The 71,259-nt window shown below is 44.3% G+C and overlaps 3 protein-coding genes, 1 non-coding gene and 2 pseudogenes across 4 annotated transcripts in view; 3 read left to right on the top strand and 3 right to left on the bottom strand.

The window, feature by feature from the left end:
• Positions 1-6,770: 6,770 nt before the first annotated feature.
• Positions 6,771-7,234, bottom strand: LOC126007539 (60S ribosomal protein L36-like). The gene is given in 2 exon segments (XM_049772755.1): positions 6,771-7,080; positions 7,082-7,234. Coding segments are annotated over 2 exon segments (327 nt in total). The 5' UTR covers positions 7,208-7,234; the 3' UTR covers positions 6,771-6,879.
• Positions 7,235-8,731: 1,497 nt separating this feature from the next.
• On the top strand, positions 8,732-8,837 carry LOC126026977 (U6 spliceosomal RNA). Its single transcript, XR_007502162.1, has one exon. It is a non-coding gene; the product is annotated as a U6 spliceosomal RNA (small nuclear RNA).
• An 8,906-nt stretch (positions 8,838-17,743) lies between these two features.
• Positions 17,744-17,843, top strand: LOC126029837 (uncharacterized; annotated as a pseudogene).
• A 6,984-nt stretch (positions 17,844-24,827) lies between these two features.
• NUFIP2 (nuclear FMR1 interacting protein 2) lies at positions 24,828-57,881 on the top strand. The gene is made up of 4 exons (XM_049771552.1): positions 24,828-25,282; positions 31,669-33,393; positions 47,139-47,171; positions 54,849-57,881. Exons 1-4 carry the CDS (start codon positions 24,970-24,972, stop codon positions 54,899-54,901), a joined length of 2,124 nt encoding a protein of 707 aa, XP_049627509.1. The 5' UTR covers positions 24,828-24,969; the 3' UTR covers positions 54,902-57,881.
• LOC126027741 (uncharacterized) lies at positions 50,859-50,959 on the bottom strand (annotated as a pseudogene).
• Positions 57,882-65,082: 7,201 nt separating the features above from the next.
• Positions 65,083-71,259, bottom strand: part of CRYBA1 (crystallin beta A1) — a 14,607-nt gene continuing 8,430 nt past the window's right edge. The window contains exons 5-6 of the mRNA XM_049772729.1: positions 70,854-70,996; positions 65,083-65,230 (exon numbers count right to left, since the gene is read on the bottom strand). Of these exons, the coding sequence (XP_049628686.1) occupies positions 65,083-65,230; positions 70,854-70,996 (291 nt within the window). The remainder of the gene's footprint in view (positions 65,231-70,853; positions 70,997-71,259) is intronic.

Genomic DNA, 71,259 nt, shown 5'->3' with positions numbered 1-71,259 from the left:
CAGGCACCTTACCTTTAGCGCCACCGCCCGGCCCCCTACAACATGTTTGATCTACTCTTTATAGCATCCACTTTTATTCTGAGCTTTAGTATCTTTTCTTAGTTCTATGGGTTTTTCTCCATTTGCTCCTCTTAGCATGGAAAAATCTATATTTGTCCAGCTTTGGTTAATATTTAAGTAGGAATTGCAGCAAGTTAGATCAGAGATTGAAATAGGTATGTATGAATGTCTTATCTTTCCTTCTGCTCTCATCTAGTCTTCAGCCATGAGTAAAAGAATGCTAATTAAGTTCTATTGAATTGACTATAGTCATTGTGGAAGCAGAATCTTTTTTACTTTTTCTTTTCTTTTTTTTTTCTTTTTTTTTTGTTTTGGTTTTTTGTTTTGGTTTTTTTTTTGGGTCACACCCGGCGGTGCTCAGGGACACCGGGATTCGAACCAACCACCTTTGGTCTTGGATCAGCTGCTTGCAAGGTAAACGCCACTGTGCTATCTCTCCGGGCCCAGAAGCAGAATCTTGAACCACCTTTTTTTTTTTTTTGGTTTTTCGGGCCACACCCATTTGATGCTCAGGGGTTACTCCTGGCTAAGCGCTCAGAAATTGCCCCTGGCTTGGGGGGACCATATGGGACGCCGGGGGATCGAACCGTGGTCCTTCCTTGGCTAGCGCTTGCAAGGCAGACACCTTACCTCTAGCGCCACCTCTCCTGTCCCATCAAAAACTTTTTTTGTTTGTTTGTTTTATTGGGCCACACCAGATGACGCTCAGGGTTTACTCCTGGACATGAACTCAGAAATCGCTCCTGGCTTGGGGGGGCATATGGCATGCCAGGGATAGAACCCAGGTCCATCTTGAGTCAGTCGCATGCAAGGCAAATGCCCTACCACTGTGCTATCACTCCAGCCCCTGACCAAGAACTTCTGAGCTTTACCAGCTTTTTTTTTTTTTTTTTTTTTTTTTGGTTTTTGGGCCACACCCGTTTGACGCTCAGGGGTTACTCCTGGCTATGTGCTCAAAAATCGCCCCTGGCTTGGGGGGACCATATGGGACACCGGGGGATCGAACCGCTGTCCGTTCCTTGGCTAGCGCTTGTAAGGCAGCCACCTTCCCGGCCCCAGCTTTACCAGCTTTCTTTGAAAGCTTTACCAGCTTTCTTTGAAAGCTTTACCAGCTTTCTTTGAAAGCTTTACCTTTCTTTGAAAGGGAGAGCACACACCAAGATATGCCCAAGGTTTGCTCCTGACAATGCTCAGGAATAACTCCTGGCATTGCTGGACAACCATATGTCATGCTGCAGATTGAACCTAGATTGATCAAGTGCTTTTGCTGCTGTACTAACTCTCTGGTTCAGCTATTGCTTTTTTTTTGAGGGGGTTGGTCACACCTGGCAGCGCTCAGGGGTTACTCCTGGCTCTACGATCAGAAATGGCTCCTGGCAGACTCGGGGGACCATATGGGATGCCGGAATTCGAATCACCATCCTTCTACATGCAAGGCAAACACCCCACCTCCATGCTGTCTCTCTTGCCCCTATTGCTTTTATTTTTAATCCTTCAGCATGCAAGCGTTTGATCCATTTATCAATATATCTTGTTATCTGATGTCCCATCTTTTGCTTTTTTTGGGGGGGATTCAAGACAAGTACCTTAATGGCCGAACTCTTTCCCATCCCATTGTCATTAACTGATTTAAAAAACATATGTAGAGGGGCCGGGCGGTGGCGCTCGAGGTAAGGTGCCTGCCTTACCTGCGCTAGCCTAGGAGACGGACCGCGGTTCGATCCCCCGGCGTCCCATATGGTCCCCCAAGCCAGGAGCGACTTCTGAGCGCATAGCCAGGAGTAACCCCTGAGCGTCACCGGGTGTGGCCCAAAAACCAAAAAAAAAAAAAAAAAAAAAAAAACATATGTAGAGGGCCAGAGCAATAGTATAGCAGATAGGGTACTTGCCATGCACATGGCCAACTGGGCTCCATCCCAGGTATCCTATATTGTACCCTAAGCACTGCAGATGTGATTCCTGAGTGCAGTCAGAAGTAATCCCTGAGTATTGCCAGTGTGGCCCCAAAACAAAACAAACAAAAAGTATGTACAATTCATGTTATGTTATTACATTTCACATAAAATTTACAATCCTATATCATCACAAGAAAAAAATAATTAGAATTATACATGGGGATGGACATAAACTAGGTTTTATTTATTTATTTATTTGTTTGTTTGTTTATTGGTTTGGGGGCCACACCCGGTGACGCTCAGGGGTAACTCCTGGCTATCAGCTCAGAAATTGAGACAATTATGGGACAAAAATGTAGAGACAAAAATGGGAGACAATATAAGACGATGGGGGATCCGTCCTAGGCTAGTGCGGGCAAGGCACTTACCACTTGCACCACCGCTCTGGCTCCTAATATTGTATCTTGGGGCTGGTGAGGTGGTGCTAGAGGTAAGGTGTCTGCCTTGAAAGCACTAGCCAAGGAAGGACCACGGTTCGATCCCCCGGTACCCCATATGGTCCCCCCAAGCCAGGGGTAATTTCTGAGCACTTAGCCAGGAGTAACCCCTGAGCATCAAATGGGTGTGGCCGAAAAACAAAAAAAAATATTGTATCTCATATCAGGTTTATATCAATTAGAGGTATGAATCCATACAACAGTAAAATATTTTACCAGGCTGGTGAGAGAGCTCAAATGGCTAAAGGGCATGCTTGGCATGCCCGGTGTCCAGTGTTCAGTTACTGATATTGCAAGATTTCCTGTTTTTTGCTTGTTTGTTTATGGGCCACACCCAGCTACGCTTAGGGTTGCTCCTGGCTCTGTGGTCCGAAATCATTCTTTTCCAGGCTCCGGGACCTTTGAAATACTGGTGATGAAACTCTAATTGGCTTCATGGAAGGCAAGTACCCTACCTGCTGTACTTTACTGTGGCCCCATCTAATTTTCTCTTATGTCATCATATTATGATAAGAAAAGATCAGAAAAACAATGGGAGAAATTCTTTGAACTGTTCAATGAGAGTCATTAAAAGAATCCAAGGTCTGGGCCCGGAGAGATAGCACAGCGGTGTTTGCCTTGCAAGCAGCCAATCCAGGACCAAAGGTGGTTGGTTCGAATCCCGGTGTCCCATATGGTCTCTTGTGTCTGCCAGGAGCTATTTCTGAGCAGACAGCCAGGAGTAACCCCTGAGCACCGCCGGGTGTGGCCCAAAAACCAAAAAAAAAAAAAAAAAAGAATCCAATGTCTTATTATTAGTTTGAATGCTATTATAATTAGTCTAGAGAGTTTATGTTTGAGGCATAAGTCCTGGCTTCTGGGAAACCCATATGTACTAAACAGTTCTGAGGTAGCCAGAAAAGGACATTACTTATCAAGTGGTATAAGATACAAGAGTGTGGTAAATGTGGGCCCGGAGAGATAGCACAGCGGCGTTTGCCTTGCAAGCAGCCGATCCAGGACCAAAGGTGGTTGGTTCGAATCCCGGTGTCCCATATGGTCCCCTGTGCCTGCCAGGAGCTATTTCTGAGCAGATAGCCAGGAGTAACCCCTGAGCACTGCCGGGTGTGGCCCAAAAACCAAAAAAAAAAAAAAAAAAGTGTGGTAAATGTGGGCCCACTTTCCTGTTAGGTCAAATTTGTAGGCCAGGGACCTAAAAGTTAGTTTGTCTCTCTTATTCATGGAAATGGAGGCTTCTGGGTGGATAAATCCTCCTTAATAAATAAGTGTCATGTTTTAGGCCAGCATGAGGAGCAAATGTTTTCCATCTTTGTGAAATGATTTGAAAGTGATACAGATTAAAAAAAAAAACTGTATGAGGCCTGAGAGATAGCATGGAGGTAGGGCGTTCGCCTTGTATGCAGAAGGATGATGGTTCGAATCCCAGCATCCATCTGGTCTCCGAGCCTGCCAGGAGCGATTTCTGAGTGTAGATCTAGGAGTAACTCCTGAGCGCTGCCAGGTGTGACCTAAAAAACAAAACCAAACCAAAACAAAAAAAAAAAAACGTATAATGATTTCAAAGTTTAAGAAAGATATCTGTTGCCTCAGGCATAACTTTCCACTTTTTACCCATCTTACTATGATTCAATTTCTTTATGAGATTCCTGTACAATATTGTGGGAACAAAAATTGTCCTTACTAAGATCCATGACACTACTGCAGTTTTTTTTGTTTGTTTTGATTTTGGGGGACACACTCAGTGTCACTCAGGGTTACTCCTGGCTCTGTACTCAGAAATTACTCCTGGCAGGCTCAGAGAACCATATGGGATGCTGAAGATTGAACCCAAGTTGGCCACATGCAAGGCAAACACCCTACCCACAGTGCTATCACTCCTGCCCCCAACATTGTTTCTGTAGTAGGAAGATATATGACACTTATGGGCCATTAGTCTCAGACAAAGGACTTTTTTTTCAGGTAATGATAAGGCTCTTTCCTTTTTGTTCAATATAGTACCATGCATCACACTCATAACATATATTTCAAAACAAACTAGAGCGTCTTCATTCATTCAGCAATACCTGACCATAACCTGCTGTGAGCCCGATACTGCACTAATAGCTATGCATACCTCCATAAACAAGAAACAGTCCTGTCTTCTTGAAGCCTCAAATCTAGCGGGGAGACTAATCAAACATAATTATTGGTTAAAGGCATAATGAAGGGCCAGAGCAATAGCACAGCGGGTAGGATTTTTGCTTTGCATGGGGCTGACCCACATAAATCTCGCTATATATATATATATTTTTTTTTGTTTTTGTTTGTTTTTTCGGGCCACACCCGAAATCACCCCTGGCTTGGGGGGACCATATGGGACGCCGGGGGATCGAACCACAGTCCTTCCTTGGCTAGCGCTTTCAAGGCAGACACCTTACCTCTTAGCGCCACCTCACCGGCCCTACACTATATATTTTTGATTGAATATATCTAGAGATACTCTATTTTTCTCTCAGCAATTGCTAGGACTGGAGTCAGATAAATAGAAGGCACAATGGTTTTGCTCTGGTTTTCTGTTATTTGGACTACGGTGTGTTGTTTGTTTTTGTGTGCTTTTTTTTTTTTTTTTTTTTTACAAATACAAACTAAACATGAAAAAACTACTTAGCGGAACCTAACAGTTCAAAGAAAGCAAAGTGCTTGCATTCTAGACATTGAAGCCAGCTGACAGTTTAAATGTCAATGGAAGGGATGAGGCTGAAGTGTTGTGTCACACAGTTTGCGTGTCTGTCAGCACCCCAGCAGGAATCAGCCTGAGCAATTTTACTCGGGCCTATTTCTCCATGCCCAAAGACAGTCCCAACTTGCAAAGAAGAGGGTTATTGCCTTCAAAATGTTGGATGAAATCCTGCCTAAACATATATTTGTGTGTGTGTATATATATGTATATTATATATAAGGTAAATTTATAAGTATATATGTATAGAGGAGTGAGAGAGGGAGGGAAAGAGGAAGAAAAAGTACAGGAGTAAGGCATTTGTCTTCCTGGCACTCCATATGATCCCACCAGCACTGCTAGAAGAGATCCCTGAGCAGAGCCAGGTGTAAGTCCTTAAAATGGACTTAAAGTTCTTGATTCTGTAAAGAATAAAAATTCGAGGAGGAGCTGGAGCAATAACACAGTGGTAAGCCGTTTGCCTTGCATGCGGTCAGCACAGCTTACTCCTGCCTTTGCGCTCAAAAGTCACCCTTGGCAGGCTCGGGGGACCATATGGGATGCCAAGATTCGAACCACCATCCATCTGCGTGCAAGGCAAATGCCCTACCTCTGTGCTATCTCTCCAGCCCCCATGAAGAAAGTTTCAAATCATGTTTGACTTTTAACAGAAAAGTTTACCCCCAGTAATACAATACAGAAAAAATATTCTTCACAACAGTGTTGGTTTTTTTTTTTTTTTTTGGGGGGGGGGTTGAGCCACACCCGGCATTGCTCAGGGGTTACTCCTGGCTGTCTGCTCAGAAATAGCTCCTGGCAGGCACGGGGGACCATATGGGACACCGGGATTCGAACCAACCACCTTTGGTCCTGGATCGGCAGCTTGCAAGGCAAACGCTATCTCTCCGGGACACAACAGAGTTTTATTTAATCATTAATATACTTGTTTTGTGTCAGGTCTAAGGACCCTCAGGTGTGGCTCAAAAAAAAAATCAAGAAAAGGAAAGCAAGAGGGGGATGGGAAAATAGGACAGTGTGTAGGGTGATTGCCTTACACAGGTTCATCCTGGGTTCAATTCCCAGATTAAGTACACATGGTTCCCCAATCACTGCCAGAAGCATTTTATCAGCACAGAGCCTGGAACAACATCCAAGCACCACTGGGTGTGGTCTAAAAACAAAGAAATGAAAGATTAGCTATCCTTTGGTTTTTATTTGGTAATCACATCCAGCTATGCCAGGAACTACTCCCAACTCTGTGCTCAGAGGTCACTCCTAGTGGCGCTCAGGGATTGAACCTGTATCACCTGCATGCTAAAGCATGCTCTCGGCCTCTTGGGCCATCTCTTTGGCTCTATATTTGGGATTAGAGACATTTGAAGATCTTGACTGGATTATCTTCATTTGGCGGGGGTGGGGGGTCGGTGGGGGGGTGGGGGGTGGGGGGGAATGGATCACACCCGGAAGCTCAGGGGTTACTCCCAGCTCTACGCTCAGAAATCGCTCCTGACAGGCTTGGGGGACCATATGGGATGCCGGGGTTCAAATCACCGACCTTCTGCATGCCAAGGCAGATGCCTTACCTCCATGCTATCTCTCCGGCCCCTTATTTATTTATTTACTTTTTGCACATAGAAGTAATTTAATTATGAGTTAAAAATGCGTTTCCAGAACATGGCAGCCCGCTAGTCTCCATGCCCAGTGCCCCGCGTAGCCCCAGCCCGTCGGGATCTCAGTCCTTCTTGGCCGCTGCCTTCTGCATGGCTGCCAGCACATGGCTCTGCTCCTCTAGCTTCCTCTTGGCCGGGAAGTGAGTCCCCACCCATTTCTTGATGAACTTGAGGGCGCGCTTGTCCTTGGAGACTTTGAGCAGCTCTATGGCGCGCCGCTCGTAGGGGGCGAAGCCGAAGACCTCTAGGATCATGTAGGATCATGTGCTGCGCGAATTTGGTGTGCTTGGTGAGACGCCCGCGCTGGCTGCTGTGCCTCGGCTTGCTCACGTTCTTGGTCACCTTATGGCCCTTGTTGAGGACCACGGCCATGGGGTAGCGCAGAGCCATGGCTGCAGCTCCTCAATGGCTACCGAAACAGAAGCTATTTTTTTTTTTTAATATAGGGTCCACATGCATAAATATGTAATCATTGCTATGTTTTGTAAAAGTGTTTTTCTTGAAATAATTCAACATTTAAAACATTATATTACTTCCAAATCCTGCTTGTTAACAAAAAAATAAAAGAAAAAAAGAAAAAATAGGGCCTTGCATGCAGAAAGATGGTGGTTCGAATCCTGACATCCCATATGGTCCCTGAGCCTGCTAGAAGCGATTTCTGAGCGTAGAGCCAGGAGTAACCCCTGAGCGCTGCTGGGTGTGACCCAAAAACAGGAAGGAAGGAAGGAAGGAAGGAAGGAAGGAAGGAAGGAAGGAAGGAAGGAAGGAAGGAAGGAAGGAAGGAAGGAAGGAAGGAAGGAAGGAAGGAAGGAAGGAAGGAAGGAAGGAAGGAAGGAAGGAAGGAAGGAAGAAAAAAAATAGGGTCCACATGCAGTGGATCTGAAGGTCATGTGGCCACTCCAGGAAGTGCTCAGGTCCAGTGGTGCCACACAGTGGCAGGAATAGAACATAGGACCTGAACATGCAAAGCATATTCAAAGTACATTCCTTGAACTTATTCCCTGACCTTGATTTTCATCATATATTTATTTTTATTTGGGGTCACGCCCAGAGTTATGGCACTTAACAATGATTTTTGTCATTTTTCTTGTCATGTCTGGCAGGTGTGTAGATGTTAATTCCATATTTATATTTATTCCTTATTCCACTTTATGAGATCTCTTAATTTTCAGAATAAAACATTCCTAACTAAGCCCGAAAGAGTTTGGAATAGGAGAAAATCACTCTACTGTGATCCATGACACTGCAGCAGTTCCTGAATTATAGGCAGAATTATAAAAATAGGTGATTCTCTGTTATCAATCTTAGATAAGTGGCTATTTCTTTTTAGCCATGGGCATCAGTTAAAGAGAGAAGAATCTGGGGCTGGCATGATAGCATAGCAATGAGACATTTGCCTTGCACGCAGCCGACCCTGGAGGGACCGGGGTTCATTCCCCAGCATCCCATGTGGTCCCCAGAGCCTGCCAGGAACTATTTCTGAGCAGAGAGCCAGGAGTAACCCCTGAGCGCTGCCAGGTGAAGGAAGGAAGGAAGGAAGGAAGGAAGGAAGGAAGGAAGGAAGGAAGGAAGGAAGGAAGGAAGGAAGGAAGGAAGGAAGGAAGGAGGGAGGGAGGGAGGGAGGGAGGGAGGGAGGGAGGGGGGAGAGAGAGAGGGAGGGAGGGAGGAGGGAAGGAAGGAAGGAAGGAAGGAAGGAAGGAAGGAAGGAAGGAAGGAAGGAAGGAAGGAAGGAAGGAAGGAAGGAAGGAAGGAAGGAAAGAAAGAAGGAAGGAGAGAGGGAGGGAGGGAGGGAGGGAGGGAGGGAGGAAAGATTTGTCCAATATACAGCAAGTGTACTTCACTGATTACACAAATTGAGGAGAATACAGAAAAAAAGCACCTATATTGAGTAAGACAGGTAAGACTTGGAGTTTAGTGCTCACTTCGGCAGCACATATACTAAAATTGGAACAATACAGAGAAGATTAGCACAGCCCCTGGAAAAGGATGACATGCGGTTCGTGAGGTGTTCCATATTTTTGGGCTGGAGTGGTAACGCAAGCAATAGGGCATTTGCCTAGCACATGCCTAACCTAGGACAAATCGAGGTTCAATCCCCCAGGGTCCCATATGGTCCATATGGTCCCCCAAAGTCAGGAGCGATTTCTGAGCACATACCCAGGAGTAACCCCTGAGCACTGCCTGGTGTGACCCAAAAACCAACAACAACAACATAGTTATTGTACTTAAAATAAACTACTATTGTAAAGACCTGAGTAAAAGGGACTGGAGTGGTGGCGCAGGCGGTAGAGCATTTGACTTGCAAGCGCTTACCTAGGACGAACTGCAGTTCAATCCCCCATGTCCCATCTGGTCCCCAAGCCAGGAGCGATTTCTGAGCAAATAGCCAGGAGTAACCCTGGGTGTGGCCCAAAACCCAAAAACAAACAAACAAACAAACAAAAGACTTGGAGTGTATAGTGCTGGAAATAGCACAACATGTTTTGCATGCAGAAAACATGTTATTTGATTCCCAGTTCCACATGGGTCCCTGAATACCAGTGGGACGATTTATTTTATTTGGCTTTTGGGTCACAGCAGGCAGTGCTCAGAGTTTACTTTGAGTTTATGCTCAGAAATTGCTTCTGGCAGGCTCAGGGAACCATATGGGATGCTATGGACCAAACCCGGACCAGCTGGGTGCAAGACAAATGCTCTACCCACTGTGCTCTGGTCCCTGATGGAACAATTTTTGATTACAGAACTCAGAGTAGCTCCTCAGTTCTGCCAAATGTAGTCCCCTCCCCCCAAAAATTAAGATTTGGAATTTATAGATTAGAAAGGAAAAGGAAAAAAATTTAACTTATAAGTAAATTGTGGCAAGTAATAAATACAGAAGGAAAAAAAAGAGAGGGTGAGGTGTTACTCAGAGTCTAGAAAGGGTATATAATCTTCCTTAAGTTCTTTTTGGTGTTTGTGTCACATCCAGCAACGCTCAGGGGTTAATCCTGGCTCTTTGCTCAGAAATTGCTCCTGGCAGGCTCAGGGGACCATATGGGATGCCAGGATTGGAACCACCATCCTTCTGCGTGCAAGGCAAATGCCCTACCTCCATGCTATCTCTGTGGTCCCTACTTAAGTTTTTTTTTTTTTTTTTTGGTTTTTGGGCCACACCCGTTTGAAGCTCAGGGGTTACTCCTGGCTATGTGCTCAGAAATCACCCCTAGCTTGGGGGGACCATATGGGACACCGGGGGATAGAACCGCGGTCCATCCGCTTGCAAGGCAGACACCTAACCTGTAGCACCACCTTCCCGGCCCCAGTTAATTCTTTTTTTTTTTTTTTTTTTGGTTTTTGGGCCACACCCGGTAACGCTCAGGGGTTACTCCTGGCTATGCGCTCAGAAGTCGCTCCTGGCTTGGGGGACCATATGGGACGCCGGGGGGATCGAACCGCGGTCCGTCCAAGGCTAGCGCAGGCAAGGCAGGCACCTTACCTCTTGCGCCACCGCCCGGCCCCTTTTTTTTTGTTTTTTGTTTTTTGGGTCACACCCGGCAGCGCTCAGGGGTTACTCCTGGCTCCACACTCAGAAATCGCCCCTGACAGGCTCGAAGGACCATATGGGATACCGGGATTCGAACCAATGACCTTCTGCATGAAAGGCAAGCGCCTTATCTCCATGCTATCTCTCTGGCCCCAAGTTAATTCTTGAAGGATAAAAGTCCATTGTGCCAGCATTAGAGATTATAATTGGCTATAAATGAATTATCAAATTATTTTTGCAGTATTTTATCTCCAAAAAGTCAAAGCAGGCTGAAAGTTAATATTAGAATTGAGGTATGGCATTTGTCTTACATGCAGAAGGATGGTGGTTCGAATCCCAGCATCCCATATGATCCCCCAAGCCTGCCAGGAGCAATTTCTGAGCGTAGAGCTAGGAGTAACCCCTGAGCGCTGCCAAGTGTGACCCAAAAACCAAAAAAAAAAAAAAAAAAAAGAATGAGGAAGGTATTGGAAGTGGTCTGACTCCAAAGGAAGTTTTTTGTTGGTTTTCTTTACACCCTTACACTGTGCTATCTCTCCAGACCCAAAGGAAGTTTTATAATCAGTGTTATTGTTTTTTTTTTTTGTTTGTTTCTGGACCACACCTAGTAGCACTTAGGGGTTATTCCTTGCTCTGCATTCAGAAATCACTCCTGGGATGCTTGGAGTTCCATATGGGATGCTGGGAATTGAACCTGGGTCAGCCACGTGCAAAGGAAACACCCTACCTGCTGTGCTATTGCTCTGGCCCCCATGAAGCAGTGATATTGTTTTAAGTTGCTTATAAATGATGATAATAAAATAGCTGGAGAGGCAGAGCCATATCACAGAGGGTAGGGTATATATATGCCTTGCATTTGGCCGACCCAAATTTGCATTCAGTGAGACTCCTCAGCACACCACTAGGTGTGTCCCCAAAACAAAAAAAATATATAGCTCTGGGGGACTGAGAGATAGTACAGGGCTTCAGACACATGTCTTACATGCAATCCATTTCAGTTCTATTTCCAGGACCTCACATGGAGCCCTGAGCAACCAAGAGTACCTTTCATCAACAAACCAGAACTATCAACCTGAGCACCATCAGTTGTGTCTCCATTCCTCAAATAGGGGTTGAAGTGATAGTATAGTGGGTAAGCTGCTTCTTTGCACATGGCCAGATCTGGTTTGATTTCTGGAATCCTATATGGTCCCCGAGCACTGCTAGAAGTAATTCTTGAATGCAGAACCAAAAGTAACCCCTGAGTATTGTCAGGTTTGGGCCAAGAACTAAATACAAAACAAAACTGTTCTCCCCCTTAATTCTCACATTTAATTAGTTTAAACAATTATTTTAAAATTATTGGAGCTAAGGGGAAGGGCATAGAAGAGATAGTGTAGCAAGTAAAGTGCTTACTCATACACACCTGACAATCCTTAGTACTATATAAATGAAGTCAGCTGCAAGCCCTAAATACTAAGAGGTATGGCCCCCAAACAAACAAACAAACAAATTTAAAAAAGCAGCAGAAAGTTATTGGGACTTGGGATATGGCTTAGTAGGACACAGATGTATACATCCTAGAACCTGATCCCTGGCACTGCAAATAATAACAATAATAGTAGTAGTAGTAATAATAATAATAATAATAATAATAATAAATAATGGGGCCGGTGCAATAGCACAGCAGGTAGGACATTTGCCTTGTAAGCAGCTGACCTGGGTTCTATCCCTGGCATCCCATATAGTCCCCTGAACCTGCCAAGAGCGATTTCTGAGGAGTGTCAGGAGTTACCCCTAAGCATTGCCGGATGTGGTCCAAATGCTCCCCACCCACGCCAAAAAAAAAACTTTTAAAATAGATAAGCAAAATGAAATTGTTACATAAAATGTCCCTTTTATGGGTCAAATTGTGACCTTCAAAAATCTGAGTCTGCATGTCCTCCTGTAACCGAATGAGCATGAGAGCATGGACAGAGAAATGGGCAAAGACTGGAGCACAACAAACATGCAGAAGACCTCAATCCATTCCCAGCATTCCATGATTCCTAACACTGCTAAGTCTAGTTCTCAGCACTGCTGGATATGGCTCCAAGACAAAAAGTAAAACAATATAAGGCCAGATCCATAGCACAATGGGTAGGACATTCGCCTTGAACGTGGCCCACCTGGGTTCGATCCCCAGCATCATCCCATAAGGTCCCCAGAATCTGCCAGGAGTTATTTCTGAGTACAGATCCAGAAACAATTCCTGAGTTTGACTCAAACACAAATGAAAACAAACAAACAAAAATTGTAAAACAAAAGAAAATAAGTTAATTCCAAGGCCTTTTTTTTAGCAGCAAAAAAAGTTCAGTTTCAAAAGTGCCTTCTATGAACTATGAAGCCTCTCTGGCTCACGAGCCCTTTGCACAGTCACAAATTAGCCCTCTGCTAATTTGGACCAGCCTCCCTCCCTGGCCTCCTCAATTGTCAAAGCAAATGTTGGTTTCCAGCACAGTGCAGCCAGGTGCATGTTGTAACTCTCAGAAAGCATGTATGCAAGTATTACAGTTCTAAAAGTGTACAATCCAGGTTGGGAGATAGTACAGAGCGTACATTTGCCTTAGACCTGGTTACAATCCTTGGCATCCTGAACACCACCAGGGATAAATCCAGGGATTCAGTCATTCAATGTGTGCAAATGGAAAAAATAATTTCTTTTTGGGCCACACCCAAAAGAAATTGATTACTCAGGGGTTACTCCTGACTCTGCGCTCAGAAATCGCTCCTGAAAAAAAAAAAAAAAGAAATAGCTCCTGGCTTGGGGGACCATATGGGATGCTGGGGATCAAACCCAGGTCCGTCCTGGGTCAACCACATGCAAGACCAACGCTCTACCATTGCGCTATCACTCTGGCCTCTGGTGAATGTTTTTGTTGTTGTTTTGGGGGGCGTCACACAGCAGCGTTTAGGGGTTACTCCTGGCTCTACGCTCAGAAATCACTCCTGGCAGGCACGGGGGACCATATGGGATGCCGGGATTTGAACCACTGTCCTGCTTGCAAGGCAAACACTCTACCTCCATGCTATCTCTCCAGCCCTTTCGTGAATGTTTTTATACTGCTGTAGGCAGCCTTTAAGATACTGCCAAGGTCCAAAGATAAAGTACAGAGGGTAAAGCAGTAGCGTTGCATGCAGCTGACTCAGTTCGATCCCAAGACTCATATGATACCCCAAGCATTTGACAGAAGTAATCTCTGATTACAGAGCCAGTAGTAAGATGAGTGTCACCTGAGCTTACTGGTCCATAAACCAAACAAACCAAAAAATAAAAGAGGCTGGGCCTGGAGAGATAGCACAGCGGCATTTGCCTTGCAAGCAGCCAATCCAGGACCAAAGGTCGTTGGTTCGAATCCCGGTGTCCCATATGGTCCTCCGTGCCTGCCAGGAGCTATTTCTGAGCAGACAGCCAGGAGTAACCCCTGAGCAACACTGGGTGTGACCCAAAAAACAAAAAACAAAAAACAAAAAAAGGAAAAGAGGCTGGAGTGATAGCACAGCAGGGAGGGCATTTGCCTTGCATAAAGCTCACCTATGTTTGATCCCTGGCATCACATATGCTCCACTGAAGCCTTCAAGGAGTGATTTCTGAGAGAAGAGTCCAAAGTAATCCCTGAGCGCTACTGGGAGTGACCCCAAAACAAACTAATAAACAACAAAATGATGAACGCTGGGGTAAGAGAAATAGTTCAGGGATTAAAATGCAAGTGTCGGGGCCGGGCGGTGGCGCTGGAGGTAAGGTGCCTGCCTTGCCTGCGCTAGCCTAGGACGGACCGCGGTTCGATCCCCCGGTGCCCCATATGGTCCCCCAAGAAGCCAGGAGCAACTTCTGAGCGCATAGCCAGGAGTAATCCCTGAGCGTCACAGGGTGTGGCCCAAAAACCAAAAAAAAAAAAAAAAAAAAATGCAAGTGTCTTCCTGAGTTCGATCCCTGGCACTACATATGTTTCCCAAAATAGCCAGGAATAAGTCCTAAATACCACCAAGTGTGGGCCAAATTCCTCCCTTTAAAAAGAAGAAAAAAAAAAAAAAGGGCCCGGAGAGATAGCACAGCGGCATTTGTATTGCAAGCAGCCGATCCAGGACCAATGGTGGTCGGTTCGAATCCCTGTGTCCCATATGGTCCCCCGTGCCTGCCAGGAGCTATTTCTGAGCAGACAGCCAGGAGTAACCCCTGAGCACCACCGGGTGTGACCCAAAAACAAACAAAAAAAAAAGAGGAGCCAGAGCAATAGTGCAACAGGTAGGGCATTTGCTTTGCACATAGCTGACCCAGGTTCCATCACTGGCTTCTCATATGGTCCCACGAGCCTGCCATGAGTAATTCTTTTTTTTTTTTTTTTTTTTTTGGTTTTTTGGGCCACACCCGGTAACGCTCAGGGGTTACTCCTGGCTATGCGCTCAGAAGTTGCTCCTGGCTTGGGGGACCATATGGGACACCAGGGGATCGAACCGCCGTCCGTCCAAGGCTAGCGCAGGAAAGGCAGGCACCTTACCTTTAGCGCCACCGCCCGGCCCCTGCCATGAGTAATTCTTGAGTGCAAAGTCAGGAGTAAGCCCTGAGTACCACTGGGTGGCCCAAAAACCAAAAGAAAAACAACTTGTGATAGTCCCTTCAGTGAGGTTATAGAATTCAAAGTTTTTTTGTGTTGTCTTCTTTTGTGGCACTTAGCAGTGCTCAGTGATCATTCCTGGTTATCTCAGGGGACAATAGGTGGTTTGATTCTGGGGCAACTGTGTGCAAGGCAATTAATTACCTTACCCTCCGTACTATGACTTCAGATTTAACTTATTCTTTTGTTTGTTTATTGATCCACATCTGCTGGTGCTCAGGACTACTGACTTTGAACTGGGTCACTCCTGTTGGTGCATGGAAGACCAAGTGATACTAGGAATGGACCTGGGCCTTCTGTATGCATCTCATATTCTTTTAGTTTTGTTTTTTTTTTTTTTGTTTTTTTTTCTTTTTGGTTTTTGGGTTACACCTGGCAGCGCTCAGAAGTTACTCCTGGCTCTACGCTCAGAAATTGCCCCTGGCAGGCACAAGGGACCATATGGGATTCTGGGATTCGATCCACTGTCCTTCTGCATGCAGGCAAATGCCTTACCTCCATCTACCTCTCCGGCCTCACAACTCGTATTCATGATTCATTGAGCAATTTTTCCAGCCATTAGACTCTAACCAACAGACTGCAGAATTGATGGATGTCACTTCTGAGATTAGGTTACAGAAAAACTTTATCTTAAGTCCTTCTCATTGTATTGCTGACTTTAAAGACTACCACATGTTGGGGGCCAGAGCGATAGCACAGTGGGTAGGGGGTAGGGTGTTTGCCTTGCATGCAGCTGATCCAGACTGGCATCCCATATTGTCCCCTGAACCTGCCAGGAATGATTTCTGTGCATAGGGCCAGTAGTAATGCCTAAGCACTTCTGGGTGTGTCCCAAAGGAAAAGAAAATTACTGCATGTTGTGAGCTGCCTATAGGGAGATTTCAGTCCAACACACCGTGAGGGGCCGGAGCGAGAGTACAGTGGATAGCCCATTTGTTTTGCACAAGATAGACCCAGGCTTGATCCCCAACATCCCAGATGATCCAGCCAGGAGTAATTCCTGAGTGCAGAGCCATGAGTAATCCCTGAGCACTGCTGGGTGTGGTCCCCAAACAAATAAAACAACACTTTTGTTTTGTTTTGTTTTGGGGCCACACCTGGCGATGCTCAGGGGTTACTCCTGGCTATGTGCTCAGAAATCGCTCCTGGCTTGGGGGACCATATGGACATCAGGGGATCGAACCTCGGAGTGTCCTAGGTCAGTGGTCGGCAACCTGCGGCTCGGGAGCCACATGTGGCTCTTTACACTTTTAATTTGGCTCTTCTGTGTGCCAGGTGGCTGCTCCAGGAGTCAGGACTCTGCTCCTCACCTCTGTCAGTGTGCGCCCTGTGTGGCTCTCAATATAAATTTCAATCGTGGTTTTGGTGAGATTTGGCTCAGTTGAAAAAAAAAGGTTGCCGACCACTGTCCTAGGCTATTGCTTGCAAGGCAGATGCCTTATGCCTTGTGTCACTGCTCTGGCCCCAAACCAACACTTCATAAAGAATTACCAATAACCACATGAGCAAGTTGGAAGCAAATCCTCAAGTCCTCTAAGTCAGAGCAACCCACTTAAGCAGAACCTCAGAAATAGTCAAAATATTCATTATTTTTTATTTTGGGGGAGTTTTAGGGGACACATCTAGCAAGTGCCCTACTTGCTGTACTATCTCTCCAAGCCCCTAAACACAAATTTAAAAACATTGAAAGAAAACAGAAAAAATAAAAGTGATAGTTTTATTGTGTACCATTCATTATGCTGTTCGTTTATAGTTTTGTGAACATTATAGGTTCTCTCAGCAGTTAATTTTATCTGTCTCATGTAATCCAGTAATTCTTACACATTTTATTCTTAGGGACTGAATTTTGGTCTTTGGATACATTAACTATGGAGTCTAACAAATGAGTAAACAAACTGAAAACTATTGACTCATTCATACATAAAATCATTTTGCCTACTGAAAACCAAAAAGGGAATCCAAAATAGCATATTAATTTTCCTTCCTTTTAGTGTGTCCACAGAATAATTGTGTTTGAATCAATTCATCCTATAAAAATATTGATTTCTGGGCCCGGAGAGATAGCACAGCGGCATTTGCCTTGCAAGCAGCCGATCCAGGACCAAAGGTGGTTGGTTCGAATCCCGGTGTCCCATATGGTCCCCCGTGCCTGCCAGGAGCTATTTCTGAGCAGACAGCCAGGAGTAAGCCCTGAGCAATGCCGGGTGTGGCCCAAAAACATAAAAAAAAAAAAATTGATTTCTTTTTACAAAGAAATAAAAGTTTACTGTGCATAGTAGAGACAATAGTGACATGAAAAAGCAGCAAGCAAAAGTTAACTTTAAACCTGTTGTTCCAAGAAGACAGCTATTGAAACTAAACATATTATTGTATGAACATACTATACAGTTGATAGTATTTGCCTACCTATCCTTACGTGTTTTTTTTTTTGTTTGTTTGTTTTTTTGTTTTTTTTTTTTTTGCAAAGACCAAGGCACACTAGCAATGCTTAAGGGTTATTTCTGGCTCTGAACTCAGAAATTACTCCTGGGGGATGCTGGAATTCAAACCTGGGCTTGTTGCATACAATGCTAATGACCTATACTAGTGCTCTGGCTCCTAATCTTTTTTTTTTTTTTTTTTTTTTGGTTTTTGAGTCACATCGGGCAGCACTCAGGGGTCACTCCTGGCTCTACACTCAGAAATCGCCCCGCAGGCTCAGGGGACCATATGGGATGCCAGGATTCGAACCACCATCCTTCTGCATGCAAGGCAAATGCCCCACCTCCATGCTATCTCTCCAGCCCCAACATTTTAAAAAAATTCTGAAAGATTAGCATGACCCCTGCGCAAGGATGACACGCAAATTCGTGAAGCATTCTATATTAAAAAAAAAAATTCCAAGGCCAGAGAGATCATCGAGCTAATTGCTTTCCTTGCATATAATCGTGGTACCTTGTCTCTGGTTCAAATACTGATATCACTAGGTCTGACCTTTTTTTGGGGGGGAAGGGGAGGCCACACCTGGCAACCCTCAGGGGTTACTCCTGGCTCTGTGCTCAGTAATCACTCTTGGCAGACTTGGGGACTCTATGGGATGCTGGGAATTGAACCCAGGTCTGTCCTAGGTCGGTCATGTGCAAGGCAAATACCCTACTGCTGTGCTATCACTCCGGCTCCCTAGGTCTGACTTTTGAGCATAGAGCTAGGGGTCTTTCCTGAGCACAGTAGGTGAGTCCCAACTTCTTTTTTTGTCTGTTTGTTTTGTTTTGTTTTGTTTTGTTTTTGTTTTTGGGCCACACCCGGCGGTGCTCAGGGGTCACTCTTGGCTGTCTGCTCAGAAATAGCTCCTGGCAGGCATGGGGGACCAGATGGGACACCAGGATTCGAACCAACCACCTTTGGTCCTGGATCGGCTGCTTGCAAGGCAAACGCCCGCTGTGCTATCTCTCAGGGCCGGAGTCCCAACTTCTGTCCCTATTAACCCTAGGGAAAAATAAACCTCATTACAGGGACTGTAGAGATATACCGTTTAGTATAGCAGGTAAGTCATTTGCTTTGCTGGCAAAACATTTGCCTTGCATACAAGCAACCTGGATTCCATCTCCGGCAACTCAGATGATCTCTCCAGGTACACCCCTCCAGGAGTGATTCCCGAATACAGAGACAGGAGTAAGCCCTGAGCATAGCCTGGTATGTACCCCAAAAAACAAACAAACAAACAAAAAACATCAAAGTTCACTACAGGCTGAAAAAATAGTACAGAAATAGTAAAGATACTTGCCTTGCAGCCCACCCACCAGGGGTTTAAATTCCCAATATTATATATAGTTTCCTGGGTATAGGCAGGGGTCACTCCTGAGCACAGAGCCAGAAATAGCTTCTAAGCACTACTGGGTGTGGTCCACAAATCTCAACAACCCCCCCCCCCAAAAAAAACCCATAAATACCCATAAAAAACCTAAAACATTCACTACACCATGTGAGTTAGGTATGAATATTATTTCTATTTTTAAGATGAGTACGGAAAGCATACAGGGGTAATTTGCTTAGTCACAAGGTCACAAAGCTAAACAGTTTCAGAATAACAATTTTCTATCCAGTCTGTTCAACTACATAATTCAGTCATTCATGCTCTTATCACTCTCTATAGTTTCTTTTTTCCTTGAATTCTTTTTTTTATTATTATTTACTTAGTCACCTTGAATTACAAAGTTAATCATGATTGAGTTTCAGGTATACAATGTTCCAACACTATTCCCTTCACCAATGTACCAATTTTCCTTCCACCCACCAGCCTGTGTTTATGACATCTGTTTTTGTTGGGGGGTACTCTTCCCACCTGGTGAATGTCAGAGGTTACTCCTGATTCTGTGCTCAGGAATTACTTCTGGCAGTGCTCAGGGGGTTGAACTTGGGTCAGCAGCATGCAAAGCAAGTACCTTCCTTACGCACTGGCCCCAATAATAGGCACTTTTGGAGCAGAGGGATATTTGGTTTTGGACCACACCTAGTAGCACTCAGGGGTTACTCCTGGTTCTGTGATCAGAAATTGCTCCTGGCTGGATTGGGGGACCATATGGGATGCCAGTGATCAAACCTGTGTCCATCCCAGGTAGTCTCCGTACTCCCTACTGCTGTGCTATCATTCCAACCCTAGGAGACGAACATTTGGGCCATATCTGGCAATGCTCAAGGGTTTCTCCTGGTTCTGTATTTGCTCCAGCCCCACTGCCTTTTCCCTATTTTTATATTTAGTTTTTTTATTTTGGGGCCACACCTGCGGTTACTCCTGGCTCTGTGCTCAGAAATCGCTCCTGGCAGGCTTAGAGGACCATATGGGATGCTGGGGATTAAACCAGGTCCATCGCAGGTTGGCTGTGTGCAAGGCAAATACCCTACCTATGTGCTATGGCTCTGCCCCCAGACCCACATTCTTTAATGTTATAGCATAGGCCTTTTCCCAATGTAATATTCACAGTAACTAGAACAACTAAAGGCAAGGTTTAGTTTCCTAAACTTCCAGCAATAGCACATGAATAAATTAAGAAGGTGAAGGTACAGTAAGTCAGAAATCCAGAGTGAATGTTTTAGTTTAACTGCAGCCATGATGTAGATAGAGATGCTTCTTAGGAATTCTTGCCTTCCAAGGCAGCAAAATGAATTAATTGCAAGCCCAGCTCTGAGGAGATAGCTCCAAAGAATGAAGAGCATGCCTGGCATATAGGAACCCAGGTTTGATCTCCTGCACCATCTGTGTTTCAAAAAAAAAAAAAGAACAACAAAAGCTACATCCCTATTAATCAATATAATCTTACGCAAGGGGGCAAAGAGTTAGCACAAGCGGTAGGGCGTTTGCCTTGCAAGCCGCTGACCAGGACCTATATTGGTTTGAATCCTGGCATCCCATAAGATCCCCCGTGCCTGCCAGGAGCATTTTTTGAACAGAGGGCCAGGAATAACCCTGAGCACCACTGGGTGTGGTCCCCCAAATCCATAATCTTATGCAGTCTAAATAATTTTATTGCTTTGTTAATAGAGGATAAAATGGTGGACATACAATGTCTATACAATGATAGACTTACTTATCATGATATGGATTTGGGTTTTTTGCCTTTGCTTTGGTTTTGGGCATATCTGGCAGTGGTCTTTTTTTTTTTTTTTCTTTTTGGTTTTTCAGGCCACACCCTTTTGATGCTCAGGGGTTACTCCTGGCTAAGCGCTCAGAAATTGCCCCTGGCTTGGGGGGGGACCATATGGGATGCCGGGGGATCGAACCCTGGTCGCGATCTTTCCTTGGCTAGCGCTTGCAAGGCAGATACCTTACCTCTAGCGCCACCTTGCCGGCCCCGCGGTGGTTACTTCTAACTTGGAGCTCACTTGCAGGGTACTGGAGAACATATGAGACTGGGATCAAGCCAACATATAAAACACATGGTACACACCAAAATTTTTTTTTTGTTGTTGTTTGGGTCACATCCAGCAGCACTCAGGGGTTACTCCTGACTCTATGCTCAGAAATTGCTCCTGGCAGGCTCGGGGGACCATATGGGATGCCGGGATTCGAACCACTGTCCTTCTGCATGCAAAGCAAACACTTTCCCTCCATGCTATCTCTCCGGCCCCAGTTTTTTCAATTTTAACAAGGCATGAGCTAGGGAGATAGATGTGAGAGACTCTTAGTTGGATCCCTGATACTGCATGACCCCCAAGTGTGGCCCTATAAAAATAAAATTTAGTAGGCTACAGAAATAGGTTGGTGGGCTCAACACATGCTTTGCATACAAGATTTGTGCCCTGCCACCAGTTTCTTGAGCACTGTCAGGAGAAACCTTTGAACCCAGAGCTGGTTGTGGCCTTACCACCCCCATAAAAAAATTTAGTATGGAAATGCAAATCCTCATTATATAGAACAAGTTGAGATCTGAAATAGGCTTTTACCTTTGTGTGTGAAGTAAAATGTTTATTTCTTTATTTTGGTTTTTGGGTCACACCCGGCAGCGCTCAGGGGTTACTCCTGGCATTACGCTCAGAAATCTCTCCTGGCAGGCTCGGGGAACCATATGGGATGCCAGGACTCAAACCACCGACCTTCTGCATGAAAGGCATATGCCTTACCTTCATGCTATCTCTCCGGCCCCAAATGTTTTATTTAGAAAAATGTAAGAAGGGGCCAGATGGGGCCGGGAAGGTGGCGCTAGAGGTAAGGTGTCTGCCTTGCAAGCGCTACCGTAGGACGGACCGCGGTTCGATTCCCCGGCGTCCCATATGGTCCCCCCAAGCCAGGGGCGATTTCTGAGCGCTTAGCCAGGAGTAACCCCTGAGTGTCAAACGGGTGTGGCCCAAAAACCAAAAAAAAAAAAAAAAAGAAGGGGCCAGAGAGTTAGCACAGTGATAGGGCATTTGCCTTGCTTGCAGAAGGACTTGTGGTTTGAATCCCGGCATCCCATATGGTCCCCCAAGCCTGCCAGGGTTGATTTCTGAGCCAGGAGTAGCCCGAGTGCTGCTGGTGTGACCCAAAAACCAAAAATCAAAAAAAAAATTACAGATTAAATATGCTTTTGTGTTGCCATTCACTCATTTCAGAACAAGTACCTTACTTGTTATGCTATCTCTCTGGCTTCCAATAGTCATTTATTTCAGAGCATAAACTTTTTTTAAGCTTCTTTGTTCCTTTTTATCTTACTATATGAATTCAAGTCACATTAAAAATTTGTAACATTGGGCCGGAGAGATATCAAGGAGGTAGGGCATTTGCCTTGCATGTAGAAAGACGGTGGTTTAAATCCCAGCATCCACCCATATGGTCCCCCGAGCCTGCCAGGTACGATTTCTGAGCTTAGAGCCAGGAGTAACTCCAGAGCACAGCCAGTGTGACCACCCCCCAAAAAAAATTGTAACATTGCATGATAACCTTTCAGTAAACATATTGCAAACCACAGTGTTTAAAGGAATGTATGTGTGAAAGAGAGAGGGAGGGAGAGAAAGAAAAAGAGAGGGGTAGGAACAAATGTCTGTCATATAACCAGGGTGAGGAATGAGGTCCAGAAACAAACTGGGGACATTGGTGACAAGAATGTGCACTGGTGAAGGGATGGGTGTTGAAACTCAATCATGACCATTTGTAACTATCTCACTGTGATTCAATTAAAATTTATTAAATAATGGGACCAGAGAAATAGCACAGCAGTAGGGCATTTGCTTTGCATGCTGCCAACCCAGGACCGACCCAGATTCAATCCCTGGCATCCCATATGATACCAAAGCCTGCTAGGAACAACTTATGAACGAAGAACCTGGAGTAACCCCAGTAAACCCTGATCGCTGCCGGGTGTGGCCCAAAACAAAACAGAAAAACAAACAAAAAATGTAGCATAATGGCTGGAGCGATAGTACAGTGAATCGGGTGCTTGTCTTTTTTTTTTTTTTTTTGGTTTTTAGGCCACACCCATTTAACGCTCAGGGGTTACTCCTGGCTATGCGCTCAGAAATCGCCCCTGGCTTGGGGGGACCATATGGACGCAGGGGGATCAAACCGCGGTCTGGTCCGTCCTACGCTAGCTCTTGCAAGGCAGACACCTTACCTCTAGCGCCACCTTCCCGGCCCCAGGGTGCTTGTCTTGTACAGAATGACCTGGGTTTAAACTCATGGCATCCCAAATGTTTCCACAGCACCTCGAAGAATAATTCCTGAGTGCAGAGCCAGGAGTAACCCCTAAGCATCACTGTGAGTAACCCTTTCCCCAGTTGTACCATAGAGAAGGCCATTTACATGTTCATTGCCAAATGAATAGGCAAACAAAATTTGCATATATGTATACATACACATAAAGAAAAAAGTTGGGGGCTTCACTGTCTATGCTGAGAGCTTACTCCTGGCTCTGTGCTCAGGGATCACTCCTGGTGGGACTTGGGGACCATAAAGGATGCAGTAATGTTAGCCATGTGCAATCCAAGCATACTACTCGCATTCTCTTGCTCCTGTCTCATTAACCTATTTTTTTAAGTGGCAAATTAATGACAATAAAAATAATCGCTCCTCCTGGAAGTGTGTGACACCATTGGAGAGGTCTCTGAAGACAATAAAAATTAAAAAGATAAATCCTATCCAATACAACATACGAGAATAGTGTATTATACATAGTGAGTTTAGAACAACTATAAAGCAAATACAGGCGTAATCACCATCTAGGTCAAGAAATAAGAATCATTTATTTTTTTGTTTGTTGGGAACTTTATTCCTTCCCATCATTCCTATTTCTTTCTGAGTGACCACATTCCTGGACCTTTAATGTTTACTTTAAAAATATCAGGCTGTGAGGTAATATGCACGCTAAATGAAATTAGCACTCCAAAAACACGAGAGTATTTCTTTAAAGCCAATAATCAAAAATAAAAAAGTAAACATAGTAACTTTTAAGGTGTTCTTTCCCCTTTCTATCACTCTCAAAACTCTTCACGTTCTAAACCTTTCATGGTTCCACAGCTGGCCTCACCTGTAAAGTTCTAAAAACATCCAAAGAAGGGCCAAAAAAAAAAAAAAAAACCCATCGGTGTTAAAAAAAAAATTAAGATTTTTTTTTTTTTTATTCTTCCCGCTTTCCCTTGCCTCCAACTACAAAGAAACAATGATTTAAACCCTTTGTGCCCTTTTAGAAAATTACACAGATACCCCATTGTGGAACCCTATAATCCCTTCGTGGAAAGGAAGAGATTAGCATATGAATACAAAAGCAAAATGAATCCAGAATACAAAATGATCGACCGGCTTGGGCAGCTCTTGTAGTCTTAAAAAAAAAATGTATTTAATTCCTCTTTTTTTTTTTGATTGCCCATTTAGTGGTCTCAGGGTTAAAGAGAATCGAGCTTCCCCGTCTGGTTCACCCGGAAAAGGATGAAAAGAGAAGAGGGGGAAGCAAAAAAAAAAAGGGCAACAAGATTCTAGGAGATTCTAGGGAGGTGCAACACCAACAGATGGCTCCCGGAGCCGGTGGAATCTGCTGCCCTGGGCCCGGAGGAGTTCCCAGCCGGCGGAGGGAGGAGTGTAGAAAGTGCGGCTCGCAGACTCGGCGGGGAAGGCGAGCGAGCGACGGGCGAGAGAGAGAGCCATAGTGCTGACGTCGGAGGCCCGGCCCTGGGAGGGAGGTTGCACAGGGTAAAGCGGCGTTGGCCGGGAGGCAGCAGCGGCGCAGGCGGGCGGGCGGGGGGCAGGTCGGAGTCGGAGGAAAAGGAAGGCAGACCGGAAGGAAGGCCGGCAGGCTCAGCGCTCGGGGGGCGGGGCGTGCGGCGAAGCGCGCCTCCTGATTGGCGGAGCGCGGCTGCCCGTCACGCGGCGCCGCTCGGTTAACCAGTGCGCTGGCGAGCCGCGCTCAGACAGACGGGAGCGAGCCCGGAGCGGAGCCGCGGACTCCGAGCCTCCGAGGAGCCACGGTGCAAGCCAGCCAGCCAGCCAGCAAGCAGCGAGCAGCCAGCCCCGCAGTTAGCTCCGTTCAGCCCGGGAGTCCCAGCCGCTTTCAATGGAGGAGAAGTCCGCCCAGCCCCAGCCTCAGCCTCCACCTCAGCCGCAGCCGCCGCCGCCGCAGCCCCAGCACCATCACAGCCACCACCACCCGCACCACCACCCGCAGCCGCCGCCGCCGCCGCAGCACCACCACCCCTACTACTTCTACAACCACAACCACCACCACCACCATCACCACCACCACCACCAGCCGCACCAGTACCTGCAGCATGGGGCGGACGGCAGCGCCAAGGCCCAGCCGCGGCCGCTGAGGCACGAGCCGAAGCACGCCCTCCAGCAGCACCAGGAAGCGCCCAAGAAGAAAGCAGGTCCGCCCGGCGGACGCGCGGGGTGGCGCGGCGGGGAGGGCGCGGGGGGCCGCGGGCCGGCGAGCGAGCGTGCGTGCGTGCGTGAGTGACCTTCGCGGCCCCCGCCCGGCCTTGGGGGGGAAAAGTCTCCGCCGGGCCGCCCGCTCGCTGCGGGACCTGCCCGGAGGGCGACTCTCGCCGAGCCCCGCCTCGGGCCCGCGGAGTTGCGAGGCGCGGCGGCGTCTCGAGGTTCCGGCTTTTCCCCTCCTCACCTGCCGCCTCCGCCGGGCCCACCTGTGGCCTGGGGGCGCCCGGATGTCCCCCTCGCCTCCTCACCCCACACACACACACACGCGCGCGCGCGCGGGCGCCCCCCTCCGAAGCCGCCGCCGGCCCTCGCGGCTCCGGGCGCGCAGGCTCGGCTTCCCCTCAGCCGGCTTGGCGCGGCTGGAATGTTCTCTCCCCTCGCTCGCTCCTCTCGCTCCTCCTCGCGGGGCCGCTTCCTGTCCGCCATGTTGGAAGCCGATTCCTGTCAGCCAGCGAGCGGGCGGGCGGGCGGGCGAGCGAGCGAGGGAGGGAGCGAGCGCCGGGCCGCGGAGGGGGAAGGGCGTGGGGCGAGCGGGGGGGGGAGGCTGCCCCCACCCCGCCCCTCCCCTCCCCTCCCTCGGCGCAATCGCTCCCGCGACTCCGCGCCCGGCCCCTCCCTCCGAGGTGGGGGTCTCGCGCCCCTCAGGCCCGCGCGGCCCGGCCGCCCCTCCCCCGCCCCATCGCCCGCCCGGGTTGTGTAACCCCGCGGCGGCCGCGCGGCCCGGGCGGGTCCCCGGGGTGAGGGGCGGGGGCGGTTGGGTGGGGGAGGGCCGCGCCACGAGGGGAGCGCCCAGCTCGGCCCCCCCCTCCCCGCCGGCCGGCCCGGCTGCTGCTGAGGGGACAGGGAAGGGACGAGGAGGCCGCGGCCGCGCGCGCTCTCTCTCGCTCCCTCGCGCTGCCCGGCCTGCAGGGCGGCTGGGGGTGGGGGGCCACGTTTTTTTTTTTTCTTTTTTTCTTTTTTTTTTTTTTCCTCCTCAGTCAAGGCGGTGCCCCAAGGCCGGGTGGGGTCCCCCCTGCAGGAACCGGGCTTCTCTCTCTCTCTCTTTCTCTCTCTCAGTCACGAGTTTCTCTTGCCACAGGAACCTCGCTCGCTGCCAGGTTCCCTCACGATTCCGCCCGCCTCGCAGGCTCTCTCCACTCCACTCGGGCCCGGCTACCGAACTTAGTTCCTAGCCAGCCCCCTCAACTTGCTCTAGCTACTGCTTGCTACCCGCCAATCCGCCCATCTATCTTCACACTCTTAGGGTCAGGGTTTTGAGAAGGGGCTTATTTGGAGTGGGGGTTTACATTGGATGGGAGCGGGGCGCGGGGGCTCCCTTTCGGGTGAACCGAGGTGGCTGCTCTCTCTTTCTCTCTCTCTGTTCGCTACCTTCCCTTGCTCCTCGGCCTTGCTGTTCCAAGGACGGTGTGTGTCCCCTCCATTATAAATGCCGAGATTACGCTCAGCCCACTTTTTGTTTTTTGTTTTTTGTTTTTTAATCCAGAGTTTTGAAAAAGCCAAGAAAGAAAAGAAGTGGCCTTCAAACTTCAACCACATATACTTAGAAAGAAGGGAAACTAAATCAGGGAATGGGAAGAAAGGGGATGTTCAACACTCAGGTCAGGTCCTGATAAGTCTTTGAACGTGGTAGAAAAAGTGCTTTTCCTGTTTCGGGTGGAATGTAACTGGAAGACTGACATGGGAATGTCAGCTTTTCCCGTTGGGGGATGGTGGACTGATGGTGTGCAGGAGAATTAATTAAACCTCAGAATTTGTAACAGTTTGATTCAGCTCGAGATCTGTTTAATATAGGTAGGGACTTAATCTGGAATGAAAAGCAAAAGCTCTTTTTTAAAGCGACAGTACTGTGCGTAGGTCGCTCACCTTGCACATGGTTGACCCGGAGCATCAGATGATTCCCCTGAACACCACCAGGAGTAAATTCCCGAGTACAGTACCAGGAGTAACCAACCCCAGAGCATCTCTGGCTAGGGCCCCAAAACCAAAATAAATGGATTTTTTGATCATCAGGTATTAATAAATTACGCAGGGCTCCCATATACCAACCCCTGGACTATCTAGAATGGTGTCCTTCACATTGTATATTATCCTAAAATGGAAAACTGACTTAGCTATTTTGAGAATATGTAACTAATCAAGTTAAAGATCAGCAATTTTTCATGTATGGCGTCGGAATAGTATTCTTTTGGAAGACAATGCTAACTTACTAAGGAAACTACAGGATTTATTAAATGGAATTGGAATATTGAACTGGGCTATTATGACCCATTGCCCACAGATTATCCAGAAGAGGGGCATGAGAACCTTAGTTTGCTTGATTTTTTTTTTTTCTTCAATTTTTAATTCAAAAGTAGAGTTATTAGGACTTAAGTTTTGCTAACTCCAAGTTAGGTGCTTAGATTTATCATCAGCCCTAAATACTAGAAGGACTGGAAGTCCTTTGAATTCTAATTCTTTAGTGCTCACATTTTTCATAAACCTAATTTGGAAAGAGTATCTGGAAATTCTGTGAACCAACAAAGTTTAGTGAAGAAAATTTATAGTTAAATATTTTTTAAAAATGTTTGTTGTTAAGACTTGGGGATAGAAATATAGTGAACTCAAACTATGTTTGTACAGTAGTGGTTTCTGTTATAACACAATATAAGTAATATTAGGGAAGATTCTAGATCACTTAAAGGTCTTGCATTTGGGGGTCTGTGATAACCCAGAGAGTAGGGTGTTTGTTTGCCTTGCCACAAGGCCAACTGAGTTTGACTACCTTCCTATATAACCTAACCCTAACCCATATGGGATGCTGGCAATCAAACGGGGTGCATCCAGGGTTGGATGCATACAAGTCAAATGCCCTAACTGCTATGCTAATTGCTCCAGCCCCATGGACACTGGATTGGGCCAGAGTGTCTCTAGGTGTGCCCCCCTCAAAAAAAACCCCAAAAAACAAAAACATCTTAAATCTAAAAAGGACTAATGAGTTCAGATGTTACCGGATTAGCCTACCTGCATGTTAATGGCTTATATTCTCTTTGGTTTAGAGTTATAACTGTATTGGATGTTGAATGTCTATTTTCTGAAGAAAAAATATCTAAAATGTTCTTTTAGGGAAATAGCTTAAAAATGATCTCTTCCTGTTTCATAGAACTTTACCCAAAATACAACTTTAGAAGACTATTAAAATGTATTCATGTTTATTCATACTAGAAGTCTTGTGCTGGTCCATTTTAAGAATGATTATCTTGGGGCTGGAGTGGTGGCACAAGTGGTAGGGCATTTGTCTTGCAGCACGGGCAAGTAGCGATTTCTGAGCACATAGCCAGGAGTAACCCCTGAGCGTCACTGGGTATGGCCCAAAAACCAAAAAAAAAAAAAAATTATCTTGACCTATATTTTCCTAGAAATTAATTCAGTAGAGAAAAATGCTTTTATTGCTTTATTCTTTGGTGGGGTTGGATTGTTGTTAAACCTGCTGGGTAGAGTGCTGTTGAGTACCCAGTAGTGCTCAGTGCTTACTGCCTGGCTCCGCTCTAGGATTACTCTTGGTGCTGTTCAGGACATTATGTGGTACTAAGGATCAAAACCAGATCATAACATTGTTCTATTTCTCCAGCCTCATATTGCTCTTTTTTGGGGGGGGAGGGGGTTTGGTTTTTGGGTCACACCGTCATCGCTCAGGGGTTACTCCTGGCTCTATGCTCAGAAATCGGTCCTGGCAGGCTCGGGGACCATATGGGATGCCAGGATTTGAACCAATGACCTTCTGCATGAAAGGCAAACGTCTTACCTCCATGCTATCTCTCCGGCCCCCATATTGCTCTTTTTGGTTTTTGGATCACATCCCGAAGCGCTGATGGGTTACTCCTGGCTCTACGCTCAGAAATCACCCCTAGCAGGCACAAGGGGGGGGGGGGACGACCATATGGGATGCCGGGATTCAAACCACCGTCCTTCTGCATGAAAGGCAAACGCCTTACCTCCATGCTATCTCTCCGACCCATATTGCTCATTTTAATGTTTCTCCTTTCTCTGTTGAAAAATGAGTACAGTTATAGTAAACTTTGAAAGTTATGTTTTATTCCATAAAAATATTTAAAATATAGTTCTCAAACTTTTAAAATGTTAATCTTTTCTTAAAAGGTAGACATTTTGATGTAGTTTACATAGATATTTTCTGTATTGGAAGATAAATACCTCAAGAATTAGAAGTGTGGCCTAGTTGAGTCACCTATGGCAACCCAGTAGTGCTCAGAGATTACTCCCGAGTCTTCACTTTGGAATCACTTTTGGTGTTTTTTGGGGCACTATATAGGATTTAAGGGGACAAAACCAAGTGGGCTGCATGCAAAGCAAACACCTTATACACCATATTATTACTCCAGCCTATTATGAACATTTCTATGGCAGTAAAGAACATAAATTAAATTTGAATTCTGTGAACATTTAAAAAAATTTTAGATGTTTTTATAGTTTTTCTTTTCTTTTTTTTTTTTTGGTTTTTGGGCCACACCCGGTGACGCTCAGGGGTTACTCCTGGCTATGCGCTCAGAAGTCGCTCCTGGCTTGGGGGATCGAATCATGGTCCGTCCTAGGCTAGGGCTGGCAAGGCAGACACTTTACCTCTGGCGCCACCACACCAGTCCCGTTTATAGCTTGTTTGTAAATAAATATTACCTCATTTGGGTAGGCACTGACTGACAGAAAACCAAAGATTCCAGAGAGACTAGATAGAGTTCAGATTTCTAGTTCTTCCACTTGAAAAGTTACTTGGGAAAGTTGTAATTTTTCCCAGTCTGTTTACCCAAATGTAAGATGAATAAATAAAATGTAAAATGAATGCTACACTACTTTATAAGCGTTAGAGATACTGATAAATAGATGTTTTGGTTTCATACATCAACAGTATGATCTGGGGCCGGGTAGGTGGCGCTGGAGGTAAGGTGTCTGCCTTGCAAGCGCTAGCCAAGGAAGGACCGCGGTTCGATCCCCCGGCGTCCCATATGGTCCCCCCAAGCCAGGGGCGATTTCTGAGCACATAGCCAGGAGTAACCCCTGAGCGTCAAATGGGTGTGGCCCAAAAAAAGAAAAAAAAAAAAGAAAAAAAAACAGTATGATCTAATGTCTGATTCTGATACATGTCAAAATAAATCTAAGGTTTGTTTTTTGTTTTTGTTTTTGTTTTTTTTGAGTGTTGAGTTTGGTTTGATAGCAATAGAAATACTTGTGGATTGGCCAGAGTTCTAGTATAGGAAGTAAGACTCTATTAGCCTTGAATATAACCGACCTGGGTTTGATCCCTAGTGATCTCTGGTGTGGCCCAAATCCACCTATCCTCAAAATGTTTGTGGTGTCCACAGGACATTTATAGTCCCATAGAAATAGGATGTTTACTTTCTTTGTGATGCTTGGAGTTAATGTGTCCATATGACTTGAATTGTTTTCTTGCCCAGAGGTTAGCTCTGCTTATAATTTTAATTGTAAAAGAAATTTTTTTTTTTTTTTTGGTTTTTGGGCCACACCCGGTGACGCTCAGGGGTTACTCCTGGCTTGGGGGACCATATGGGACACCGGGGGATCGAACCACGGTCCGTGCAAGGCTAGCGCAGGCAAGGCAGGCACCTTACCTCTTGCGCCACTGCCCGGCCCCTGTAAAAGAAATTTTATGACTATCTTGTGAAAATGATGGGGAGATTGATTTTTGTTAAAGATGGTGAGGATAGTGCTTATGAATAAGGTCATTGTCTTTCTTACCTCAGACTTTGAATTCCAGCTCATTCTCTTGGGTTAGTGGTAGATGTCATAATCTATAAAAATGGGGCTAACAAATATATTTAATAGCTAATTTCAAGTGGGGAGGATTAGTCTACATCTTGTGGTGCTCAGTCATGGTTTATTCCTAGTGGGCCAAGGGGACCCATAATTGGTTCTAGGGATTGAACTTTGGTGGGTTTTTTTTTTTCTTTTGGTTTTTCGGGCCACACCCATTTGATGCTCAGGGGTTACTCCTGGCTAAGCGCTCAGAAATTGCTCCTGGCTTGGGGGGACCATATGGGATGCCAGGGGATCAAACCGCGGTCCTTCCTTGGCTAGCGCTTGCAAGGCAGACAGACACCTTACCTCTAAGGGCCACCTCGCCGGCCCCGGGATCGAACTTTGGTTGGACAAGTTCCTTACTTGCTGTATTCTGTCCAGACTCTATCCATGGTTTTGAAAAAAGAAAACTAATGCTGATACCTGTCTGGCAGTAAATATTACCTTAAAAGGTAGAAACTATTGTTATTTATTAAAGTAAATGGTGATTAAAAAATTTTTTTTTCTTCCCTAGGTTATAGCGAGCTGAATGGTAATGCTGGAGACAGAGAAATAACCTTAAAGAGCCTAAGTTCTGAGGAATCTACCAACCCTCTTTCCAGGGTCCTCAATGGCAACCAACAGGTTGTAGACACTAACCTGAAGCAGACTGTAAAGGCCAGCACCTTTGGAAAAGCAGGAATTAAAACGCGGAATTTTATTCAGAAAACCAGTATGGACAAAAAGAATGGAAAATCTTACGAAAATAAATTGGGAGAGAACCACCAGTCCGTAGACAAGACTGATGCTGTCGCTATTCCAAATGGTGTTGTAACAAATAATTCTGGCTATATTACTAATGGTTTCATGGGCAAAGGAGCGGATAATGACGGCAGTGGATCTGAGAGTGGATATACCACTCCAAAAAAACGGAAAGCTAGGCGCAATAGTGCCAAGGGTTGTGAAAACCTTAATTTAGTGCAGGACAAAATAATGCAACAAGAGACCAGCATCCCACCCTTAAAACAGGGACTTGAAACTTTCAAGCCTGATTGTAGTGAGCAAAAGGGAAATCGAGTAGATGGTCCAAAGCCCATTTGGAAATATGAAACTGGGCCTGGAGGGACAAACAGAGGAAAACCTGCTATGGGTGATATGCTACGGAAAAACTCTGATATGAAACCTGGTGTGAGCAGCAAAAAGTTTGATGATCGGCCCAAAGGAAAGCATGCTTCTGTTACCTCCAAAGAGGACTCATGGACCCTGTTTAAACCACCTCCAGTTTTTCCAGTGGACAATAGCAGTGCTAAAATTGTTCCTAAAATAAGTTATGCAAGTAAAGTTAAGGAGAACCTCAACAAAACAGTACAGAACTCATCTGTGTCACCTTCATCGTCATCCTCTTCATCATCTACTGGGGAAACTCAGACCCAGTCTTCAAGTCGGTTGTCCCAGGTTCCTATGTCAGCGCTGAAATCTGTTACTTCAGCCAGCTTTTCTAATGGGCCAGTTTTAGCAAGTTCTGATGCAAGTGTGTATTCTCCAGGGGGTCAGCCACTGCTAACTACTGCTGCTAATACTCTAACACCCATCTCTTCTGGAACTGATTCAGTTCTCCAGGACATGAGTCTGACTTCAGCAGCTGTTGAACAAATTAAGTCTAGCCTTTTTATCTACCCTTCAAATATGCAAACTGTATTGTTAAGCAGTGCACAAGTGGATCTGCCCTCACAGACAGATCAGCAAAACCTGGGAGATATCTTCCAGAATCAGTGGGGTTTATCATTTATAAATGAACCCAGTGCTGGCCCTGAGACTATTATTGGGAAGTCATCTGATCATAAAGTGATGGAGGTGACATTTCAAGGGGAATATCCTGCCACTTTGGTTTCACAGGGTGCTGCTGAAATAATTCCCTCAGGAACTGAGCATCCTGTGTTTCCCAAGGCTTATGAGCTGGAAAAACGGACTAGTTCTCAAGTTCTGGGTAGCATTCTAAAATCTGGGACTACTAGTGAGAGTGGAGCCTTATCCTTGGAACCCAGTCATATAGGTGACCTGCAAAAAGCAGACACCAGTAGTCAAGGTGCTTTAGTGTTTCTCTCAAAGGACTACGAGATAGAAAATCAAAATCCTTTGGCCTCTCCTACGAACATTTTGTTAGGCTCCTCCAAAGAACAGAGATACCAGAGAGGCCTAGAAAGAAATGATAGCTGGGGTTCTTTTGACCTGAGGGCTGCTATTGTATATCACACTAAAGGTAACTCATTTGTTTCCTCTGAATTTTTAATATGCATTTGTAATTTTTAATATGCATTTGTTATTAGCTTGAATTTTGAGCCATTTATAAAGGAACATAGTTGAGAATAACTGCATAAGCAGTGGTATTACACTTAGTGTAGGGTCTTGAAAATAAGGTGGTTAGATTTTAAAGCATTTACTTTTGGGGCACTGGAGCCCAAAAAGTTAGGGAACAGCTGTTGGGGTACTTAGCATCCCACATGGTCTCCCTGCCTGCCAGTAGGGATTCCAGAGTGCAGAGCTAAGAGTGTAGTCCAATATCTCCCCCACCTCCCCAAGAAACACTTAACATATCTCTCTTTGGGGGGGGGGCAGTGCTCAGGGACTGCTCCTACCTCTGCGCTCAGAAATCACTCCTGGCAGGTGCGGGAGCATATGGATGTTGGGGATCGGACCTGGGTCAGCTGCATGCAAGGCAATTGCCCTACCACTGTGCTACCACTTCGGCCCACTTAACATTTCTTTTTGGTTTGGGCTGCACGCCGCGGGGACTATTAGGAATTACTTCCTAGCTGTGCACTCAGAAATTGCTGATGTCTTGGGGGGACCGACCATATGGGCCGCTGGGGAATTGAACCTAGGTCCGGTTTGCACTAGGTCAGCCACGTACAAGGCAAATGCCCTTACCGCTTCAGCCCTTTATTAACATTTCTTATATAGACAAGTGTAATGTACCTATTTGGTTTAGAGAATAAAGAGGGGGGTTTAGATATGTAACTCTCTTAACGAGTTGGCATTTATGAGGTTTGATTTCCAGGATCAAAAAAGTAAATAAAGTGGGGCCGGGAAGGTGGTGCTAGAGGTAAGGTGTCTGCCTTGCAAGCGCTAGCCAAGGAAAGGACCAAGGTTTCCATCCCGGTGTCCCATATGGTCCCCCCAAGCCAGGGGCGATTTCTGAGCACATAGCCAGGAGTAACCCCTGAGCGTCAAATGGGTGTGGCCCAAAAACCAAAAAATAAATAAATAAAAGCAGGAGAGTCTATCTAAAATAATGACATAATTTCTTTTAAATATGGACCATCTATGGAGGTAATCCTTTGTTAGGAAGAAATGTTTTCCTATGCTTTAAAGTGTTTTATTTTTTTGGGGGGGGGCCACACCCAGTGATGCTCAGGGGCTACTCCTGGCTATGTACTCAGAAATCATTCCTGGCTTGGGGGACATATGGGATGCTGGGGATTTGAACCACAGTCCATACCTAGATTAGTGCGTTCAAGGCAAACACCCTACCGCTTACACCACCGCTCCAGCCCCACTTTGAAGTTTTTTTTTAATATTTTCATAATTTACGTAAAGTGGTTAGGCTTATGTTAATTTACAGTATTGCTGTACATATTAATTGCACTGTACTTACAACCAAAGTGCCTAAGATCCTCTGCCACTTTATTTTGGTTTTGGGTCACACCTGGCGGCACTTGGGATTATTCCTGGCTCTGCACTCAGAAATAACTCCTGGCAGGCTCGGGGGACTATATGAGATTCCAGGATTTTGTTTGTGGGGGCACACCCGTTTGATGCTCAGTGGTTACTCCCTGGCTATGTGCTCAGGAAATCACTCCTGGCTTGTGGGGGGGGACCATATAGGAACCTGGGGGATCGAACCGCAGTCTGTCCTAGGCTAGCGTTTATATGGCAGATGCCTTACCTCTAGCACCATTGCTTCAGCCTTGGATGCTAGGATTTGAACCACAGTCTGTCCTAGGTTAGCTGTGTGCAAGACAAATGCGCTACCGCCGTGCTATTTCCTCAGCCCCTTCCACCACTTTCTTTACTTCTATCTGCCCTTTTTCCCTACGTTCCTCCTTTACGTTGCTAACACAATCAGGTCAAGTTTGTCATCATTTGATACTGTTTCCTTGTTTATTATCCCTAAGGTACCACAGATAAATGTTTGTCCTTACATTTGATCTGACAGTTAATTTCATATAAATGATTATATTTATCCAGTTGCATTTAAGTTGCAGTTAACTGCAAAGTTTCATCTTATACCATTGTGTATATACAATATCTACTGATTTGTGTATGTGGGAGTACACAGGGCTTACTCCAGGCAGTGCAAGGGAACCATATGGGTTGCTGAGTATCGAACCCAGATTTGCCATGTGCAATGCAAATGCCCTACTGACTGTAGTATCAATAGCCTCATCACAGCTACTATTTTAACAAACCCAGGATCAAACACACCAGACCTTATCCAGTATGCAGAGAATATGTTTAGCCTGTTGAGCTTACTCTTTAACTCCATTATACCACAGGTTTTGTTTTTTGCTGGGGGTCAGCCTTTTGGGCTGTACCTGACAGGGTTCCAGGGTTTCTGGCACTGTGCTCAGGCCACTGAACTATATCCTGTTCTTGTATGATAGCTACTTCATCCATTGGGTGGTTGCCATCTTTTGGCTATTGTGCTCTGCTTGGTTATGTGTGTGTGTGGCTTTTTTTGTTTGTTTGTTTCTTGTTGTTGTTTTTTTTGTTTTGTTTTGTTTTTTGGTTTTGGTTTTTGAATCACACCCGGCAGCACTCAGAGGTTACTCCTGGCTCTATGCTCAGAAATCGCCCCTGGCAGGCACAGGGGACCATGTGGGATGCCGGGATTTGAACCACTGTCCTTCTGCATGAAAGGCAAACGCCTTACTTCCATGCTATCTCTCTGGCTCCGCTTATGTGTGTTTTAATAGTGGCCTTACAGCTGTTCTTGGTACCACCATGACTATTACTATTGGTGCTAGAGGTGAGGTGGGGGCCTGGAGAAGGTGGTGCTGATTAATACAAGCTTCAGGAATGTAAAGTATGGGTCAGAGAAATAGTTTATCTGGTAGTGTTTGCCTTGCTTGTGGCCAATCCAGGCTTGATAACCAGTATCCCAATATGGTCCCCCAAGTATTGTCAAGAGTGAACCCTGAACATTGCTAGGAGTGTATCCTCCCCCAGTACAAAGCATATTGTAGTGTTCCTTGGAGTGATCACTATCTCAAAGCATATATTATAAAATTTTATGTATACTCTCCTGAATTTAAAAAATTTGAATGTGCTACTGTGTTGCTTTTCTGATTTATTTCTGTTTTATTTGGTTTGGGGACCATATCTGGCTATATGTGGACTTACTCTTGGCTCTGTTCAGGTATTTCCTAGCCAGAATTGGAGGATCATATGAGGTGCTGGTGTTGGGGATTCAACCTAGGTTGGCTGAATGCAAGGCAGTCCTGCTCTACAAACTAACTCTAGGACCCCCCCCCCTTATTTTTTTCTGCCTTTTCTATCTGTATTAGTGAGTTCCCTTGATAGTTCTAATTTTGGGCGGAGGTTTGGACACACCAGTGGCGCTCAGAAATCACCCCTGGCTTGGGGACCATATGGGACGCTGGGGGATGGAACCTTGGTCCATTATAGGTTAGCACGTGCGAGGCAAATGACCTACTGCTTGCGCCACTGCTCCAGCCCCAATAGTTCTAATTTATTTATTTATTTTTGGTTTTTGGGTCACACCCGGCAGCACTCAAGAGTTACTCCTGGCTCTGTGCTCAGAAATCTCTCCTGGCAGGTTCGTGGGACCATATGGGATGCCAGGATTCGAACCACAAACCTTCTGCATACAAGGCAAACGTTTTACCTCCATGCTATCTCTCCGGCCCCAATTGTTCTAATTTAATTTAAATAAATTTTCATGCTTTTGAGAAGTCCATTAATGTGGAATGTCAAAGCTTTTTTTTTTTTTTTTTTTTTTTTTTGTGGTTTTTGGGTCACACTCGGCAGTACTCAGGGGAACTCCTGGCTCCATGTCAAAACTTTTACTCTCCTAAAATAATGGGTTTTGACTGAAAACTAGAAAATAACACAAACTATAATGGCAAGTACAGTTGGCATTGTAGAGATCAGTTTTTAGGAGTCTTACTTTACATTATCCCAAAACCCATTTTAATAGTGAGCCAGATAACTTTCAGATTTCATCCTAGAAACTTCAGTTCTCTTAGAATATATTCTTTTATTTCGTAAGGAAATTTTGCTGGATAAACACAGTAACGTAAATCCTTGAGGCACATAATGAGGTTTAATATACTCATAAACCTCATGCGTTGTAGTACAGTTTTCCTATCCTTTCCTGTCATACTTCTAATAATCCATTTCCTACTTTGTTTTTTGGGTTTTGGTCACATCTGACGGTGCTTAGGGGTTACGGTTACCCCTGGTTCTACACTTAGATATTGCTCCTGGCAGGCTTGGGGGGCCATACGGGATGCCGGAATTTGAACCACTGTCCTTCTGCATGCAAGGCAAATGCCCTACTTCCATATTTCTCCGGCTCATTCCCTACTTTATTTTATTTATTTATTTATTTATTTATTTTGGTTTTTGGGTCACACCCGGCATTGCTCAGGGGTTACTCCTGGCTGTCTGCTCAGAAATAGCTCCTGGCAGGCATGGGGGACCATATGGGACACCGGGATTCGAACTAACCACCTTTGGTCCTGGATCAGCCGTTTGCAAGGCAAACGCCGCTGTGCTAGCTCTCCGGGCCCAACATTCCCTACTTTATATGCTAAGCACACATACCCCCCACCTTTGGGTTTTGTTTTATTATTTAGCAATACCTAGTGGTGTTCAGGGAGTTACTCCTGACTCTACTTAGGAATTAATTCCTAGTAGACTCATGGGATAATATGGAATGCCAGGGATCAGACAACCTGACAGTTGTGTTCAAGGCAAGCATCCCATCCTGTGTAGAGACATTTTTTAACAATAGTATGTTTTAGGCAATGATGCAGTTGTCTGGAAAAGATAGCATATCAGATTTTGGAGAAGTGGTAGTTCTAGAACAATTTTTGTCTCATACATGCTAATTTATCTGCAAATTGGAAGATGCTCTCCACTTTATTTTACCTTTAAGAAATGAAAGGAGGGCCCAGAGAGATAACACAGTGGCGTTTGCCTTGCAAGCAGCCGATCCAGGACCAAAGGTGGTTGGTTTGAATCCTGGTGTCCCATATGGTCCCCCGTTGCCTGCCAGGAGTAACCCCTGAGCACCGCCAGGTGTGTCCCAAAAACCAAAAAAAAAAAAAAATGAAAGGATTAGGGAGAGCACAAAACTGAGCCCCTTATTGCCAGATGTGACTGTAGATGTGCCTTAGAAGATAGGATTTGGGGCCCGGAGAGATAGCAGGGCCTGGAGAGATAGCACAGTGGCGTTTGCCTTGCAAGCAGCCGATCCAGGACCAAGGGTGGTTGGTGCGAATCCCGGTGTCCCATATGGTCCCCCGTGCCTGCCAGGAGCTATTTCTGAGCAGACAGCCAGGAGTAACCCCTGAGCACTGCCGGGTGTGGCCCAAAAACCAAAAAAAAAAAAGAAGATAGGATTTGAAATCATAGAATCCTGGCAGATTTGCTGTTAATTGCTTTTCTTCGGTGATGTTCTTTGGAAGTAAATAAGCAAAATTTAAAAGCTGGATGTGTTTATAGAAATGACAGGTCTTATAACTGAAATTCTGTCAATGGAATTGAGTGTTTTGGTTGTTCCCGTTCCTTTTGGCCTTTCAGATACTGTTATTTGGAAAATTCTATAAATATTTCCTACTAGTGGTCTTTGTATGAACCTGAGAGAATCTTTCAGGTTGCTGCATCTTCTCAGAGTAATCCAGAACACATTCTGGGACAAGTTTCATTAGGTGAATTTGTTTATGATTTGTGGGGGGTGGGTGGGTCACAACCGGCAGCACTCAGGTGTTACTCCTGGCTCTATGCTCAGAAATCGCTCTTGGCAGTTTCGGGGGACCATATTGGATGCTGGATTCGAACTACCACCATCCTTCTGCATGTAAGGCCAATGCCCTCCTTCCATGGTATCTCTTCAGTCCTGTTTATGATTTTTATTACAGAGAACTGGAAGCCTTTTTTTTGGTTTTTGGGTCACACCAGGCAGCACTTAGGGGTTACTCCTGGCTCCACGCTCAGAAATTGCTCCTGGCAAGCTCGGTGGACCATATTGGATGTCAGGATTCAAACCACCGTCCTTCTGTGTCTAAGACAAATGACTTAACTGCTGTGCTCTCTCTCCAGCTCCACCTTTTTATTTTTTTTATATTTATTTATTTATTTTGGATCACACCTGGCATTGCTCAGGGTTACTCTCGGCTCCATGCTTAGAAATCGCTCCTGGCAGGCTCAGGGGACCATATGGGATGCCAGGATTCGAACTGATGACCTGCATGAAAGGCAAACACCTTACCTCCATGCTATCTCACCGGCCCCTTTTAACAAAGTAGTTTTACTATGTAATAGAGGGTAGATTTCTCATATTCAGACCTAAGTGAAACAAACACTTTATAGATGAGCCGAATATGAATTTTGATCATTTGTGTTAACTAGTAGTTGAATATTGTTCCGATTAAACTGGTATCAGTTTGGGTCAGAGAGATTGAAGAGCTGGTAAGGTACTCCTTTGCATAAAACTGACATGGATTCTATCCGTGGTACTTCAAGTGGTTCCTAAGCCTACCGGGAGTGATTTCTTAAGTACAGAGCCAGGAGTAAGTCCTAAGCACACAGTTTTGTTCCCAAAACAAAACTTGTAACAGATTGTTTTCTCCCATAGAATAATAGCAGAAAATATTCGTCTCAATTTAAGCCCAATTCTTTTTTTTTTTTTTTTTTGTTTTGTTTTTGGGTCACACCCAGCATTGCTCAGGGGTTACTCCTGGCTGTCTGCTCAGAAATAGCTCCTGGCAAGCAAGGGGGACCATATGGGACACCGGGATTCGAACCAACCACCTTTGGTCCTGGGTCGGCTGCTTGCAAGGCAAACGCCGCTGTGCTATCTCTCCGGGCCCAAGCCCAATTCTTTGAATGCCCACCAAATGTATTTTGACCTACTGAGTCAAGGAGCACCCTGAGTACTGCTGAGTGTGGCCCAATTCTCCCTCCCATTGTTGTTTTAAATTACTTGATATTTGGGGCCAGAGAGATAGCATGGAGGTAAAGCATTTGCCTTGCATGCAGATGGTCGATGGTTCAAATCCCGGCATCCCATATGGTACCCCGAGCCTGCCAGGGGCAATTTCTGAGCAAAGAGCCAGGAGTAACCCCTGAGTGCTGCCGGGTGTGACCCCAAAAACAAAAACAAAGAAAAACTTTGGGCCCGAAGAGATAGCATGGAGGTAAGACACTTGTGGTTCAAATCTCGGCATCCCATGTGGTCCCCTGTGCCTGCCAGGAGTGATTTCTTTTTTTTTTTTTTTTTTTTTTTTGGTTTTTGGGTCACACCCAGCAGTGCTCAGGGGTTATTCCTGGCTCCAGGCTCAGAAATTGCTCCTGGCAAGCATGGGGGACCATATGGGACGCGGGGATTCGAACCATGACCTCCTGTATGAAAGGCAAACGCCTTACCTCCATGCTATCTCTCCGGCCCCCCAGGAGTGATTTCTGAGCAGAGAGCCAGGAGTAACCCCTGAGCGCTGCCAGGTATGACACACACTCCCCCCAAATGATATTTGAAAATCTGAATTTTTTTTTATTAGGAATTTGGGTTTGTGACTTGGTGATAGTGTACTTGTATCTAAGAAGCTTTGGTTTCAATTATGGCATTGCCATAAAAGGGATAGGGACAAGAGAATTTAGGCTGGGCCAGGGAGGTGGTGGTTCAGTTCATCTGGGTCAGTTTCTGGCCCAAAATAAGACATTAGTCTTTTTTTTGTAGTGGTATCTGTATTTAAGGTAAGGTAGGTCCTCTGGGTTGGCAACACAAGAGGCAAAAAATTGAAAGAGATCTCTTAGGTGATGCCAGTTTGTAGGGCCACACCAAGCAGTGCTCCTGGCTTCTGCTCAGGGATCAATAAATTGGCTGTATGTAGTGCCTGGAATTGAACTTGTTGTGCAATCTATGCACTATGTTATTGCTCTAGCCCACTTTGATTTGTCTTAAAAGAAATGTCCTAGGGGCCGGGCGGTGGCGCTAAAGGTAAGGTGCCTGCCTTGCCTGCGCTAGCCTTGGACGGACCAAGTGGTTCGATCCCCGGTGTCCCATATGGTCCCCCAAGCCAGGAGCAACTTCTGAGCGCATAGCCAGGAGTAACCCCTGAGCGTTACCGGGTGTGGCCCAAAAACCAAAAAAAAAAAGAAAAAAGAAATGTCCTAGATGTGGATCAGTGATAGTTTATATATTATATATGTATTACCCTGTGTTTGGTCACTGCACAGCTTCCCACCCCCAAAAATAACTAGGAGAACTTGTAGCACTCGGGTCACTCCTGACTCTGCTCAGAAATAGCCCCTGGCATACTCTGGGATCATACGGGATGCCTGGATTCAAACCACAATCTGTCCTGAATCAGCTGTGTGCAAGGCAAACTCCCTATCTCTGTGCTATTCTCTGGCCCAGGAGTGATTCTTTATATTTGTTTTTTGGGCCACACCAGTTGACACTCCGGAGGTACTCCTGGCTATGCACTCAGAAATCCCTCCTGGCTTGGGGGACTGTTTGGAATGTCAGGGGATCCAATCAGTGTCTGTCCTAGGTCAGCTGCCTACAAGGCAAATGCCCTACCGCTGCACCACCACTCCCCCCCCAGGAGTAATTCTTGATTGCACAACCTGGAGTAACCCCTGAGCCATTACCTACTGTGGACCCCCCCTTTCCTCCACCAAAAAATATTTTTTGTGTGGAGATTACAGTGCCTTTGTAACTTTATTAGAGTTCATTTGTTTAGCCTCTTTCTTTTTTTTCCAAGTTGTTTTTGTTGTTGGTTGTCTTTGGGCCATACCCAGTTGTGCTGTATAGTATCACTTGGGTCTTTATCTTTGGTAAAGTTGTGTGTTCCTTCATTTGTTTACTTATTCCATAGTTTAGCTTTGAGGGGGAGGGTTTGGAAGGTCACACTCAGTGATGCTGTTTATTCTAGGCTCCACATTTGGGGATCACCCCTAGCATGCTTGAGGGATCATGAGAGTGTAAGGAATAGAGGAACCTGGGCTGGCTGTGTGCAAGGCAAGGGTCCCCTTTGCTGTGCTCTCACTTTACCCCCTTGCTTTGATTTGGGGTGGGGGGGCACACCAGTGGTGCTCAAGACTTCTGGCTCTGCTCAGGGTTCACTCCTTGCAAGGCTCAAGGGGATAATATGTGCAGTTTGGGATCAAACCCAGGTTGGTCTCTTGCACTGTAAGTGAATTACCTGCTTTGCTGTTGCTTTGGACCTCACGGTTTGATTTTTTGTTTTGTTTGGGGGCCAGTCCCAGTGGGCTTGGGAGACTATGGGATGCTGGGGATTGAACCAAAGTCTGCTGTGTGCAAGATGAGCACATCACACGTTGTACTAAGCTCCAACCCTCATAATATGACTTAATTGTAACTTGAAACCTAGTTGAGGGTAGAACTTAAATGTCATATAATCATGTAAAGTATTTCTCTTTTTGAACTTTGAGTTTCATGAGAAACTTAAATTCTAATCAAGGAAATGAAGTTGCTACTAAATAACAGGAAAGGGAATTGGAATTATTTATCAGCTCGGCACTTTATAATACCCTAGTTTCTTGGCTCGAAACTAGGGTAGCCCATGAGTAACATTGAGGTTTGGCTTTTAAAGTAGTTGGATTGCTATTGTGACTTGTCAGGAGGCTTCCAAGCATTGTTCAAGGGGCCTGGTGTCCAATGGTGCTTGTGCCTAGAAGTGCTATGGGCATGGTCTTCACATAGTGCTGGGGGTTGAACTCTACATTGCCTGTGTAAGACATTCACATCTTATCTACTGGATCTTCTCAGGGAACCATGTTTGGCTATTGGGCCATGCACAAGGCAAGTGCCCTCCCTACTTGTTGTTCTATGACTTCATCCCCTCTACTATGATTTTAAACTATACCCTATCTACCCCAGAAAAGTGGGCAGATTGAAGTTTGTAATAGGTAAATAATGCTAAATTGAGAAGTAAGTACTTTTTTTGGGGGGGGCACACAACTATAAAATGCAGGAATCTGTCAAGTGAGATTTCTTTGCCCTTTGGGAGTGATTTTGGAACCACATTTGGTGTTCAGAGCTTACTCCTGGTTCCGCCCTCTTGCCCTATCTGCAGTGTTACTGCTCTGGTCCTAAGATTTCTGTACTTTAGGGGCTGGAGAGAGCACAATAGTAGGGCGTTTGCCTTGCACGCAGCTGATCCAGGTTGGACAATGGTTTGAATCCCAGCATCCCATATGAAAAGATTTCTTTGCTTTTATTAAAACTTTCGTTTTTGTTTTGGGGGTGGTCGCACCTGGCAGCGCTCAGAGGTTACTCCTGGTTCTATGCTCAGAAATTGCTCCTGGCAAGCCTGGGGGACCATATGGGATGCCAGGATTCCAACCACCGTCCTTCTGCATGCAAGGCAAATGCCTTACCTCCATGCTCTGGCCCTGAACTTTTTTTTTAAATGTTGGTTCTGAGGTAGGAGAGGAGAGGTATAGTAGATGGTGCGGTGTTTGTCTTGCATGCAGTTGATCCTGGTTCAGTCTGCAGCAACATTACCATGTACTGCCCACAGATTTCCACTAGTAATGACCCCTGTATAAAGTAGGATGTGATACAAAATTATGTTGGATTTTTGTTTTTGTTTTTGGGTCACACCCAGCAGCGCTCAGGAGTTCCTCCTGGCTCAGTCCTGGCAGACTTGGGGGACCATACAGATGCCGGGATTCGGACCATCCTTCTGCATGCAAGGCAAATGCGCTACCTCCATGCAATCTCTCTGGCCCCGGAATTATTTATTTATTTGGTTATTTTTTTCGGGCCACACCTGTTTGATGCTCAGGGGTTATTCCTGGCTAAGTGCTCAGAAATTTCCCCTGGCTTGTGGGGGACCATATGGGATACCGGGGGAATCAAACCATGGTCGTTCCTTGGCTAGCACTTGCAAGGTAACCACCTTACCTCTAGTGCCACCTCGCTGGCCCCAGAATTATTTTTTTGTAGTCAAACAAAGGATGAATTTATCTTTGGACTTTAAAATTAAGCCAAAGTGTTCTATACAACAGGTAGAGCAATTGCCTTGTTCCTGTCCTACCCAGGTTCTATCCCTGGTATCCCATTGGTCCTCCAAGCATCACCAAGCGTAATCCATGAGAGCAGAGCCAGGAGTAAAACCTGAGCATTACTGAGTTTGGTTCAAAAAAAAATTATTTTTTTTTAAATTTTTTTTTTAATTTTTTATTTTTGGGCCACACCCAGCAGTGCTCAGGGATTACTCCTGGCTGTCTGCTCAGAAATAGCTCCTGGCAGGCACAGGGGACCATATGGGACACCGGGGTTCGAACCAACCACCTTAGGTCCTGGATTGGCTGCTTGCAAGGCAAACGCCGCTGTGCTATCTCTCCGGGCCCTTTTTTTTTTTAATTTTTAAAGTCATTTGAGCCAGAGCTATAGTATAGAACACTTAATTTGTACAGAACTGTCCAGGATCCTATATGGTTCTCCATATATCACGAGGAGTAATCCCTGAATGCTGCTGGGTGTGACCCAAAAACTGAAAAAAATAAGTCAAGCCATCCTGAGGTCTAGAAAATTATAAGATAATTCTAATGGTTGTTTTTTTTTTCTTTTAACTATTTTTGCCGGGAACTAATAGAATTACAAATTAGATTGGAGTGCTAGAATGTTGGAAATATACTTTAGTTGTAAACTTATAGCCTTGAAGGCCAGAGTAATAATACATATAGTTAGAAATTTGCCTTGAGGAGCCGGTGAGGTAGCGCTAGAGGTAAGGTGTCTGCCTTGCAAGCGCTAGCCAAGGAACGGATCGGACCACGGTTCGATCCCCCGGCGTCCCATATGGTCCCCCCAAGCCAGGGGCGATTTCTGAGCACATAGCCAGGAGTAACCCCTGAGCATCAAATGGGTGTGGCCAAAAAAAACCAAAAAAATAAAAAGAAAGAAATTTGCCTTCATTGGGCCCACCTAGGTTTAATTCCTAACACCTTACATTATGGTAGCCCAAGCCCTCCATAATGTACATCCTTGAGTACTGCTGTGTACGGCTCTTCTGCCTATACATAGAATAATTGGATGTTACAGAATCCGAATGAGCATTTTTCCCAGTGTCAAAACTTGATCAAATGACCACCAGTGTATCATCCTTGGGGGAAATTGCTTGAGTGGTGGGATGTTGTTTTTAATAATTAGCTTGTGCTTTGAATATCTAGTCCTCCGCCCCAGACTCTTGGGCTGAGTGTGCCTCTTAGCTCTGTATTTAAGAGTTGGTGGTGCTCAGGGTTCCAGGAATTGAACCAGACCAACCACTTGGAAGGCAAGTGCCCTCCCCACCATACAATCACTCTGGCCCACAAATATCTAGTCCTGATAATTGTTTGATACAGCAGTATTTTGTTTGGGGGCCACATCCAACACAAAACTTTCTCCTGGGGGCTGGAGCTGTGGCATGGGTGGTAGGGCGTCTACCTTGCACGCGCTAACCTAGGACGGACCGCAGTTCGATCCCCTGGTTCTCCCCCGGCATCCCAAGTGTTCCCCCAAGCCAGGAGTGATTTCTGAGGGCATGGCCAGGAGTGTAGCCCCTGAGTGTCACTTGGCGTGGCCCAAAAACAAAAAATAAAATAGAAATAGAAATAAAAACTTTCTCCTGGCTATGTATTTAGTCAGGAATTGCATATCACTCCTATTTGAATTTAGGGGACCTTACCCTGGACTAGTAATTTATGGGCAAGATTGGTCAGCTGAGCATAGAAGACAAGAAGGCATGAATTTGATCATCAGCACTTACAGGCACCAAGCCAAATGTCGTTTCCATGTACCACTGTGTCTCCAAATATTTGATCTCTCTTTCTCTCCTCCCTCCCTCCCCCTCTCTTTTTTTTTTTCCTTTGGTTTTTGGGTCACACCTGTTTGACGCTCAGGGGTTACTCCTGGCTATGCGCTCAGAAATTGCCCCTGGCTTGGGGGGACCATATGGGATGCTGGGGGATTGAACCAAGGTCCGTCCTAGGTTAGCCACATGCAAGGCAAGTGCCTTAATCCACTGTACTACCACTCCTGCCCAGTTTGTTTGGTTTTTTGGGGCCACACCTGGTGACACTCAGAGGTTACTCCTGGCTTTGTGCTCAGAAATTGCTCCTGGCATGGCCAGGAAGGTGGCGCTAGAGGTAAGGTGTCTGCCTTGCAAGCGCTACTGTAGGACGGACCGCGTTTCTATCCCCTGTCGTCCCATGTGGTCCCCCCAAGCCAGGGGCGATTTCTGAGTGCATAGCCAGGAGTAACCCCTGAGCATCAAATGGGTGTGGCCCAAAAACCAAAAAAAAAAAAAAAAAAGAAATTGCTCCTGGCTTGGAGGACCATATGGATGCCAGGGGATTGAACCTTGATCGTCCTAAATTAGCTGCATGCAAGGCAAATACCCTACGGCTTGTGCCACCGCTCCGACCCACTCCTGCCCTGTTTTTTTAATTTTGTTAAGCATCAGAGGTAGTAAACTCTGCATATTTTGAGGAATGATGTTGCCACAAATAGTGTGTAACAATGAACAGTTAAGAATCATTTTATGATAAATACTTCTGCTATGTTTGCTATTTGGGAAGGCAGAATTACCTTTTGACAGTTTTATTTTTAACAAATGTCTTTACAGTATATGTTTTCAGAATTAAGTGTAAATTAGAATGCGCTATTTTAGTACTTAATAATTCAAAACTTTTCTGTTCAAAATTTAGTGTATAGAATAATTCTTTCCCTTTTTTTCTTTGCAGAAATGGAATCTGTTTGGAATTTGCAGAAGCAAGGTAAGAAATGTCATGCTATATTAGTATTAATACATTTTGGGATGAAAATACCATGTTATAACCTGCAGATTAAATAAACTGTATTTTAAGTCATTTGTTAACTAATCAAAATACACTAGCATCCATACCAGGAATTCTAATGCTAGAGTAACACTAAGGGGAAAAAATATAATTTATTTTTGTTGTTGTTAACAATATGAATGAAACCAACCTTTAATTATTTATTTTTTGTTTGGGAGCCACACCCAACTGTATCCTGGCTCTGTACTCATGGCATTTAGTACTCCAGGGACCATATGTGATGCAAAAGATCAAACCAGAGTTGACTACATGAAACCAACTTTTGTCATTTTTTTGAGCCCCAGAAGTGCTCAGCTGTTATTCTTGGTTCTGCAGTCAGGAATCACTCCTGGTAGTCTTGAACCAAATGAGGTGTTGAGAGTTGAATCTGTGTATAAGGCAAACACCCTACCCGGTGTACTATGTCTCTGGCCCTGGAAATAAACTTGTAATCTATATTTGTGGCAAACATGCCTAAGAATTGAAATTCTTTTTTTTTTTTTTTGGTTTTTGGGTCATACCCGGCTGCGCTCAGGGGTTACTCCTGGCTGTCTGCTCAGAAATAGCTCCTGGCAGGCACGGGGGACCATATGGGACACCGGGATTTGAACCAACCACCTTTGGTCCTGGATCGGCTGCTTGCAAGGCAAACACCTCTGTGCTATCTCTCCGGGCCCAGAATTGAAATTCTTAGTTCATAAAATCAGTATTAAAGCTGTTTTGTAATTTACAAATAGAAACCTTAATTACAAAGTGTTGTAAGTGCCATCACAAGGTTACAATAGATGTGGAATACTTTATTTTTTAAGTTATGGTCTAGTCTATTGGCTGTTTTTTAGGGGAAAATTATTTCCATTTGTTTCTGGATAATGTAACTATTGTTAGGTTGTCATGTAAATATTATGTTTTTTGTTTTTGCCTTATTTTCAATACTTTGTAATCAGTATAAGTGAATTTTAGATGGGTGTTAGAAATTCTTGAGGCAGGGCGTTGGCGTTAGAGGTAAGGTGCCTGCCTTGCCTGCGCTAGCCTTGGACAGACCGCGGTTTGATCCCCCGGCGTCCCATATGGTCCCAGAAGCCAGGAGCGACTTCTGAGCGCAGCCAGGAGTAACCCCTGAGCCTCTCTGGGTGTGGCCCAAAAACCAACCAAAAAAAAAAAAAAAGAAAGAAATTCTTTTCTGACTTTAAATTATAGTCAGTACATTGAGGAGCTGGAACTTATAGTAACAGCAGGTAGGGTGTTTGTCTTGCATGTGACCAACCTAGATTTGATTTTGGTGCTCCATATGTTCCCCAACACTGTCAGAAGTGATCCCTGAACATAAAGCCCAGGAGTAAGTCTTGAGCTTACTAGATATAGCACCCCCCCCCCCAAAATAAACCACTGAGGTACAAAGATTAATAAGCTAGAAGGTACCAAGACTAGAATGTAATTTTCCTTGTCATTCCCAACATTGCTCCCACCTCTTTGGGAACTATATGCATTTTATCTAGCATAGTTGTCTAAAAATGAATTACCTTGTCAGCAATAAATTATTATTTAGGGACTGGAGCTGGAGTGATACTTAGTGGGTAGGCTGCTTGCCTTACAGATGGTTGACCGAGGCTCAATTCCCAACACTAAATAGTCCATCAAGCCACTCAGGAGTAAGCCCTGGGCATTGCCAGGTATAGTTCCCAAACGATAAAACTATCCCTTCAATTATATTTGAATTCTTACTGAGAAACAAACTGTAAAAGACCTACCTGTTTTATTACAAAATGACTAAAGAAAGAGCAGTATTTTCATTATGGTTTTTTTTTTTTTTTTTTTTTGGTTTTTGGGCCACACCCGGTGACGCTCAGGGGTTACTCCTGGCTATGCGCTCAGAAGTCGCTCCTGCTTGGGGGACCATATGGGACGCCGGGGGATCGAACCACGGTCCGTCCTAGGCTAGCGCAGGCAAGGCAGACACCTTACCTCCAGCGCCACCGCCCGGCCCCTCATTATGTTTTTTAGTGCATGATCTTTGGAGTCTTGGAAAGGGCATTAAATTATCTTTGGATCTAATTGGAGTAGTCTTAGGTTGAGGTGAGTTTTAATTCTTCATATTTTAGAACTTGATGTAACAGAAAAGTTTTTAGTTGAGGGCACAGCTGCAGGGTGATTGCTTTGCACGAGGCCAACCCAGGTCAGACCTTGGTTCAATTCCTGGCATTCTGTATGGTCTCCCTAGCCTACCAGGAGCGATTTCTTCTGGCCCGTTTTTAAGCAATTTTTACATTGTTGTTCAGAATTCTTTATAGGGCTAGTGAGTAGTGCATTTGCATGCAGCCAACAAGGATTGTTTGTTTGGTTTGGTTTTTTTTTTGGGGGGGGGGCTCCATACCTGTTTGCTCAGGGTTTACTCCTGGCTATGTGCTCAGAAATTACTCCTGGCTTGTGGGGGGACCATATGGGACTCCAGGGGATTGAGCCGCAGTCCATCCTAGGTTAGTATGTACAAGGCAAATGCCCTACCACTTGCGCCACCGCTCTGGCCCCAGCTAACAAGGTTTGATTCCTAGCACCCCATATATGGTCGACCAAGCCCCCACCAGGAGTAAGCCCAGGGCACTGCCAACTGTGGCCCAGAAGAAACAAACAACAAATTGTTGCTGTTGTTTATTTAGGGTCAAGGGATTGAATACATACGTAAAACAAGTACCTCACTTTTTTTTTTTTTTTTTTTTTTTTTTTTGGTTTTTGGGCCACACCCATTTGACGCTCAGGGGTTACTCCTGGCTATGTGCTTCAGAAGTCGCTCCTGGCTTGGGGGACCATATGGGACACCGGGGGATTGAACCGCGGTCCGTCCTAGGCTAGCGCTGGCAAGGCAGACACCTTACCTTTAGCGCCACCGCCCGGCCCCAAGTACCTCACTTTTTTTTTTTGTTTTTTTGTTTTTTTCTTTTTTTTTGTTTTTTTGTTTTTTGGGCCACACCCGGCAATGCTCAGGGGTTACTCCTGGCTGTCTGCTCAGAAATAGCTCCTGGCAGGCACGGGAGACCATATGGGACACCGGGATTCGAACCAACCACCTTTGGTCCTGAATCGGCTGCTTGCAAGGCAAACACCGCTGTGCTATCTCCCCGGGCCCAAGTACCTCACTTTTTACTTACTTAGTCCACTTACTCCACTCCACATCATATCCACTAACCAATAGATTTTTTTTCTTTCTTTTTCTTTTCTTTTTTTTTTTTTGGTTTTTTTTTGGGGGGGCACACCCATTTGACGCTCAGGGGTTACTCCTGGCTATGAGCTCAGAAATCGCCCCTGGCTTGGGGGGACCATATGGGACGCCGGGGGATCAAACCATGGTCCGTCCTACGCTAGCGCTTGCAAGGCAGACACCTTACCTCTAGCGCCACCTTCCCGGACCCTCTTTCTTTTTCTTTTTTTTTTTTTTTTTTTTGGTTTTTGGGCCACACCCTGTGACGCTCAGGGGTTACTCCTGGCTATGCGCTCAGAAGTTGCTCCTGGCTTCTTGGGGGGACCATATGGGACGCCGGGGGATCGAACCGCGGTCCGTCCTAGGCTAGCGCAGGCAAGGCAGGTACCTTACCTCCAGCGCCACCGCCCGGCCCCGTCTCTTTCTTTTTCTTAAATAATATGGAATGCTTCGAATTTGCATGTCATCCTTGCGCAGGGTCCATGATAATCTTCTCTGTATTGTTCCAATTTTAGTATATTTGCTGCTGAAGCGAACACACCAATGGATTTTTGATCCCTTAGTATGGATCAAGTGGTTTAGTGCTGAGGCTTGACTGGTGCAGCAAGGGTCAGCACCTAGTGCTATTGGGAGGAGAGACAGGCATATATTGTCTAATTTAGTCTTGCATGTACTCTTACAGTTGTAAGAAAAAACCATCGGTTTTTGGTTATAGTTTTTTGTTTGGGAACCATACCCTGCAGTGTAAGGGATTGAATTTGAGTCTCTTGAATGAAAAGTGTTTGTTTAGCCTCTGAACTCTGGCCCCAGTTGTTATTTTTTTTGTTTGTTTTTGTTTTTGTTTTTGGGCTTTTGGGCCACACCCAGTGGTGCTCAGGGGTTACTCCTGGCTGTCTGCTCAGAAATAGCTCCTGGCAGGCACAGGGGACCATATGGGACACTGGGATTCGAACCAACCACCATTGGTCCTGGATCGGCTGCTTGCAAGGCAAACGTCGCTGTGCTATCTCTCCTAGCCCCCAGTTGTTATTTTTTTTTTTTATAATTTAATCCACTCCTGGAATTTTTCAGGATTATCCCTGGCTTGGTAGTCAGGTGGTCATATGCAGTGCCAGGGAAAGAACAAATTAGCCACATGTATGACAAGTTCCTTAACTAATTTGCTGTATCCCTCCTGCCCTCCTATTTGCTATTTTATTTAACACATGTTTTAAAATACTTGTTTTGAGGCCACACCCGGTGATACATCTCAGTTATTGTTAACTTCTGCACTTGAGAATTACTACTTGGTGCTGCTCAGGAGACCATATGGGATGCCCCATATTAGCTGAGTGCAAAGCAAGCACCTGCCCACTATACTATCATGTGGCCCGTAAACATGTATACTTTTTTCTTTTTTTGGATTTTGAGTCATACCCAATGATTCAGGTTACTCCTGGCTCTGTGCTCAGAAATTGCTCCTGGTTTGGGAGACCGCCTGGGATGCCCATATAGATCGAACCCAGGTCCATCCTGGGTTAGCCGCATGCAAGGCAAATGCCCTGTTGCTGTGCTATTGCTTAGGCTCCCATATATTGTTTTTTTTTTGTTTTTTTGCTTTTGCTTTTTGGGGCCACACCTAGTGACGCTCAGGGGTTACTCCTGGCTATGCACTCAGAAATTGCTCCTGGCTTGGGGGGATCTTATGGGATGCCCGGGGATCGAACCACGGTCTGTCCTAGGTTAGCACATGCAAGGCAAATGGCCTAACTACTTGCGCCACCACTCCGGCTCCCCATGTATATATTTTTAAAAGTTCTTATGATGGATAGAAATAGTATGTAATAAGATCATCTAATCAGAGGCCGGAGCAGTGGCGCTAGTCTGCCTTGCAAGCGCTAGCCTAGGATGGACCGTGGTTCGATCCCCCGGCATCCCATATGGTTCCCCCAAGCCAGGAGCCATTTCTGAGAGCATAGCCATGAGTAACCCCTGAGCATCAACGGATGTGGCTCCAAATTAAAACAAAAGATCATCTAGGCAACTAATAGGAACTGAAGTTTCTTTGCCCGTTATGCTATAATTTTGAACTCAGTTAATTTATAGTTTATTGCTATTTCTGTGAATAATAGGAAGAATGAAGAAATAAGTCATGATTGGGATTAAACTAGTAGTTTAGTTAAACTAACTTTATCTTAAATTCTTGTCTAGATGCTATTTAATATATATATATATATATATATATATATATATATATATATATATATATATATATTTGGGGAGGTTGTTAATGTTTTAGTTTTGGTTTTTGGGTCACACCGACAGCGCTCAGGGGTTACTCCTGGCTCTAAGCTCAGAAGTCGCTCCTGGCAGCCTCAGGGGACCATATGGGATACCAGGATTCAAACCACTGTCCTTCTGCATGCAAGGCAAACACCCTACCTCCATGCTATCTCTCCAGCTCCTGTTGAATGTATATATATTTATTTATTTGGTTTTTGGGTCACACCCGGCAGCACTCAAGGGTTACTCTTGACTTTACACTCAGTAATTGCTCCTGGCAGGCTCTGGAGGGCCATATGGGGTGCTGGGATTTGAACCACCATCCTTCTGCTTGCAAGGCAAATGCCCTGCCTCCATGTTATCTTTCTGGCCCGTTGAATATATCTGTAAAGTCCAAACTGGCTTACAGGAAAAAAATACCTGCGACGGGAGCATTTTTGTGTGTGGGCCACACCATGCAGTCCTCAGGTCATCCTGGCAGTACTTGGGGCCCAGGAGCTATTTGATACCTGTGTTCTGTTCAATATTGGCCATATACAAAGCAAGGGCCTTAACCCCCCTCTCTGGCCCCCAGAGAGGGGGCACATCTTCCAGTGCTTTGAGGTGCTGATGAGTCTAGGACCTGATTTCCTGAGATAACTACGCCAGCCGCCAGTCACCTTGATGATACTTGGGGACATGTAGTACTAAGGATCAGACATTGTGCACAATAGTCATATACTCTATATAATTATTTGAAGTATCTCCTGGTCCAGGAAATGACTATGGTTCATTTTTTTAGCCATATCTGGTAGTGTCCAGAGTATTCCTTGGGGCTGGAGACATAGCATGGAGGTAGGGTATTTGCCTTGCATGCAGAAGGATGGTGGTTCAAATCCTGGCATCCCATATGGTCCCCCAGCCTGCGAAGAGCAATTTCTGAGCATAGAGCCAGGAGGAACCTCTGAGCGATGCTGGGTGTGACCCCAAAACAAAAACAGTCTATTCCTAACTCTCTCTGCCCAGATTGACCTTGGGTGGTACTTAGAAACACCTAAGCATGTGATTCTGGAGCTTTAACCAGGATTTGTATGCAAGGCAAATACTATTCTTTCCTCATATGCACACTATAGCACCCAACACCAAAATAAATCCAATTGTTGAGCCTAAGCAATAATAATGAGTAGAATATTTGTTTGCTTTGCTTGTAACTAACCTGAGTTTGATCCCTGTCACCCCAAATGGACCCTGTATCTAGCCGGCAATGAACCCTGAAGGCAGAGCTGAGCACCACTAGATGTGGCCCAAAATAACAACAAATCTAGTTGTTTTTTTAATATGAAAATCTTAACTGGGAGGGGCCAGAGCGGTGGCACAGCGGTAGAGTGTTTGCCTTACACGTACAGACCTAGGACGGACCGAAGTTCGATCCCGGCATCCCATATGGTCCCCCAAGCCAGGAGCAATTTCTGAGCGCATAGCCAGGAGTTAACCAACAAGAGTCACCGGGTGTGGCTAAAAACCAAAAAAAAAAAAAGAAAAAGAAAATCTTGACTGTGGTCCTGAGCAATAGTATAACATGTGGGGTCCTTGCCTTGCATACAACCTACTCTGGTTACATTCCCAGCACCCCACATAAGCCCCTGAGAGCAGAGCCAATATGGCTCAAAAACTTAAATAAAGTTTTAACAATTGAGACCTTTTTTCTCTTTTCTGGCTTTCTTTTGGTTTAAGGCCTGGTCTGACAATATTCACAGATCATTCCTGACTCTGCACTCAAGAATCATTTATAGTGGTGCTTGGAGTGTACCATATGGATTGTTGGGGATTATATTCCTGGTCAACCACATGCAAAGTCAAATGCAAACTCTCTCCAGCTCCTCTTTGCTAATTTTCAAATGTAATTCACATGAAAAAAAATCTTTTACCTGGACTCAACCCTCAAGTCTGTAGTTGAAACAGTCACTAGAGAACTATTTTGCTTGGAATTCTTTTAGAATGTTGATTGAGTTGAGAAAGTGGAGAAGCCACATATGCTAATATAAAAAAAGGAAATTGCCTTCAAACTTTTTCCATTTAAAAAAAAAGAGACTGTTCAGTGATTGTTTGAGATTTGGTTGGGTATTTTGAGATTGTAAATTTTATATATTCGTGTGTGTCTTTTTTTTTTACCTTCCCTGCAGATCCCGAAAGGATAATCACATACAATGAAGCCATGGATAGTCCAGATCAATGAAGGACCAGATTGCCTATTTGTAACCTTTCTGCAGCATTAGAGCCACCACCGTTCATGGGGGACACAAGGCTTTTATGCTCCTAGATCTTCAACGCAGCAGAGGAACCATAAGTAGAATCACAGGATAATATATACAAATATATATATATACATATACATATATATATATATAGTTATTTAAAAAAAAGGCAACTGAAAGTAATTAGACTTCTTAAGGAATCAAATTTATTTCAAGAGACTACACAAGGTTATTTAATCTCCGGTACTGAATAGTTTTTTTTTTCCTTTTTTTTTTTTTTTTTTTTTTTTTTTGTTAGTTTTATTTTTAAGTGTGAATGCAAGTGATTAATGAATACAGACTTAAGCGTGGTTCTAAAGTTCCTGCTGTCATCAACTTGGGCAACAATGACCCACTGGAAAGGCAAATCCACTTAAAAGATCTCTGAATCTTGTCTGTGACTAAAGTGATACACTAATCACTGAGAACCCAAAACGATTCAACATTTCCCCTCTCCCCCATTCTTCCTTTGATCTTCTGGTTTTACTTTGAACCTTGCAAGAATGCTGGATAAATGCCTTGAAGTTTGCAGGGTTTTCTTTTTCTATTTTTTAAGCGGATATGATTTGCATGTCTTGCCAGAAGCAGCCTCTGTGGGGTATTGGGGGAATTTTTTTTTCTATTTCTTTTCCTTCATTTCTTTCTTTTTCTTTCTGTTGCTGCTGTTGGGATTTTTGTTTAGTTATATTTTTTGGTTTTGGTGGGGTGGAGATAGGGAAGGGAATTGAAGTTCTACAGTTCTGGGATAATTGGTGGTACAGTATTTGGCTTCGGTTGCGTATTGGATGTAGAACAAGCGAAGAATCCATGGTTATTTAAAGAAAAGTTACAGAACAAGCAATTGACTCTAGGCATTCAATATGGAAAAATAATTGCGCCCATATTTTAATGTAATTGTGTAAGTGGGAGCAAAAACATTCATCTTTTCAATTGTAGGTGCTCCAGAGTTGCTCTGTCACTAACACTAAATGTGCTGTTTTCCTTGTTTTTCATCAAAAATTGAAAGAGAAGCATATACCTTTCTGTAGATTCTTTAATTTTTCAGAAATATGAAGAAGTTCATGAAAAATATAAAGCTTTTATGTTTTTAGCCAGTGAGATCATAAACCCTGCCTGTAGAAGGTGTTTTCATGCAAGCTATACTTCTGAGCTTAATTAGCTTCTAATTATATCTTAATAAATATATTTTATTACTAGAGCAAAATGGGGTTTTAAAGGAAAATAATGTGAAATTCTGGAAATTTTCTTTTGGGCAAAGAAGAGCATTATTAGCCCTGTCTTATCATCACATTGCCATCCTGTTGCACTGCAGCTTGTATATAGCATGCTAAAATTTTTTTTGTGTGTGCAGAACTAAGGGTCCAATATAAGATTAGGTGATGTTAGTGGCATAAAAACAAGTTCTCTGGCCTGACATAGCATCACATCACACACAGAAATTAGTATATCCATGTATGTCAAATACAGGTTAAAATAGCAGGGCATTTATGTAGAGAGGTGTAGACTTCTAATAAAAGTAGGCTTGCTCCCCTAGGTATTTGGGGAGAAAGTAACTATTTTTGCTCTACTCCTTTGCTTAAGAAATGTCCAGTTTTGAGTGACTGTAGTATGGATGAGTTTTCTTGTTTTGTTATTTGAGGCTTTTAACAAGTGGTTTGTGAAAGGAAGCTATTGGATTCAATTTAGAATAGAGAAAATATCTTTATAGTTTGGATTTCTGCCCTGCTTAGATTTTAAAAGTATAAGCATGGATTGCCAATTCCACTTGATGTAAACAAAACTTTTTTTATACATAATATATATATAAAATAACTTATTGTATCAGTCCAGGTTCAGAAACTTGTGGTAGGCCAGTTCCAGATAGTTTTATTTCACCTGTAAACTGTATCACTTTTACTGATATTGTAATTTTCAAATGTATAATATGTTTACAGATGTGCCCTGCATTTAGTCTGCCTTGTTCCTATTTTGATTTTTGTTGAGTCTCCCTCCTGCCTGCTTGCCAAAAGCTAGGATGCTTCAGGCCCATGTACAATTGAAAGCAGAGGCATCCTTGAGCTTTAAAGCATTGAACAAACTGGAAAATGCAGCATACCACATACTGAAGTGAAAAAAGTCTGTGTTTTGTGTTTTTTTTTTTTAATAAAAATTTTCAAAAAGTTTTAAAAAAAGATATAAGGTTGATTAAAGGGAAAAAAAGGCTCCAGTTTGTTTTATAGGTTTTAAAGTTCTGCTTGTGTGTTCGATTGCCTTGTGTAACCACTTGTCGCCTTAGGGCCAGATTTTACCCCCACCCCACCCCCATTCTGACCCCTCCTTTTTAAAAATGTTCATTTTGCTTGCCTGGAATTTTAAAGCTCTTCTGTCTCACAACTCACAAGAAACTTTCTGGGTTTGTGATATACAGAGGTTGAACAAATAATTGAAGAGGAAAGAAAGTTAGACCACTACCACACCACCACTATCATTGGGCTTTTTATTTTAAAAAATATATATCTTTAGAAAGCTACCATTGCTTTCTTACTTCTCTCCATATTCCTCAGGCCTCCATGTTTAGAGAAGCCAAAAAGAGAATGTATTTCTTCTCTGTTTGTCCAAAGGTTTTTGAGAGTCACTTCTAAGAAATGAAACAATGCAACATTTCACTTTGATTTCTCCACTGAAATTTTCTTAATTTGGTAACATAGAGGTATGTTATAATTAGGAATGTCTCTTAACCTTCTGGAGCCCCATCATATTAACGGTCAGTATTTTTTGGGCATTGGGTTATTGGACTTAATTGCCTACATACAAGCAGGACTTTGGGAAAAGTCTCCTTTGTGCTGTTTGGTTACACTTAATTCTCTACTTGTTGAAATCTTTCTCCTTAGGTCCTCACACAATTCCTTACAGAGCACTTATTAAAAACGAATCTTAAGAGTTGATCTGTTTTCTGATTATTTTGTGTAAGCTTCTAAACATACTTCAGCTGTGATTAATTTAGCACATTTAAATAACAATGTGTTTGGTATAAAGAATTTTTCTTCAGCTCAGAGTATTAGTACTGTAGCATAAACCAAATACAGTCTAGAGGGTATTTTTAACATCCCTCCATTGTAAAGACTGAAAAGGTGTGTCCGTGTGTATTTGTTGAGTGCTTATGTGTGTGTGAGGGGAAGAGGGAAATATTACAAATTAGTAAATGAACGTGTGTAAGACATTAGTATTCAGAGAGTGAACTTAATTTATTTTGTGCCATTTGTTTTCATTACACAGAATAAAGTCAGGTGGTTTAATCCTTAAAATGGTAGTATTTGAAAAATGGCACTAAGAATAAAATTATGACCTATTTTTTTAATACCTATGAAGATACTAATTATGGGTGAAGCTTTTTTCTTTTTGAAATCTGTCTTGATTGTAGGTTTCTGTATCACATGCCACTTGTAGATGTCTTGAATAATTCTCTTTCCCCACAAAAGACAGGGTGTATTTATCTTTCTCTTAATTCAGCTCCCACTTTGCTGAACTGAAATTAAGTGCATAACCTTTCCTGATGACCTTATGTAAAAAAAAAACTCAAAGTGTTTTTACAGCATCTGTAGTAGTCCTTCCTCTACTTTTTAGGAGAGAAGAGAACAACTAGGAATTTGTTGCTATCCAGTTTTTTCTTGAATTAAATGGCTGGAGAAGTTCTCTCCCATTTTAGAAATTGCTGTTCTTAGTATTTCTATGCTTATCACACAAAATCAGTACTTTATTATTAAGAAAAAAAAGTGCTGTATTTATTACATAACATTCTAGGGGAAATACAACAGACCTTAATAGAAAACATGTCTTTTCACCAAAACATTAATAGTAACTGTTAGCTTAACAACCACCTAAGCAATTTAGGCTTTTTGCTAAACAGAAGCATCTAACGGTTTGTTTTGCTATAAATTTACAAACATGAAAAATTCATTTAGTGTGAAATCATATGTCATATACCAAAAGACTAGGTAGGAAAAGATGGGACTTAACTTTCACAAAATAATGAGTCATTCTTTCAAGGCTTTTCAGGAAAATGGATTAGAAGCCCAATTTTTAAGGATTATGAGAATAAATGCCTTGTCATCGAGAAATACAGCTCTCTCACCAGTGCTAACTGCAGAACACTATAGTATGACATGTTTTGTGTAGTGTGGGTTTTTTGTTTGTTTGTTTGTTTGTTTATGATCAGGTATGTTACTGTGCCAGTTAAGATTCAGACAGGGCTGTGTCTTCAGTCTTAGTCTTACCCATGACTTAGATTTTTTTAAAAGGGAGGGACAGAACAACTAGTAATATAGCTGTTCTAAGTTTGCAGGGACATGAGTTTTTATTAGTTTTTTTTTTTTAACTAAACAGTATCGAGATTTTTATGGAAGAATATCTTAAAATGTTTCTTTTTGAATATGTCTATTCAAATGCGGGAGAATCGGACCACCCTGAGTTGGTTTAGAGAATGATGCATCAGAGGCAATGCTTTACTGAGTTTAAAATTTCATGCTCATTGTCTTGCCACTTATAAGAGATCTTATGGCTTCATCTGCATAATAAAAACCCATTGGAGTACAAAGGAAATGTATTGCTTTTGCATTATTGGAAGTGTCACTCAGCATTTATTGGGCTAAAAAACTATCCTCACAGTTGATGGCGTTTATAAATCAGACTTGTCCATAATTTATGTCCAGCATTCTAAAGCCATTTTATAGTATTGCAGTATCCCTTTTCTACAGCCTTCTTAAAATAAGCGTTTTTCCAATTCATTTTTACATTGTGTACTTGAGTTTTACCCAGTAGAACACTGAACCAACTTGAGGTAAATTAGATAGTTTTCCAGACTTTCCCTCAGGTGCTAAATAGAGGCTTTGAAGATGGATACTGCTTTAATGATGTCTGCTTAATTCTTATATTTTTTTGCTAGATGTAAAGATTTGGTGTTAACAAAAATGGTTTTAATATGTAAATATGAATGAATGCCTTTAGTTTGCCCCTCTGTATCGTCTATTTCATAAATCCTCAACAGAAGAGGATGTTTTCATGATCTTGAATTTATTTCATTTGCTTATTGCATTTCTAAATGAAAATACAAAACTTGCTGTTGGATTAATCCTGCTGCTGCTATAAGAAACTGAAAAGTCAAGAATGTGATGCACTTTTACATTACTATATACCATGCGTTTATAGGTTGCTTTATTTTTTTCCTGTAGCACAGCCACTAACAAAGGAGAATGAACTTTAAAATTCTCTTTGGGATCAAACGAGTACAATAAACTACTTATTGGCCTACAAAGGACAATAATCTTGGAAAATAAAATTTTTGTTAATATCACACTTTTTGGCCTTAAAATGTCTTCTACTACTGAAAATCTTTTGAGTCTATTTTGTTTCTACTATTTCCTCTGCTTTTAAAAAGAGGAATTTGGAAGAGCTGCTTAAAAGTAGTACCATTGATGACTGATGATCTTTTTAAAAAGCAGTTGTCAACTATGGAAGCTGGGGGCTTAGTTTTGTTTGTATTCAAGGAAAAATAATGCTGCCCTAAGCCAATAAAATTAAGTTTAGGCAAACCAACCCTTGACTATTATGCTTCTCTAGTATATTCTAACAAAGATTAAAAAAAAATAGTAGGAACATAGTGGAAATACTACTTGATGAGGAAGAAGTTATTTCTCAAGCACATATCCAAACTTGAAGGAAATTGAACATAAAATATGGGGGAAAACAAAATGGGGTGAAGGAATATGAGAAAGATGTGGTCCAAAGCTATCTGGTTATTTTTTGATGTTGCCAATATTGCAAAGCCAAATTTTGATTTGCTTATCTAAATATTGGCCAGAGATCTATTTTTATATCAATGTGCCTTGCATGTATATTAAAATTTTTTGGAAAGGCCATGTAGTAATGCCTGAGAGTTGATGGTTCTTACCACCTCACTAATTTTTATGCAGTATAAATGCTCATTCTATCACCAACTGGTGCTCTCTGTTACAGATCTTGTCACAAACTGGAACTATTTTATAAACTGGGGAAGTGATTTATTTTTGGGGTGTTTCCTTTTTTCTTAGTCTGTTAGTGGCTGTTCTGTAGTGGGAAGTAGTAAAAGGATTCTTCATTCCTTTCCCTCCTTCAGCCCCCATCTTCAAGTAATGTGATTAACACCATTCTTTATGTGCTTTGAAAAGTTTCAGCTTACTGTTTTTAGTGTTATTTTTTAAGTGTTATAAAAAGCATTGTTTGCAAAAATCTAGGGAGGTAACAGTCTAATTTGGAATGAATTCTGTGAGCTAAGATCCAAGTTATTGGCTCCTTCCAACTTAATTTTTTTTCCATTGTTAAAGCACCTTGCTCCGGAAATTTTGAATATTTATGTCTGCAACAATTGTCTCAAAATGGACTGTGCAATTTTTGTCATTAAAAAAAAAATCTGAACTCTCCCTAATGTGACTTGTTAGTTTCTCTTTTTTCTATCAGTGTAAATGTGAAAAACTTTGCTTACATTACATTTAGCGTTTTGCACACTCAATTTTTGTCATAACTTCAAGAAAAGGTTAGCTCTAAGTAGGTGAATAAAGCTATGCACATTTTCTGAAAGTTTTGTGTCATTACCAAGTGACCTATTTATTTACTATCTTTAGAAACAAGTGTTGGGGCTAGCTTACCAGTGGAACTAGAAGAGAGGAAAATTGGCATCAGAACTAAAACCGTTTAGATGAGCTGTTCTATTAAAGGGCTTTTATTTGTCTTAAACTTGGTTTAAGGGTAGATAGGGCAATTTATGTGGCATAAGTTTGGTTAATTGGATTAATGAATGTCTATATTAGAATATTCCTTTGTATAAAGATCAAAGCATGGGTATTAAAGATAATTACCTTTTGGGTGGCGCAGCCAGCAGTGCTCAATCCAAATAGATGCCTGGGAATCAAACCCAGGTCAACCACGTACAGTCAAAAAGAGTTTCCAGCCCGCTATGCTATCACTACAGCCCCAACTTCCATCCTTTTCGGTGACCCAGCCAGGTTAAACAAGTTTGTAGAAATCAAGCAGGTTTGGCTACATTGCAGCATTCTAATTACATTAAAATAGCATTTTTTGTATGTATGCTTAAAAGATTGTATTCAATGTATTGGCCACATTTTGTCAAATCATCTTTTAAAGATTGTAATCTCTTCTGAATCTTTGTAGAAGAGGCTAATGAGCTTAAGTAGAATTCTAAGGATACTTTCCCTTTGCCTAAATCTTTTTTTTTTTTTTTTTTTTTTTTTTTTTTTTTTTTTTTTTTTTTGTGGTTTTTGGGTCACACCTGGCAGTGCTCAGGGGTTATTCCTGACTCCAGGCTCAGAAATTGCTCCTGGCAGGCACAGGGGACCATATGGGACGCCGGGATTCGAACCGATGACCTCCTGCATGAAAGGCAAATGCCTTACCTCCATGCTATCTTTCCGGCCCCTGCCTAAATCTTTTTTATAGCCTTGCCTGTTGTATGCAAGGAAATTCTGTCATTAAGTTCGCTCTTGATATGTTGACTTTTAAAATGCAGCAAAAGCCGTATCACTGGAAGTGACAGTAAAAAAAAAATCAGATCTAATAGTATATACTGAAATTGGCCCATACTACCATGGCCTTAAATGGCATAAGTGCGGGGTGGGGGCTGCATCTTAGATCATTCTTGTTACCCTTCGAGTTTAGTTGAGAAGTAATGTCTGTATAGATACATTGGCTTTTAGGAATTCTAATCTAGGGCAGATTTGTGGACTGTAGTTATATTGGAGAATGATTTACATTTATCTCTTCCAGTTGAAAAATTTTTCAGTATTTTGCCCAGTTGGAAACAGGCCTTTTCTAGATCTAAAAATGGTGGCTAGAATCGATCCTTTGGTTAAATGTTTAGATTTTTCCATAGCTGTTTTTAATGTCATAGATTCTGAGGAAGTGTCAGTTGCTTGTTATTTCTTTATTGAAAAATTCATGTTAAGTGTTTTTAAAATATCGATTATAAATATCTCATCAAAATCAGATTTATTTTACAAGGAAAAAAATCCCGGGAAATTTGTAGGTGAAATTAAGAGACAATAAGTGTACAATGTTGAATAAAAAATAAAAGTTTGAAGTGTTTGTTTTGTGTGTTTCAATTTAAAATTATTGAAAAGTTGGGGACCGAAGTGGTGGCACAAGCTGTAAGGTGTCTGCCTTGCCCGCGCTAGCCTAGGTCGGACCACAGTTCTATCCCCCTGACTTCCCATTTGGCCCCCCAAGCTAGGAGCGATTTCTGAGGGCATAGTCAGGAATAACATCACTGGGTGTGGCCCAAAAAAAAATAAAATTATTGAAAAGTTGTTGCCGGAGCAATAGTACAGCAGGTAAGGCATTTGTTGACCCAGGTTTGATCACTGGCTTCCATATGACCCTCAGGTGAGTAACATCTTAGTGCAGCTGGTGGTGGCCCAAAACAAAAACTATTGAGAAATTAAAAATTGTTGAGTACTGGGTGGATTGTTAAATATTCTTAAATATTGTTAAAAGAATATGTATTATGGGATATACCCAGCAAGACCCTAGGACTTATGATTTTGTATTAAGGGGTCACTCATCATCTTGGGACCATATGGGGTTCTGGGGAACAAACCCAGGTTGACTGCTAAGCAAGTATCCTACCCATTACTAGCTCTTCAGCCCCCTTCCACCCCCCCCCTTTTTTTTTTCTGTTTCTTGGCCACACCCTGTAGCACTTAGGGATTACTCCTGGCTCTTCTCTCAGAAATAGTCCTGGCAGGCTCAGTGGACCATATGGGATGCTGAGAATCGAACCCACGTCGGCTATGTACAAGGGAAATACCCTACTGCTGTGCTCCAGCCCTGATTGGTCACACCTTACTATGGTTTGATCACTTGGCTTTTTTTTTTTTTTTTTTTTTTAGCATCATCAGTTGTGATCCCTGAGTGTAGAACCAAGAGGAATCACGGAGCATCACTTGGTGTGGAAGAAAAGGGCCAAAAAGGGTGCAAGCGGTATGGGCGTTTGCCTTGCACACACTAACCTAGGATGGACCATGGTCCAATCTCCCAGCGTCCCATATAGACCCCCAAGCCAGGAGCATTTTCTGAGTGCATGACCCCTGAACGTCACTGGTGTAGCCCCAAAAAATAGTGAGAAAGGAGTGATGAAGGAAGGAAGGAGAGAGCAGGGATGGAGGAAGAGTAAGAAGGTAGAAAGCAGGGGTGGCGAACAAGTTCGACACAAAATTTAAACTGAGAGTCAGCCACACCACCAGTGACCTGCCAAAACAAACACAAAAGCATCTAATTTTAACATATAATATATGAAACATTGTATTGCATTTTGAGTGAGGGTTAAAAATCCTGCAGTGATGGTGAGGATGTGCTGTGTCCTCCACACTAAGAACTAACGGCAAGGTGTGACCCAACGTGTGACACACACACACCACTCACTGGCCTGTGCAGTTGTTTCCGAGGGATGCGAGACGGGAGGACACAGCCTGGGGGCGGGATGTACACACACACACACAACCACTCACTGCCTGTGCAGTTGTTTCCGAGGGATGCGAGACAGGAGGACACAGCCTGGGGGGGGATGTGCCCGGAGATCTCTTCATCAGAGGTCCCTCCTCAGAAGCAGCAGAACAAATCCAAACTTGGCAAAGAGCCACAGTATACAAAAATAATGAAGAGGCAAAAAAAAATTAAACTAAGCAACTAAAATGAGCCAAGATGATGTATTTTTTTCATAACAAAGTATGCTACTGCATATTTGAGACACTAGCATTGGCGTATCATGAAGTGAGAAAATAGATGCTGATGTTAATATTATTAGGATAGAGAAAAAAGTATGGTAAAGGGATTTCCAAGGACAGTATTTTCTGTCTACTATATATAAACCAAAACACTTGGGTTATATGCTTTAATTTTCTTTGAGATGGGAAATAATGTTTTCTGACTAGTATGTTATAAGGGCATTAAAAGAAATTCAGGGTTTTGTTAATACAATCTTTAGAAATCAGCCTATGGTATTCTAGAAAGCATCATAGTTAATTCAGTCTACATTTTTTCTTTATTAGCATTATATGTTTTCAGCTCAAAATGAGGATTTCTTGGAACAATCCATCCACTATTGTTGGATACGGCGAATAGATTGAATCTGAGAAGTCTGGGCATGAGAACCCCACTCTCTCCAGTGTTTATAGTCTCCTCCATGATGGTCACATTCCAAGACATACTGATACCCATGGTATCCAGGATACTGGTAGCAAACCCAACTAGAAAATACAAGGCAAATTTGAGTTAAAATTAGAAACCTGGCTCATACCCTTCTTTAGCATGGTATACAAATGCTTTTTAGCCTATGTGTGGGACAATATTTAAAAGATGACATGAATACATATAAACCTTGGTCACATAGAAAGGTAAGATTAATGGGGGCCAGAGAGATAGCATGGAGGTAAGGCGTTTGCCTTTCATGCAGAAGGTATCAGTTCGAATCCAGCTTCCATATGGTCCCCCATGCCACCAGGAGCAATTTCTGAGCATGGAGCCAAGAGTTTTCCCTGAGCACTGCGGTGTGACCAAAAAACCACAAGAAGGTAAGATTAATCAATAAAAAGATAAGGTTGGGGACAGGGCAATTGTAACCAAGTGGCAAATACTAAATTTTTTTTTTTTGATTTTTTGGGCCACACCCGGTAACGCTCAGGGTTACTCCTGGCTATGTGCTCAGAAGTTGCTCCTGGCTTGGGGGACCATATGGGACACCGGGGGATCGAACCGCGGTCCGTCCAAGGCTAGCGCAGGCAAGGCAGGCACCTTACCTTTAGCGCCACCGCCCGGCCCCGGCAAATACTAAATTATTTGAGGTTTTTATTTAGTGAGTAGTTTTGGCCACTTAGACAGTGCCCAACTGGTCCTATATGACTGATTTCTGGGGATTGAAACTGGTATAGCCATTTGCAAGGTGATGGGTATTGTTCATGCATACTAATTGACTACAGCTATTGGCCATTTCCAAGGTAAATGTCTATTGCAAACTAATTGAGATGCTAGATTACTAATTAGAATATAACTGCTCGGGGCTGGGAAGGTGGTGCTAGAGGTAAGGTGTCTGCCTTGCAAGTGCTAGTGTAGGACGGACCACATGTCCCATATGGTCCCCCCAAGCCAGGGGCGATTTCTGAACGCATAGCCAGGAGTAACCCCTGAGCGTCAAATGGGTGTGGCCCAAAAACCAAAAAAAGAAAAAGAAAAAAAGAATAACTGCTCTATTAACATGTCAGTGTATAGGGGCCGGCGAGGTGGCGCTAGAGGTAAGGTGTCTGCCTTACAAGCGCTAGCCAAGGAAAGGACCACGGTTCGATCCCCCGGTGTCCCATATGGTCCCCCCAAGCCAGGGGCAATTTCTGAGCACGTAGCCAGGAGTAACCCCTGAGCATCTAACGGGTGTGGCCCGAAAAACCAGAACACTCCGAATGCCAGGATTTCTTGGTGTGTTTGCCTGGTATGTTGGGGGCTCTGGGCAGGACAGCTAGCCATAGGACCCCTGGGCTGACCACTTAGTCCAGGGGAACAAGATTCCCCCACACCAGGCGGGTCTTCAGGGCCACGCCTGGTTAATCGGCGCTGGGGGGAGGGGTGAGAAATCCTTCCTAGGCATCCAAAAACCACAGAGGCTCGGCTGGGACCAGAACACTCCACATGCCAGGATTTCGTGGGCTTTTGACTGGTATGATGGGGGCTCTGGGCAGGACAGCTAGCCATAGGACCCTGGGCTGACCACTTTGTCCAGGAGAGCATGATTCCCCCCACACCAGGCGGGTCTTCAGGGCCACGCCTGGTTAATCGGGCCTTGGGGGAGGGGGTGAGAAATTCCTCCCTAGGCATCCAAAAACTGCAGAGCCTTGGCTGGGCCCAGAACACTCTCCGAATGCCAGGATTTCTTGGTGTGTTTGCCTGGTATGTTGGGGCTCTGGGCAGGACAGCTAGCCATAGGACCCCTGGGCTGACCACTTAGTCCAGGGGAACAAGATTCCCCCACACCAGGCGGGTCTTCAGGGCCACGCCTGGTTAATCGGGCCCTGGGGGGAGGGGGTGAGAAATCCTTCCTAGGCATCCAAAAACCACAGAGGCTCGGCTGGGACCAGAACACTCCACATGCCAGGATTTCGTGGGCTTTTGACTGGTATGATGGGGGCTCTGGGCAGGACAGCTAGCCATAGGACCCTGGGCTGACCACTTTGTCCAGGAGAGCATGATTCCCCCCACACCAGGCGGGTCTTCAGGGCCACGCCTGTTAATCGGGCCTTGGGGGAGGGGGGAGAAATTCCTCCCTAGGCATCCAAAAACTGCAGAGCCTTGGCTGGGCCCAGAACACTCCGAATGCCAGGATTTCTTGGTGTGTTTGCCTGGTATGTTGGGGGCTCTGGGCAGGACAGCTAGCCATAGGACCCCTGGGCTGACCACTTAGTCCAGGGGAACAAGATTCCCCCACACCAGGCGGGTCTTCAGGGCCACGCCTGGTTAATCGGGCCCTGGGGGGGGGGGGTGAGAAATCCTTCCTAGGCATCCAAAAACCACAGAGGCTCGGCTGGGACCAGAACACTCCACATGCCAGGATTTCGTGGGCTTTTGACTGGTATGATGGGGGCTCTGGGCAGGACAGCTAGCCATAGGACCCTGGGCTGACCACTTTGTCCAGGAGAGCATGATTCCCCCCACACCAGGGGGTCTTCAGGGCCACGCCTGGTTAATCGGGCCTTGGGGGGAGGGGGTGAGAAATTCCTCCCTAGGCATCCAAAAACTGCAGAGCCTTGGCTGGGCCCAGAACACTCCGAATGCCAGGATTTCTTGGTGTGTTTGCCTGGTATGTTGGGGGCTCTGGGCAGGACAGCTAGCCATAGGACCCCTGGGCTGACCACTTAGTCCAGGGGAACAAGATTCCCCCACACCAGGCGGGTCTTCAGGGCCACGCCTGGTTAATCGGCCCTGGGGGGAGGGGGTGAGAAATCCTTCCTAGGCATCCAAAAACCACAGAGGCTCGGCTGGGACCAGAACACTCCACATGCCAGGATTTCGTGGGCTTTTGACTGGTATGATGGGGGCTCTGGGCAGGACAGCTAGCCATAGGACCCTGGGCTGACCACTTTGTCCAGGGGAACAAGATTCCCCCACACCAGGCGGGTCTTCAGGGCCACGCCTGGTTAATCGGGCCTTGGGGGGAGGGGGTGAGAAATTCCTCCCTAGGCATCCAAAAACTGCAGAGCCTTGGCTGGGCCCAGAACACTCCGAATGCCAGGATTTCTTGGTGTGTTTGCCTGGTATGTTGGGGGCTCTGGGCAGGACAGCTAGCCATAGGACCCCTGGGCTGACCACTTAGTCCAGGGGAACAAGATTCCCCCACACCAGGCGGGTCTTCAGGGCCACGCCTGGTTAATCGGGCCCTGGGGGGAGGGGGTGAGAAATCCTTCCTAGGCATCCAAAAACCACAGAGGCTCGGCTGGGACCAGAACACTCCACATGCCAGGATTTCGTGGGCTTTTGACTGGTATGATGGGGGCTCTGGGCAGGACAGCTAGCCATAGGACCCTGGGCTGACCACTTTGTCCAGGAGAGCATGATTCCCCCCACACCAGGCGGGTCTTCAGGGCCACGCCTGGTTAATCGGGCCTTGGGGGGAGGGGGTGAGAAATTCCTCCCTAGGCATCCAAAAACTGCAGAGCCTTGGCTGGGCCCAGAACACTCCGAATGCCAGGATTTCTTGGTGTGTTTGCCTGGTATGTTGGGGGCTCTGGGCAGGACAGCTAGCCATAGGACCCCTGGGCTGACCACTTAGTCCAGGGGAACAAGATTCCCCCACACCAGGCGGGTCTTCAGGGCCACGCCTGGTTAATCGGGCCCTGGGGGGAGGGGGTGAGAAATCCTTCCTAGGCATCCAAAAACCACAGAGGCTCGGCTGGGACCAGAACACTCCACATGCCAGGATTTCGTGGGCTTTTGACTGGTATGATGGGGGCTCTGGGCAGGACAGCTAGCCATAGGACCCTGGGCTGACCACTTTGTCCAGGAGAGCATGATTCCCCCCACACCAGGCGGGTCTTCAGGGCCACGCCTGGTTAATCGGGCCTTGGGGGGAGGGGGGTGAAATTCCTCCCTAGGCATCCAAAAACTACAGAACCGCGGGGGGGCTTACGCCCCGCGCGTACTTCATGTATTTTATGTATTCAGAATATCCCTTATTCTTATGTTATGTTTTCCGTACACAGAATGTTTATTTTGTATTCTCCCTTTCCCACACCCCTACAAAGCTCTTTTTCACTCCTTAACTCTCTAACCCCTTCTCAAACATCACTAATCTAGTTTTCTCTTTTTAACTTCAGTAGTGTAGAATCGTAATCACAGTCCAAAGCTGTGCATTGTGTATGACAACCCCAAACTGTTTCAAGATACATAAAATGGACACGTATTTCTTTAGAATATTTTGTGTTTTTTCTCGGACAGCTATAATTCTTACTAAATGTTGTCTTATATAGTGATGATTCTAACCACTTTTTATGTTCTCTTTTTGAGCTGTTTAACAAGGAATTTTGGTGGAAGAGTCCCCCAGTTTAATGCTTATGATTGAATCATGTCAATGGAATCATTGTAATTGTTCTTATGGCCCCCATACGCGCCAATAACACCATGTGGCATTGCTTCTTATTTGCATAGGCACATTAAAATGGGAAAATAGTATAAATACAAATAAGATCCTATCTAATAGAGATTAGAACACACAAACCTTGTAGTGCAAAGGGACCTTACACCCTGAACATTGACATAACGACCTGGCACAGACGTCAGAAGAAAGGGCATATTCCATTCTCCCCTGAACCAGGAAAGCCATCCACGAAACATCCAGGCTGGTCTATAACATCACTTGGAAGCAATCCTCTACCATGGAAGACCTACACTGCTCAGACTTCGACCTGCTCAAAAGAGACTTCCCTTAACACTGAGAAGACTTAACAACAACAACGACCGGCTTACAGGACAGGGCTCCCTGCATTGCCCTTTGATTGTGAGGTGAAAGGAGAGGATGCTCCACGTCCTGACTTCAATGTAAGATATGCAGATTCCAGGATCTTTAATACAGAAACATGATACCAACAACAGAGACTGTGTGAAAAATAAAAGTGTGTTGGCACTACAGACAATGTATTGGATTGGACGATCTAGCTTGCTTGGAGCCTAGACTTGGTCTTGTGCCAGGAAACTTCAGGGGTCTGGTCTCTTTGTACTTAGGCCAAGGTTATTTCTTTCCATGTTCCTCATATTTTGGTGAGCCTATGCAAACAACAATTGCCACTCTAACACCATTCTTACTGTGCTCCTTTAACTCTAATCCTTAAAAAGAACTCACTTAAAATTTGAGGTTAACTTAAGCTAATATGCATGTATATGGAAATGTAAGAAAATACTATGCCTGTAATGTTTAAGGAGTTACGTAATTTTATGGCTTTAGATTGCCTTGTGTACTGTTAAGAAATATTATAATGTATTACAATCTGGGGACTTGAGGGACAAAGTAATTGTACATGGATTCTGTGTTATTTATCTTAATGTTCTTTGGCTGAAATTTCAAAGTTAATATATCAGCAAGGGGACTTTGAGAATTATGTTATGGGTGTTGTCCTTCCACTGTAACTTTACCTTGTCCTCTTACTTTGCACCCTTGTTCTCATAATTAAAAATAAAAATTTAAAAAAAAAAAAAAAAAAAAAAAAAAAAAAAAAAAAAAAAAAAAAAACATGTCAGTGTATAAAATCTGATAAGGTACAGCCTTTGATGTATAAATATCCACAAGGTTATACCTGTAGAAATGACTGAAAGTGCTTCAACTGCATTTTTACTTACGCCCCGCACTGTATCTTCATAGAACCAACTTCATTGTTAGACCAGCCCATCGCTTGTAATGAGGGGTAATCATCATTGATCTCCCACTGGCGTCCAATAAAGTTTTCCTTCTCAAAGATGACTATCTTAGATTCCTTATGATTCTTTAATGCAGAAAAAGGTTTAATGTTATGATGTTACCTTCATTCTCTAAAAACAATTCTCCTTTACAGAAATGCATTTGGTTAGTAATTATAAAATTAAACAAGGAAGCTAGAGTGATAGTAAAGTAGGCAGCTGACAATAGGGGCAATTCTTATACCATCTATGATTTCCCCAGGCCCCACCAAGAGTGATCCCCAAGCATCACTAGGTGTGGCCCACAAAAAAAAAGTTAGACCAGAAAGTGGTAACGTACATGTGTTGC

The sequence above is a fragment of the Suncus etruscus genome, chromosome 1 (genome assembly GCF_024139225.1).
Source record: "Suncus etruscus isolate mSunEtr1 chromosome 1, mSunEtr1.pri.cur, whole genome shotgun sequence".
In the NCBI taxonomy this organism is placed as follows: domain Eukaryota; kingdom Metazoa; phylum Chordata; class Mammalia; order Eulipotyphla; family Soricidae; genus Suncus; species Suncus etruscus.
The sequence above is the reverse complement of the archived record's forward strand: the minus strand, read 5'-3'. Positions and strand labels throughout refer to the sequence as shown.

Bases quoted from the DNA above. Each gene is read 5' to 3' on its own strand.
- NUFIP2 (XM_049771552.1), top strand. From the start codon at position 24,970: ATGGAGGAGAAGTCCGCCCAGCCCCAGCCTCAGCCTCCACCTCAGCCG. The intron at 33,394-47,138 runs GTAACTCATTTG...TTTTCTTTGCAG, and splicing joins TATTGTATATCACACTAAAG to AAATGGAATCTGTTTGGAAT. The intron at 47,172-54,848 runs GTAAGAAATGTC...CCTTCCCTGCAG, and splicing joins TTGGAATTTGCAGAAGCAAG to ATCCCGAAAGGATAATCACA.